Below are 71,717 nucleotides of genomic sequence, written 5' to 3'. Positions count from 1 at the left end.
GTTCCAGTGAGGTTAAAAGTCCTTTAACTCTGAATTTCCTTTGTTCCGGAGCTTAAGGTTGCTAACAGATGGAGATCACAGTGCATGTGTCACGCTTTCCTTTGAAGGTATGCTAGGGTGTTAACGAATTACTAGGCAAATGAACAATTATTTTAAAGAGGTTTTTTTTCTTTAAAACATGTTTGTTGATCCTCTGATGAGGCTATTTATAGTAATCTTTCACGCAGCTTCTGAGTCTCTGTAAAAGCAAACAGATAAAGTTAATAGAGATGGTAGAGTGGGGAGCAGTGATGTTAACTCTTTTTGTAAGAACGTGGTGCGAATGAGGGCATGATTTCCCAAACACCAGAAAAACAATTCCATCGGTGCCAGCAGAGAATTCTCACCTCCAGCTCTCTCAAACTTGGGTGATTTATCGTGAGAGGAAATGGGTCAATGAGAGAAGATGGGTTAGCACCAACCTCCTAGGTTCCCCTCCCGGGCTGATTTAATCATCATTACCATCCTTGACTATGATGACTTTCTTCTTAGCTAACAGAGAATTGAAAATATGCCTCGTGGGAGGATGGGTTAGTCTGGTGGTGGGTATTGAGGAGGGCACGTTCTGCATGGAGCACTGGGTGTTATGCACAAACAATGAATCATGGAACACTTCATCTAAAACTAATGATGTAATGTATGGGGATTAACATAAGAATTAAAAAATAAATAAATTAATTTTAAAAAAAGAAGCAAAAAAGAAAATAAGCCTCGTGATTTATCTGGGGCTTTCTCTTGCAAATGCCGACCGTCAACTGCCAAAACTCCTACTTCCCCAGGGCAATACAAAGAGGGCATTGATGTGCTCCTGGGAGGGAGGAAGTGCAAGGTGTCCCGAGGGCCCACGGGAGGGCCTGTGTGCCTGCTTCGAACACACCTCCTGTCTGGCAGTCAGGGGCCAGCTCTGGGCATGGCTCTCACCACATCATAAGCACTCAGTAAATATTCATGGCTGAAATCAAGAATGATGAAGGAACTGGGGCGCCTGGGTGGCTCAGTCGTTTAGATGTCTGCCTTCGGCTCAGGTCATGATCCCGGGGTGCTGGGATGGAGCCCCGCATCGGGCTCCCTGCTCCGTGGGAAGCCTGCTTCTCCCTCTGCCCCTCCCCCTGCTCATGCTTTTTCTCTCTCTCTCTCAAATAAATAAATTTTAAAAATCTTAAAAAAGGGCGCCTGGGTGGCTCAGTCGTTAAGCGTCTGCCTTCGGCTCAGGTCATGATCCCAGGGTCCTGGGATCGAGTCCCACATCGGGCTCCCTGATCAGCGGGAGGCCTGCTTCTCCCTCTCCCACTCCCCCTGCTTGTGTTCCTGCTCTCGCTATCTCTCTGTCAAATAAATAAATAAAATCTTAATAAATAAATAAATAAATAAATAAATAAATAAATATCTTAAAAAAAAAAGAATGCTGAAGGCTGCCCTTTCAAAACCACATCAGACCATCCCTTACCTTCCAGCACCATCCCCCCAGCATATAATCCATAACTGGCCTAACATAGGAATGGAATAACGGGGGCTAATGAAGGATTTTTCTGATCATTTCTTAACACTTTAGAGATATACTGTCTAATTTATTGGAAGCTAACTACTGTCGTGTTCCCCTACCCTTTTTTCCATTCTGTGTATTATTACTGCTTGGAACTCTATTATCTCGGACTATCACACAGCTAGAGCCAAGTGCTGCTAAAGACATTTTAAAATTAAAATTAATGTATATTATAAAGATACAAAGATTATAAAGATAAAGTTCTATCTTTATAAAGTTAGTGATCTTTGCCTTTCAAAGGATCCTAATATCCAAATGTAACGTGTTCCCTTTCTTTTAAGGAATATAAAAGAAATACAGCTTCCGTGGTACCAGATAGAAATAGATGGACATGACCAGGGAGGTCATAAAGGATGGCTATTATTTCCCCTAAGGAAATCTCAAGGTCTCTTAGCTAATTCATTTCATCTATTACTTTTACTTAAATATTTAAAAATTATTATAGTACCATGGCATTTTTCCTGTAAATAAGGCCTGTGGATCTCTAAAAAGTAAGGACATTTTCCTACCTAACCACAATACATTATCACACCTAAAAAAATTATTAGCAATTCCCAAGTTGTATTTATATTTTTTTATTTTTTATAAGATTTTATTTATTTATTTGACAGAGAGAGACACAGCCAGAGAGGGAACACGAGCAGGGGGAGTGGGAGAGGGAGAAGCAGGCTTCCCACGGAGCAGGGAGCCCGATGCAGGAATCGATCCCAGGACCCTGGGATCATGACCTGAGCCTAAGGCAGACACTTAATGGCTGATCCACCCAGGCACCCCTCCCTAGTTGGATTTAATACTCACCTCCCCCTCCTCCAATTTCCCCAGTTGTCCCTAAATGTCATTTACAGTTGGTTTACCTGAATCAGTCAAGGTCCACACATTGAACTGGTTATGTTTCCTAAGTCTCTCTTAATCTAGAACAGTCCCTCCCACTCCTTCCACCTCATTGACTTGGTGAAGAAATAGTCCACTGTTTTGTAACAATTAGTCTCATTTTATTAATTGCTAAACAAGAAGCCAACCACAGGGGCAAAATAATCTTGCCAACCTGATGAAACCCGGTGTCTTCATTCCATAAATGATATTTTTGATCTGGTGTTTACTGACATTCAACCTCAAGAACAAGGAAAACAAAACCAAGACCAAAACCAAATCCTGACTTGGACTTGAGTGTGACTCGACATACAGTTGTCCCGTGGCTGAATGAATCTGTGTGATTGAGTTCCATGAGTTTGAGTCAGTGGCTGCTTTTCATGACTTGGTGCCTAGTTTCTGTGAATGCCTGCCAGGATTTCTTTCTACCTTCCCTGATTCTCAGGTCAGTTTTCAGACAGCCAATGATCTCTGCCTGCGGGTCGCCTTCCGTACGGTACGCCATCCCCTGCCAGCTCTATCTTCCTTCCCACTGTATGAAGTGGAAAGATGTTGACTGGATTTTCCTTTCACTTGGTTACATCTGGCTTTCTTCTTTACCCTTTGCTCATCTAGGACGCTAGCAATCCCTCCAGGAACCAGGAACCCTAAACCTTACTGTGTACATGTACTAGGGGTATGGGGAAAGGGTTCTTCCTTTATTCACAATGAAAGGAAATTGCCATTTTTTAAAAATTTTATTTTATTATGTTATGTTAATCACTATACATTACATCATTAGTTTTTGATGTAGTGTTCCATGACTCATTGTTTGTGCATAACACCCAGTGCTCCATGCAGAATGTGCCCTCTTTAATACCCATCACCAGGCTAACCCATCCTCCCCACCCCCTCCCCTCTAGAACCCTCCGTTTGTTTCTCAGAGTCCATAGTCTCTCATGGTTCGTCTCTCCCTCCGATTCCCCCCCTTCATTTTTCCCTTCCTTCTCCTAATGTCCTCTATGCTATTCCTTATGTTCCACAAATAAGTGAAACCATATGATAATTGACTTTTTCTGCTTGAATTATTTCACTTAGCATAATCTCCTCCAGTCCCATCCATGTTGATGTAAAAGTTGGGTATTCATCCCTTCTGATGGCTGATTAATAATCCATTGTATATATGGACCACATCTTCTTTATCCATTCGTCTGTTGAAGGGCATCTCGGCTCTTTCCACAGTTTGGCTACTGCAGACATTGCTGCTATGAACATTGGGGTGCATAATGGCCCTTCTTTTCACTACCTCTGTGTCTTTGGGGTAAATACCCAGGAGTGTAATTGCTGGGTCATAGGGTAGCTCTATTTTTAATTTTTTGAGGAACCTCCACACTGTTTTCCAAAGTGGCTGTACCAACTTGCATTCCCACCAACAGTGTAGGAGGGTTCCCCTTTCTCCACACCCTCCCCAACATTTGTTGTTTCTTGCCTTGTCCATTTTTGCCATTCTAACTGGTATAAAGTGGTATCTCAATGTGGTTTTGATTTGAATTTCCCTGATGGCTAATGATGATGCACATTTTTTCACGTGTCTGTTAGCCATTTATATGTCCTCTTTGGAGAACTGTCTATTCAGGTCTTCTGCCCATTTTTTGACTTGATTATTTGTTTTTTGGGTGTTGAGTTTAAGAAGTTCTTTTAAAAATTATGACTCCAACAGGAAGTATTTAGAAATGGCACCCACTGGTTAACTAGTATGTGTTAGAGGTTATCCTTTCTTACACTTGTGAACCGAAATGCATCCATCAGGCCACATTTTTTTTTTAAATTTTATTTATTTATCTGTCAGAGAAAGAGAGAGAGAGCACAAGCAGGGGTAGCAGCACGTAGAGGAAAAGGGAGAGGCAGGCTCCCCGCTGAGTAAGGAGCCTGACGTGGGACTTGATCCCAGGACCCTGAGGTCATGACCTTACCCAATGAGCCACCCAGGTGTCCCTCAGACCATGTTCTAATTCCAGTTGAACCATATTAAACTTGGTGACCTGAGGCAACCCAGCCATCTTCCTTAGCTGAATATTTTCAATCTAAAAGGTCAAGAGGAGTGGACTAGACATCTAAGGTTCCATCCAGGAATTGAGCTTGATGACTTAATGGTGTTAATAGCTACCTCAGTGTTCTCATTTTGTCTGTTCTCTCCTCCCACAAATAACCTCTCCTGACAGGTACCTGCCTTTGTATGTGTTGGGAGCCTCTGTAATTGTTGGGCAGCCATGAGTCAGAAGGTTCCTGTTTTTGTTTTGTTTTTTATAAGATTTTGTTTATTCATTTGACAGAGAGAGACACAGTGAGAGAGGGAACACAAGCAGGGGGAGTGGGAGAGGGAGAAGCAGGCTTCCCGCCAAGCAGGGAGCCCGATGCGGGACTTGATCCCATGACCCTGGGATCATGACCTGAGCCGAAGGCAGACATTTAATGACTGAGCCACCCAGGTGCCCCAGAAGGTTCCTGTTTTTAAACTTTAAGTATGACTTTGCTAAACAGGTAATTTTATGAACTGTAGGTTTCTCTCATATTGGACAGACTCACCTTTCAAATAAAGACCAGTGAATCCAAACATATTGATGTTAAAAACAAATAATCAAGTCAAAAAATGGGCAGAAGATATGAAAAGACACTTCTCTGAAGAAGACATACAAATGGCTAACAGACACATGAAAAAATGTTCATCATCATTAGCCATCAGGTCAATTCAAATCAAAACCACATTGAGATACCACCTTACACCAGTTAGAATGGCCAAAATGGACAGGGAAAGAAACAACAAATGTTGGAGAGGTTGTGGAGAAAGGGGAACCCTCTTACACTGTTGGTGGGAATGCAAGTTGGTACAGCCACTTTGGAAAACAGTATGGAGGTTCCTCAAAAAATTAAAAATAGAGCTACCCTATGACCCAGCAATTGCACTCCTGGGTATTTACCCCAAAGACACAGAGGTAGCGAAAAGAAGGGCCATATGCACCCCACTGTTCATAGCAGCAATGTCCTCAATAGCCAAACTCTGGAAAGAGCTGAGATGCCCTTCAACAGACGAATGGATAAAGATGTGGTCCATATCTACAATGGAATATTACTCAGCCATCAGAAAGGATGAATACCCAACTTTTACATCAACATGGATGGGACTGGAGGAGATTATGCTAAGTGAAATAAGTCAAGCAGAGAAAGACAGTTACCATATGGTTTCACTTATTTGTGGAACATAAGGAATAGCATAGAGGACATTAGGAGAAGGAAGGGAAAAATAAAGGGGGGAGGAAGCGGAGGGAGAGATGAACCACGAGAGACTATGGACTCTGAGAAACAAACAGGGTTTTAGAGGGGAGAGGGAGGGGAGATTGATTAGCCCGGTGATATGTATTAAGGAGGGCACGTACTGCATGGAGCACTGGGTGTTATATGAAAACAATGGATGGTGGATCACCACGTCAAAAACTAATGATGTATTGTATGGTGACTAACATAACATAATAACATTAAAGAAAAAGAAGACATGATTTGTCTAGGGAGCCCCTGGGTGGCTCAGTCAGTTAAGCATCTGCCTTCGGCTCAGGTCATGATCTCAGGGTCCTGGGATCAAGCCCCAGAACGGGCTCCCTGCTCAGCAAGGAGTCTGCTTCTGCCCCTTCCCCTACTCATGCTCCTCTCAAATAAATGAATAAAAGCCTTAAAAAAAAATGTCTGTCATCGTAGGGGTGCCTAGATCTGGTTGGATTCAAAAAAATATGGAGTGAGAAATATGCTAGTACTAAATAGAATTGTTGAAAATGCACTGCACTCAGTGCCGGCACTAACAAAAAAAAATACATTATTGGCATCAACCCTGCGCCAGGCACACACAGGCTCCTTATCTCCGTAATCCCCACAGGGACCAAGGATGGAGCCAGCCCATTTGGGGAAAGAGCAAAGAAACTCATCCTTTCCCATTAACAGAGCAAGATTCCAATCAAGTCTTCTCCCTCCTCAAACTAATTCTCTTCCTCGTGTTGCAACTCGACTTTTAAAGTCGGGTATTTGAGCAATATTATTGTTTATGCTCTGATCGTGTGCAATTCAAGAGCTGCCCTTATTTTTCTCTTGTGTCATCCCACAGAATGGATACCGCAGACAGATTTGGAAACCTTTACAGAATGATTCATGTTGGGGGAAAAAACTCAACCACAGGACATTTGGACCAGGTAGCCATAGAAACCGCAACCTGAGTTTGGGTCTTCTAAAAGTTCTTTTATGCAGTTGAACAGACCAAAAGTCCTGCTTCTTGGTTTCAAAACAGATTTGTTATTCACGTGTATGGTTATTTCCCCGTCTCTTCCATTTTTGCTGTCTGGTCGATGCAGCCGTGGCCCTTTGCAGCAGCTGGGAAATAAATATCAAGTGGGAACTGAGGCACATTAGAAGCGAGGAACAGCTGAGGAGCACAACAAAGCCCCAAGCTTTGCAGGGCCCGTGGGCCGGTCCAGGCATGTGGGTTTCGGTCTGATTGCCTTGCCAGCTTTGCGCTGAGGGAGCTTTAATGATTTAAAGGTTGGCATGGGAAGCGGTGTTTCTTGTCAGGAGAGAGAATATCCATCTCTATTTGTAACCTGCATAGTAATTAAGGCCAGACTTTTTGATGGAGCATCATCTCTGGGAGAATTTGAGGCTCGGGATTACATTATCTGCCCGTTTCCAGATTATTCTTAGATGCGTACATTATATGTTAGTAAAATGTTTAAAAATGATTGATGGTTCAAAGTGAGTTGTCATCCTTACCAATTTATATGTCACTTCGTGAATGTGAGTCCTTCTGGAAAGAGACTTGTCTAAAACCAAGGTGAGAGTTTCTAACAACAGTCATGATCCCCCTTTTTTTTTTTTTTTTTTTTTTTTTTTGCAAATGCTGGTTGTTTTGTTTTGTTTGTTTGTTTTGCTTTGTTTGGGGTCATTTCTTAAACTTCTAATGAGGAAAGACCCCTTTGGCATATCAATTACAGTTGGCCTACCACCCAAATTGTTGGCAAATAGCGATCATTTCTCTATCAGAGGTGTAGAAATGGTGTGCGTGTATCAGGTAGAAACTTCGCCATATACATTCAGTCAACAGCTAATGCTAGTAAACATTTGTGAAGTACCCGCTAGGTGTCGGGCATTGCGCTGGGCACAGTGGAAGGTCATAGAGATGTGATCTCAACCCCCCCGGGGCATAGAGTTATTTTCTCCAGTTCAGTGAACCCCAAATTTTTTGTGCAATTTTTATATACATGTAAAAATATAGGGGTTTTTTTCTATCACTACTGTAGCAACAACAACAACAAAATGCCAAATAATTAAAGGTTGCTTTGGTTTTACATAGCTAGATGTCATGTGACGGAAAGTGCTCAATAAGTATTAGGAATTGTTGTCATCTGTCCAGTGACTGTCTGCATCTGCTTCTTCTCTGGGTTGCTAGGAACATTCTGAATCATATGACATTTTTACAGAACTCATATATCAAAAACCTTCTAGCCACATCCCAGCCAAACTTGCTCTTTTCCAGAATTTTCTACATTAGCACATGGTGTCACGAGCCACATAAGCCAGTCCTTCACACCACCGTGCTCCTACCTACCACAGGGCCTTTGCATCTGCAAGTCCTTGTCCTAGAATGTCCTTCCCACTTCTCCTGTTCAAACATCAGAGCAACTTTCTGCTGAGGTCGCCTGTCTGACCTCGCTGAGCAGCTCCAATTCTATGCACCACTTGTCTGTAACATTTAACCCAGGTGCCACTTTATATTTCATTGGGTGGTTATTTGATTAATATCTGTCTCTCCCACCAGGATATAAGCTCCCTGAGAACAAGGGCTAGTATTAATTTGTGTTAGTCATGGATCCCCACTATCTAGTCCAGTGCCTGAATTACATAATAGATGCTTAATAAACATCTGTTGAAGGAATGAAGGCTGTAGTTTATGTGTTATTTGAATTGGTTCATGCATGATTTATTACTTAACTATAAATGCGGTACATGGTATTCGTAATAAATACAAATAATACAGAAATATATAAAGAAGTGAAACTGTTTCTAAACCCTGTAACCCCATCTCCCAGAGGTGTCCACTATTGATACACGCTTGATGCAAGCTTGATGAATCCTTCTAGACTTTTTTTTCTGTGTTTATCAATCATACACCCAAACATAGGCACATATATGGTTCTTATAGGAAAATAGAATCATCTGCTCCATAGGCTTCTGTTTTGTTGAACACTAGACTGGAGCTACCTTTCTGGGTCAGTATATAATTGATCTCTCTCATTAAGATGATTATGAATTACTTCAGAAAGTTCTAAAAATAATGCAATGAGCACTCATGCACCCACCACCCAGCTTATTAAATAAAGATTATGAAGACATTGATCACATTCCCCTCCTTCCCTACTACAAGATGAGGCAATCACCATCTTGAGTTTGGTGTTTCTCATTCCCATGTGTTTCTCTGTTCTTTGACTACCTCGGTCTATATCTGTAACCACTGGAGAGGCTTTGCATATTTCCAGATTTTGTATAAAAGGCGTAATTCTGTGTGCATGTTCTTGCAATTTTATGTTTGTGAGATTCATTCAGATTGAGATGTATCGTTTAGGTTCATTCATTTCCCTCGATGTAGTATATTCTACTGCAAGAATATGGTAGAGTTAATTATCCATTCTTTTACTGATATACATTTAGGTAGTTCCCCACTTTTTGTGGGGTTTTTTGCTATTTCAAGCAATGCAGCTATAAGACATTCTTGAATTTGCCTTCTTTTGCGCATATGTGAGAGAGTTTCTCCAGAGATTATACCTGGAAGGGGACATGCTGAAGTGGAGGTTATGTATTTCTTCAACCTTACTAGATAGTGTCAATATACTTCTCTAAAGTTCTCTCATTGTTTATTACAACTTTGTTACACAGTATTTCATTAAAATAATGTACACTTATTTATTTACCTCTTCCCTACTACATTTGCTGAGTATTATTTGGGGAGGGGGCGGTTAAAACAAATATTAAATATAAAATCTTTCACGTTGAGATGGTTACTCTGATAGAGCATTTGAGAACTCTATAACCTTGGGTATTTTAGCTCATTTGATCTGTGGAGAGAGTCAAGTCAGTTACTACCATTGCTACTTTTTATTTTCAGTGGAGATGATGAGAACAAACCTGAGGGATTCGGTATCTCTGGTCCTGGTAGGGCGAGCGGCAGAGACAGGTGGAGCCGCCCGGTCTCTGGCACATGACTCCTCCACTCAGCTTCTCTATCTCCTTACCCAGTTTCTGAGTTGGTTCAGCCATGAACCAGTATTAACTGGTCAGAGCACGGGAAATGATGTCATAGCCACAGACCACAACAAAGAACAAGGAGGAAACACTCCTTCTTTACTGCACCTGTGAAAATGCAGGGTGTCAGCTCATAGCCTGCTGCGGGGCTGCGTTGTCCTGGAAAAGGGGGGAAACAGATGGCAATTTAATAGGAACCTGATAGCATTGTTCTGGGTTGGACAAGGGGGTAGCCTCTGGGGAACTAGGAAAGAGGCTCTCAGCTATGGGGCGTAACAGCTTGGAGAAGGGGCTTGCCGTGGCCACTTCCTCCCTCCTCCTCTGCCCTGGGGGGGTCAGAGGGGGTGGGAGTGCATAGACCTCTGTTGTTTGCCTGCTGTGTGTGTGGTGTGTGTGCACATATGTGCGCACGCATGTCCATCTGTGTATGTACTTGTGTGTGTGCGCGCATGCGCATCTCTGTGTGCACGTGCTTGTGTGTGCATGTGTGTGTATGCATGTGTGTGCATGCCCATCTGTGTGTGTGCATCTCTGTGTGTGTACATGCGTGTGTGTGTGTGTGTGTGTGTTGGGAGAAGGGCCAGGATGGCGAAAGCCAACTACAGGAATGGCACTGGGGCAGGAATGTCTATGATGGGGAAACACGTGTAACCAGTAATGTTCATTCCTCCCGCCTTCCTTTTCCCTTGTTTTGTGCCGGCTGTGTGGCGTGAACTTGAATGGCCCTTATCTGAATAGACACAGGTGATGAATGCTGCTGTGCATGGCTCCTCTTAGGAGTGGTGGGGAAGCGTAGTTTAAAAACCAGAAATCTGGGGCGCCTCGGTGGCTCAGTTGGTTAAGCGACTGCCTTCGGCTCAGGTCATGATCCTGGAGTCCTGGGATCGAGTCCCACATCGGGCTCCCTGCTTGGCGGGGAGTCTGCTTCTCCCTCTGACCCTCCTCCCTCTCATGCTCTCTGTCTCTCATTCTCTCTCTCTCAAATAAATAAATAAAATCTTTAAAAAAAAAAAAAAAAAAAAAACAGAAATCTGGGCTCTGCCACTAACCAGCTGAACAGTCCCTTAAGCTCCCTGGGATTCTTATTCCTTCAGAGACGCCAAATTCCTTCTTCACTTCAGATCTATCCAGTGCCTTCTCCTCTGCAGGAACAGGGCTGCGGGTTGCCATCAGGGGTTAAAGGATGAGCATGGCACAGCCCTTGGCCCTTCATCAGCACCTGTTTCCATTTACTGCCACGGGCTCTGCAATGCTGGCCTCTGGTTAGCAGCTGAGTATCACACAAGGAATCAGAGTTAAGGTTGTTTGGGGATCAAGGGAAACAGAGGTTTGAATGGCTCTGAGGTCTGCATGGTACTTCTTCGGAATTTGCTTAGTCCAGAAGGGAGCATGATTCTGAAACTTGGAGTTACAGTGTTTTTCTAGCTGGTGCCACTCCCTGAAATCCTGCAACCTCAGACACCCACACAGGGTTCAGACAACACACTCGCTCTCCACTTCTCCCTGGATGCCACGGACATGCTACTCGTTCCTGACACTGGGCACCCCGGAGTCCCATCTTCTTACCTTTCCTCTCCTCATCACGTGTTCTCCACTGGGTCACCACTTGCCTCCCCATGTTACCCAAAGACCAATGGTCCCCAACCCATCTTCTCTGGTCTGCTGCCCTGCAGGCTGTCTGGCCACTCACATCTCCACTCTGATGTCCCACAGGCATGTACACCCACCATGTCCCATCTGCACTCCCCATTCTCCCTCCCAACTGCTCTCTTTCTCCGGGGTCCCTTATCTGGGGATGAGTAGCCTCACCTCGGCACCCTGGGAGGCCTCCTGGACCCGTCCCTGCCACTTTCTGCCCATAGCCAACCAACATGCCGTTCATTGACTTTGACTTTCTATCTATCGCTCCTGTCCATGTTTTCCTCAAAGCACTGCCTCCTTTTTCAAGTCAACTTCTCCGGGGTTCTGTTCCCATCAGAAAAACCCCAAACCCTTTGGGGTGACCCGCGAGGTCTGGCTGCCTTTCTAGCCTCTTGCCACCTTCCCCCCTCTCTGTCCCCATCCTCCAGCCGTCTTGAACTGCTTGCCCTTTGGCCAGCGGGTCACTGTTGGTCACGATCCCTACACTCTTCTCCAGGAATAGCCTGTCCCCATCAGCTTCCTCTCCTTGGAACCCCTCCCCCTCCCCCAACCGAGTCTCCTCAGCTGCCTGGCTCCTTCCTTCCAGAAGCATCTCCTCCTCTCCCTGGAGGCTGATGCCATTAGGTTAGGTGCTCCTCCAAAGTGCGACCCGGTGATGCTCTCTTCTCTGCTCCTGGCACAGTGCCTGGCTCTCAATATGTGGGATAAATAAACACGTTTTCTAAGTTAAAGAGAGAAAGAAACTTTCTCAAAGCTTTCTCGGAGTGGCAGTGGGGTGTCAGAGTTTTAATGCATCCCATATATTTATGCGGCTTACAGCAGCTACAAATCCCGGTGGCTGTCCCTGGGCTCCAACAAGTCCTCATAACTAGCTGATTTCTTACCTTTCCTGGCACTACCTGTCACCAGTTCCTCCACTTTGCCAGGAGGAGTTAACCACCTGGCTGCCGTCCAGGGGCTGGTGACTGACAGATACCCGGGCTTCTTTGCCAAGTTTAAGAAAAGTAAGGCAGAGAGCCGAGTGTCAGCTGTCCAGGTACTGGGAGTCAAAGCTGATGATTTCCCCTCGTATATTCATCTGTGCCTTCCGCAGAGGCAGTCTGCAAAAAGAAAGAGCACAGTGGAATAGAGCCGAACAGAGAATCTGGCCATTACGGTGGGTGGCGGGCAGTGAGGAGGAGGGAGGCAGTTACTCTGAGGGTCAGTATTTCAGGTTGTTCCCAGAAAAATAATTGCAAAGGCAACCAGTCAGAAAGGAGACTCATGGTACCCCCTCCCACTCCCACACCTGTATTTCTTGGCACTTTGGCTGCCTTCAGATTAATGAAATCTTTCAGTCCTGACAGAAATGACCACCTCAAGAGGGAAAAAGTATGTTTTCGCACTGGATAAAAGATTAAAACAACACGAAGAAGCAAACCCGTTCCTATATATGGGCTTCAATACTTGCCTTGTGCAAAATGTTGTGAGTTAATATCTTTGTCTCATGGGTATGTTTTTCCTCCTTGAATCTTTAGAGTTATTTCCAGAATTGCAAAGGATATTTCAAAAACCATGTCTGAAGTCTAAAGTGCCGAGTGCAGTCAGTTCCCTGAGTGGAAGGACAGAGAAAAGGGGAGGGTGTCCTACTGAGAGATGAGAAATTTATTGCCTGCAAATGCTACTGTGTAATGTGAATTAAGAGTTGTTATTTTGGGGGCACCTGGGTGGCTCAGTTGGTTAAGCGACTGCCTTCGGCTCAGGTCATGATCCTGGAGTCCCTGGATCGAGTCCCGCATCGGGCTCCCTGCTCGGCAGGGAGTCTGCTTCTCCCTCTGACCCTCCTCCCTCTCATGCTCTCTGTCTCTCATTCTCTCTGTCTCAAATAAATAAATAAAATCTTAAAAAAAAAAAGAGTTGTTATTTTTTTTTAAAGATTGAGCACTATAATGCCTTAAAAAAAACCAAACTAATGATTTTTGGAAAGTGGAAGGCAAATGAATTTAATTACTATGATAATTAAAAAACAATTCATTTGTTATCAACTATATTTATATATTTTTCCAATGCAAAAAGTATAGGATTTATGAACCTCGAATGATTGGAAGTGTAGGTTTGATTTAGAAAAGGAATCTGAATAGAAATGATTCCTTTTCATAGATAACAATATTTGACTTCAAATTTGGTTATTAAACTTTTAAGGGAATCTGCCTACATAAAGCAGAAGTTAAGGTAAGTTATATTTAAAATCACAAAAGTGCTTTCTAAATTATAAAAGATTGTCACAACATGTTCCATTTATAAGCGTTCATAAGTAGCTTATTTTAAGAATTCTGTTTAGAAAAATGTGCTTGTCCACACCTTTTCAGGAGCACAGCTCTCCGAATAGCAAATGATTTTCAAAAGGATACTCAGAACACATTAGGGTGGGTGTTATGTTTAGAGCTTGAATATTCTTATTGAAGATTATTCATTTTAAGATTCAACAGCACGCCGAGTCTCTAGGATAAATACATGTCCTCAACGAGAATTTACTTTGGTGTCCTTTCCCTATCCTAAGGAAGAAAATCCAGACTTCCAGGTCCTTGAGAGGCACCTCATCTTTACTTCTCTGGGGCACCTCTCAGTTCCTGGGTGCAAATCTTCCCTCAGCCACTTTTTCGCTGTGAGACCTTAGGCAAGTTACTTAGCTTTTCTGTTACTTAGCCCTAGGTCATTCATCAGTCATCTGGGGATAAATAGTCTTTTCTTCATAGGTTTGTTGCAGGATTAAATTTATGTAAAGTTTTAGAACTTTAGAGCTGCCTAGTAGATCCTTAATAGATCTAAGAAATCATACTGTCCCTATTGGGAAGCTCTCACTCTTCCTATAGAATCAGCATGAATAAAGGGGGACTTTTTTTCTGCAACATCTTTTTAAAATTTTTTTGCAACATTTCAGTACATACACTCAGTCTTTGCATCAGAGCAAATCATTTTCAGTGAACACTCAGTATTATTTAGATACGGTATCTTCTCTCCAATGCCCTAGCATCAGTTGTCCGGTAACAAAATAAAAAGACAAAGGGGGAAAAAATCCTGGCAAGGGGACAAGTTTCGAGAATTGTTTGAAAGCAGTCATTGTATTCAGGTGGCCTGGCAGGCTACTGTAAACAGGGTGAGATGTAAGGAGGAAATCAGAACCCATTGTGGGCCCATAAAATGGATGTCTTTTCAACTAAACAGATTGCTATCAGCCTAACAGAGCCGACTCATGTTCCTCTTTGCCTGGTCATTTCCTTTACTGAGTATCCGTAAGAACCACCCACTTGGGTGTTTCTCAGGATTATAGGTTTTTAGGTCAAAAAAGAAACCCGGGGGAGTGCCTGGACAAGCCCAAGGCGCAGTTACATTGTGCACGAGCTGGATGACATTGACCCCAAGGCTGTTGTGCCCCAGTTTGTGTGGATGGTCAGGCTGTGTGGCTGCCGGTAGCTAGGGGCCCAGGTTAGGAGCTTTGCTCTGAAGTGGCTGCAGGTTTCCTGGTGGGCTGAAGACTCCACGGGAGAACCGCCCGCTTCTTCCTTCACTGCAGAAGCTTGACCGGTGGACCCTCCGCGCCTGCTTCCTTTGTCCTCCTCGGGCAGTCCGGAATGGACGGGACACCAGAGCCTCTGGCCATGACCGTCCACCTGCTCGCCAACTCTGGGCATGGCTCGCTTCTGCAGCAAACTCTGGATCAGCTCCTGGACTGCATTTGCCCAGACGTGCGTCCCTTTCTGGTGTCAGAGCGGGTCAGTCCAGTGAAATACTATGACAAGTGCCACTGCAAGCGCTCACGGTTCCCGGGGATGTCTGTGTTGCTCTTCCTGCACGAGAGCCTGGGAGAGGAGCGGCTCTTTCGGGTTCTTGACTCCCTCCAGCGCTGGCCATGGCACTGCTACCCCGCCCCGAGCGCTCAGGGGGGGCCGTGTCCCTACGTCCTTGCCAACCAGGAGTTCTACAGTGTGGACAGCCAGATGCCCGTCTGGGGTGTGAGGCAGGTGCACTGTGGCTCCGAGGTCCTGAGGGTGACACTCTACTGCAGTTTTGATAACTACGAGGATGCCATCAGACTCTATGAGTTGATCCTGCAGAAGGAAGCCACCGTGCAGAAAAGCAACTTCTGTGTCTTCGTGCTCCATGCCACTGAGAGCTTCGCTCTGCAGCTCTCCCTGGTGCAGCTGCCCCTTGGAATGTCAGTGGACCCCAAAGAATCTTCTGTGCTGCAGTTCAAGGTTCAAGAGATAGGCCAGTTAGTACCTCTCCTACCCCATCCGTGCGTCCCCATCAGCCGCACCAGGTGGCAGACACAGGACTACGATGGCAATAAGATCCTGCTTCAGGTATTCCGGTTTTGCCTCTGATCTTTGTAGACACACATGGAACTGTGTGATTTTACCTCTGCGATGGGCCTTCGTGACGATTTAATGCAGTGGTTCTCAGCCTTGCTTGCACATCAGAATCCCTGGGGAGCTTGCAAAAATTCCCATGCCACGCTTGCACCCCGGGCCAGTTAGGCCAGCATCTCCAGGGGTGCCTTGGATGACTCAAATAAGTAGTGTCAGGTTCGAGAGTCACTGACCTAATAAAATCCCCTCATCTGACAGATAATGGAGTTCATGCTCCATGAGCTTGTAGCTTATGCAAGTGGTTTGAGGTAGAATCCGACGACACCCCATTTCTCAGATTGTCCTTTAAAACTGTATGCAAATACTTTGCCCACACTTTGGGGTTTGGGAATAGTTAAGCTCTTTCCATCTGACCTAAGGAAGCTGAAGTTGTAATTATGGTTGGGATTGTTAATTTTGTAGTCCTGTTGACTTCATTTTTTTTTTTTCCTGTTGACTTAATGTGTAAGCAGCTTGGATCACTGTCAATTTTTCCCCAAATCAAGTTAGATGGTTAGAATGCCTTTAAAAAAGAAAACCTGGATATGAAAGCCTTCTTTTGTAAGCATCCCATTTAAGCCACGCTCAATCATGATCACTACCGTAATGTGTCGTCTCCCGTGGAGTGTTCTGTGGCTGTTGAGCCTTGTACCCAGTAGCTGCCTGGTTAGCCTTGATTCCTTCATTAGCACAATGGAGGTAATATTAACATCTTCCTAAAGTGTGGGTTGTTATCCACACGAGATGATGTCATGCTTCAAGTGCTTAAGACAGTGCCCAGAATGCAATTTTAGCTATTATTATCTGTTATGGCCTAGACTAAGTGTTATTACATTGATTACTTTATTTAATTCTTACAACAACCTAGGAAGTTTCTGTGGCTTTTACTTAACTCAGCAATTACCAAGGCATCTAAAGTTTCTCCTTCAGCCTTGGTTAATCTCCCACATTTAAAATCAACCTCACTGTCAAACAAACATTGAGTATGTGTGTGCAGCAGGGGGCACATTTTTAACTGTTCCTATTTTTAAGATCAACCCGACCAACTTGGATCAGATGCTCTTCTCTAAACCAATTGCTGCATCCAAGGGAATGGGATTCGTGTGGGTTGGTGTAGTTCTGAGGCAGAGGCTCTGCTCTCCACACTTGGATTGTCTGTGGAGTCAGACCCTCCTGGGACTCCCAGGGGAGAGTAAGGACCCCCAGTGAAGATCAGTAGGGAAACAAATGCGGGGTGGCCCAGATGACGGATGTTGACCAAAAGAAAGAAAATAATACCTATTCAAGGGAAAACCGTAACCACCAATTAACCTCTCCACAAATAACCTTTCCTCAGGGCTGGAACGGACACACGTGTGGGCGTGCTAGACATGGTGAGGGCGCGCGATGGACAAAGCTTCCTGAGGAGCGATACCTGGGCCTGCTGAGGCTGGACAGCCCAGAAGGAAGTAGCCAGATGGAGAAGGGAGGAAGGTGTTCCAAAGAGGAGAGACAGTGGGTGACCTTGTGTGGTGTGACATTCTCTTAGCGGGGCATGTTCAGAAAACTGCCTGAGGTTCCATGTGGCTGGGGTGGAAAGAGGGGGTCAGGGGAAGAAGAGGAGCAGGTGGGTGGAGACCACATCATCAGGAATATGGTCAGTCACTGGAAGGTAAGCACCATGAGGGCAGGCAGCTCTTTCCCCACTTTTGTATTCCCGGTCCCTAGAACAGTGTCTGGCTCATGGGAGTCAAATACATTCTTGGTGAATGAACCAGACCCTTGCTAAGAGCTTCTGTTTTATCCTTACTGATATCAGCAGTCACTGATGGGGCCTGTGAGTGGTACTTACATGTATAATTTGTTATGAGGCTCAAAAAAGAGAATATAAATGAGGTGCTCTGTAAAGTAGAAGCTGTAGGAGATCACGCAGAAGCAATGTGATTATTGTCTACGTAAGAAGCCACTGGCTGTCTCGCCAGATGCACACAGCGAACAGTTCCTTCCCCACATGACCTCCTGTCCATGCAGACAGTCTGATGCTTCTCAGAGTCTCAGAGTTTTGAGTAAGAAAACCCATAATGGAAGTGTGAGGTTAAATATGAACTATAGTTCGGGGGTAGACTTAACAGATTTGGAAATGAATTAGATGTAGGGGTCAAAAAGAGGGAGGTGATGATAAGTCTGGACACATTGGGTTTGAGATGCTTGCAGGTCATTTGGGTGAAGATACTCCCAATCAGGTGGCCTCTGAGAGCTGGAGCTTGGACTAGGGACATAGGCTGGGGTGATGGTTGAAGCCCTGGGAAGAAGTGTTGTTATCAAGGAAGAGAGCATAGAAAGAGAAGAGATGAAGGCAGAACCTACAAAATGTCCACACTCCAGGAGTGGGGAAAGAGAAGAAGAATGAGTGCAGCAATGGGAGAAGGAGCAGCCAGAAAACAGGTGAAGATCATGATGTCATGACCAGTAATGCACTTGGTGGCATGCCATAGTCCCTAAGATGCGATTTCTCAGGTACGCTAGAACACGCCCCTAAGGCTCTTTCACCCTGCTCTCCTCACCAGGCCATTGGTCTCTGGTGGTGTTGCCAGTAACTCCCAGGAGATTGGCTAATGCTGCGGGCCAGCTCGCCTTCACTGGTAACCACGGCCACCACCCTGCACTTATGGGCATGTCCTTGCCAACGTCTCCACAACGCTACCGAAACCAGGCTGTAATTTTCAGCAAGATCTTTCTGAAAATTTGAGGATAAAGGGGAAAACAAGAAAACGTTCTTTACAGGGAGGATAACTTATAAGACTTCTGGGTCTGGGTGTCACCATTCAGAGCTCCTTGGCCGGGACGTGACCTTGAGATCCTTCCCCAGGTCTCCTCCTTGTGTTCTCCACACCCGTCACCAGGAGGTGCTCCAGGCCAAGGATACAGCAAGAACGGGGAGGTTCTCTCTTAGCCCCTTGAGGGTCCACCTTCCAGGTCTTTCTTGACAAGGGTTGACTGCTTCCCAAGATGAATGAAATGGGAAAGTTCACACGCATCTCCGCCTCCTGTCCCACAGTGGTGGTGTTTTGTTCATAGACCTGGACGGGGGGCTCAGTTGCACTGATATATGAACCCAACATCAGTACAACCCAGGATACTGAGTCTCAACAACAGACTCTGGTCATCAGCCATCCTTTCTGGCAGCTCTTCCCAGTTTATTCTGCTGAATGCGCTGGAACTCATGCCTGCATACCCTTCCTCCAGTCTGCGGGCTCACCTCTGAATCCTTTACAATTAGTACTTGAGTTAGAATCCACACAGCTCTCCAAGAACCAGCTTTTGATTTCATTGATTTGATTTCATTGATTTTCTCTACTGATTTCCTATTTTCAATTTCCTTGATTTCTGCTCTAATTCTGATTATCTTTTCTTCTGCTTACTTCAGATTTTTTAAAAAGATTTTATTTCTTTATTTGAGAGAGAGAGACTGCGCATGTGAGTGCGGGGAGGAGCAGAGAGAGGGACAAGCAGACTCTGAGCTGAGTGGAGAGCCTGACGCGGGGCTCGATCTCATGACCCTCATATCATGACCTGAGCCTAAATCAAGAGTCCGATGCTCAACTGACTAAGCCACCCAGGTGCCCCACTCTTGTCTTTTTTTTTTTTTTTTTCCTGATGTCTTTTAGGATTTGTTCTTTATCTTCGATTTTTGTAGTTTGGAAAACGATGTGTCTAGGTGAAGCTTTTGCAGAATTTTTGTGCTTGGTGTTCTCTGAGCTTCCTGGATTTGTGGTTTGGTTTCTGACATTAATTTGGGGAACATTTTCAGTCATTGTTATTTCAAATATTTCTTCTGTTCTTTTCTCTCTTTCTTGCCTTCTGGTCTGCCTACTATGCATCTGTTACACTTTTGGTAGCTGTCTCACAGTCCTTGGATATTCTGTTCTAGTTTTTTGTCTTTGTTCTCTTCAATTTTTAATTTTGAAATTTTCTTCTGAGGTGCTCTCAAGCTCAGGATTCTTTCCTCAGCTATGTCCAGTCTACTAGTAAGCCCATCAAAGGCATTCTTGATTTCTATTACAGCATGTGTTTTTTTTTAAATCTCTAGTGTTTCTTTCTGTTCTTCCTTAGTGTTTCTATCTCTGTTAATATTGCCCATCTGTTCTTGCATGCTGTTTACTTTATCCATTAGAGCTCTTAGTGCATTAATCATAGCTATTTCAAATTCCTGGCATGATAATTCCAACAACTCGGCCATGCCTGGTTCTGATGCTTACTCTGTCTCTTCAAATTGTGTTTTTTTACCTTTTAGTATGCCTTGTGTTTTGTTTTGTTTTTGTTTTTGTTAGCTAGACATGATGTAGCATGTTAAAGGAACTGCTGAAAATAGGCCTTTTGTAATGTGGTGGTGAGGAGTTGGGGAAGGGGAAGCATTATATGATTAGATTGCACACAGTCTTTTAGTGAGTCTATGCCTAGGACTGTGAATTCACAAGTATTTTTAATTTTTTTCTCCCTCCTTTGGCAGGAGAGGATGGCTAGAATGGGCTGGAATTGAATATTTCCCTTCCCCAGGTCAGTCAGGCTCAGGTGAGCTTCTGCTTAACTAGTTTTCTCTGAGAGCAGGCCTTTTAATAACACAGTTTTCTAGCATGTTTAAAAGTGGTGCTTTTTCTCCTTCCCTTCCAGAAGCACAAAGAGATTTATCTCCGATATTTATTGTGAGCATCTGGTCAAGCTCCTGGAGGGAAATCTCACAAGCTGGCGGGGCCCCTCTATGACTGGGTCCCCCTGGAGTTTTTAACCCTCAGAGTTGTCTGCACTGAACCTTCCACCATTCCTCAGTCACAGTTGAGGTTTTCCTCACCTGGCACTGGTTCTTGCTGTGGCTTCCACTTATGAGTCTCCTCTCCGAGAAGCTGTGATTCCCTGTATTTGTCTGTTGTCTCTCTAGTCTTGGAGGCTGCTGTTTGCCCTGCGTGCTCCCCTCTCGTACAGATTCTGGAAGAATTTTTGCTCTAAGGCCACCAGCATCAGTAGATGTTGACCGCCCCTCCCTTGAAAGTCTCTCCGTTGTGGGCTTCCATAACCCAGCTCTTTAACTAAGCAGTTTGTCTTCCCTGGCTGTCCCTTTGCTGTTTTTTCCCAAGGACTCACCTCTTTCTTCTTGTTCCTGAATCAGGTTTGCTCACCCATGGTGGCATTGACATCTTGGCCTAGATGCTTCTTTGTCATGGAGGACTGCCCTGTGCATTGCTGATGTTGGCTGTATTGTGGGCTCTAGATGCCGGTAGCAACGACCCCTATACCCCAGTTGTGACAACCAAAATGCCTCCAGACCTTGTCAAGTGCCTCTGGGAGTTGAAGTTTCCCCCAGTTGAGAACTGCTGTCCTTGACTAAAAGTTTCCCTAAGATTAAGAAATATAGATCATTCTGTGGATTTAATATCATCTTTGTTCTCCTTACTTGTATCTCTAGCTCTTGAGCTTTAGCTTATTTATTTATTTATTTACTTATTTAGCTTATTTCCAGCTTCCTGTAAGATGATTTGAACATAATGTCTCATCCTCATCTTACATTCAGTCCAAGCAAAACCTAAGTCACCATCTCCCCCATCTTCTCCAGCTCTGGTCACTCTCTCTCCATTTGCTCTGGTTTTTGTCACTATTAAAGCCTCTTTTTCCAGAAGCTGCACATTCAATCACACCCAACTGTTGTAGTTTTCCTCTGGGGTCATTCCTCTTCTCCCTTCTTTCAGCCTGCATAGTTTTAAGTATGCATTATTATTATTATGACATTCTAGCTCTTCACTCTAGCTCCAGGCATCCTATTTTATCCAGCACATCACAGATGAATATATTTTTAAATGACTGCTACATTTATGGCTATCCCAACTTTCTTTCCAGAACTCTAGGCTCATTCCTGCACCCAGGTATTTTGTTTATTGTCATAAAATACACATAACATAAAATTTGTCACTTGAACCATTTTTAAGTGTTGGGTTCAGTGCCATTAAGTCCATTTACAATGTTGCACAACCATCACCGTAGTCTGTTTCCAGAACTTCTTCATCACACCAACTAAAAGCTTTGTACCTATTACAACATAATCCACTATTCTCTCCTCTCCCCAGTCCCTGGTAACCTCTATTCTTCTTTCTGTCCCTGTAAATTTTCCTATCCTAGGCACCTCCCATGTGTGAAATCATATAATATTTGCCCTTATGTCTGGCTTAGTTCACTCAGTATAATGTTTTCAAGATTCATCCATGTAGCATGTGTCAGAATTTCATTCCCGTTTAGGTTGAAAATGTTGCATTTTATGGATATCTGCATCTATGTATTGCCTAAGCTGTTCCTTGTCCAGAGATGTCTTTCTCTTCCTCTTTACTTATCCATCCTTCAAGGCTCTGCTCAAATAGCAATTTCTCTATGAAATCTGCCATGAAGCTCAAGTGCACATTCACTCCCATTTGGTGTATGTTTTACATGGAAATTTTGTAACACACGACTGATTACACATTTTCTTGTTGTTGCACCATATAATTTTGGAGTTTATGACTCTCTACCTCTTTTCAGTATTTTGTTGTAAATGTCTATTTCCAGTAGACTAGTAGGTAGACAGCTGTTTCTGAAGCATGGATTGATTGACTGCTTGTTTTCAGGAAATAAGTCTGTCTCTTCCGAAAAGGTATATATTCCAGAAGCTAGTGTGGTGTAAGCAAGCGTGTGGTTCTTTTCATTTTATCAACAGACATTTACTAAGTTCGTCCTTATGTTCTTCATTAGCCATTGAAAAATGAAAGAACATAGTCTCTCATGAAGAAAGTAATTAATTTTCTTCTGTAGCATTTCTTGAGGATCCTTTCTCATTTCCGAATCTCTCAGCTGTGCACACTTGGACTCTATTCCTCCCTCTTTGTTCCTTTCTTTGTTTCTTTTCCATTATCCATCCCCACCCTAATGTACCCCACAGAACAACACACATAGCCACACACACACACACACACACACACACACACTCCAATCCCTGCTCTTCTTCTCACTCAATACTTGGGTTTATGCTGCCCTGAAAAAAAAATACTTGGAGGCATTGCTTAGAAGGTTTTCACTCTTACAGAAAAGCAGGTTAACATCAGTGGCTTTGGTTAATCAGTTGAAGTACCATTAATTTACAGATCAGTTAATTGGAAGGGACTGGTTTCAACTCTTAGGTAAGCAAGTTTGGCATTGTTTTTGGGTTTCTTATTATCTGTATAATTTGTTTCCATTTAATTTTTTTCTCAGTGCAGGAAAAATTCTCTTTTGCTATCTCTTGCAATCACTTCTAGTAAGAGACAATATTATTTTCCCTTCATGATGTGACTCTGTTCTTAAACAGCTTCATCATTTTTCAGTGATGTATATTCTCTTGTTTCTCAGTGTTTAGTCATATGAGTGACAAATGATCTTTCTATTCATCAAGATAACTGCTAACATTCCCTGAAACTTGAAAAAGCTAGCTCTCAATTTGTAACATTTTACAAATATTTCTTGGAAAGATGAGCTCTAAATGATCAGAATTCCTACAAAATGCATTTCATTCTATTTTTGGCAAGAAGCCTTCTTCTCCCTCAAGGGATTTCTCTCAATCACTCAGCATTATGTTTCTCCTAGAAATTTTTCACTCTAACTGCACACATCTGCATTTCTACATTAATGGTGTTGAACTCATTTGTGCTATGTGATCTAAAGATCTTAGACCTCTCTTTAAGAAAGACAAGTTGACATTTCATTCTCTTAAAAAGTTTGCAGAAATGGCCAACCATATAATGAAAGCCTTTTTAAATTTTTTCGATAAGACTTTATATCTACTTACTGTCAAATAATTAGGGGCCCAATACAGAGATTCTGCATTTCCATACATTTCTACATGTAAAAATTTATATTTCTTTTTTTAAAGATTTTATTTATTTATTTATTTATTTATTTATTTATTTATTATTTATTTATTTATTTATTTATTTATTTTATTTATTTGACAGAGAGAGAGAGAGATAGTGAGAGCAAGAACACGAGCAGGGGTAATGGGAGAGGGAGAAGCAGGCTTCCTGCTGAGCAGGACCCTGGATCATGACCTGAGCCGAAGGCAGAGGCTTAATGACTGAGCCACCCAGGCGCCCCAAAACTTATATTTTCTTAGGTGCTAAGCTTTACTTATGTATCCGAAAGACATCTAGTGATTACTTAGCACGTGCTAGGCACTATGTTAGGTATTGGAGATATAACAATGAAGAAGGTGAATATAATCCTTCTCCCAGATGGCAAGTTTAGAGGAAGATACAGATGAGTAAGTGTGCAGGTGCATAACAGTGTGGTAACTACTATGATATGGTGGTAGAGGCTGCTAGAAGAGCTAGTAACAATACTAATTACAATGACAAATACCAACTCATATTTAGCACTACTATGTCCCGGACACTGTTATCATGTAATCCTTTCAACGGCTCTATGATGGTACTTACGATCATCTCCTTTTATAGATGAAGAAACTGAGGCATAGGAAGATTAGGTAATTTGTCTAAAGTGCAACAACTAATAAGTGGCAGAGCCAATATTTAGGGGACCTACCCCAGATTCAGTGATATCAAGAAAGCTTCCAAGAGGAAATGATGTAGAAGCTGGAGTTGGCCATGGGTTTTTAGGAAAAAGGGTTAGAAGAGACATATCCCAGATGGAGGAAATAATATCCACAAACACGGGCACCGGGAAAGAGCAAATAATATCCAAGAAGTTCAATTTTGGCAAGCAGAGGCTGAAGGGGAGGAAGTGGTGAATGACCAGGCTGGAGGAAGAAGGGGCAGACTGTGCGGGGGTGTGATAAGACATATTGAAGGACTTAGATTTTTACTTCAAGAAGAGTAGGGTGCCATCAGAAGCAGGAGGGTGACATGATGAAAATTGTTTTTGAAGCTCCCCTTGTAATGGAGTGGAGAAGGGACTAGAGGGAGGTAAGAGTGTCCATAGGGGGGGCGCCTGGGTGGCTCAGTTGTTAAGCATCTGCCTTCGGCTCAGGTCATGATCCCAGGATCCTGGGATCGAGCCCCGCATCAGGCTCCCTGCTCGGCAGAGAGCATGCTTCTCCCTCTACCACTCCCCCTGTTTGTGTTCCCTCTCTCGCTGTCTCTCTCCCTCCGTCAAATAAATAAATAAAATCTTAAAAAAAAAAAAAAAGAACGTCCATGGGGGCGCCATCACCATATGACCATTGCAACAATTCAGACAAGAGATGGAGAGAGTCTGATCTAGGGTTAATGGCATTGTACATGGAGAGACAGGAAGATCTGAGAGATCTCTAGGAGGCAGAGTCCATGAGAATGGATGACATGCGGATGAAGAAGGGAAAGTGATGCTCTTGCTTGACTAACATGGGGCTAAAGTGTTCGAAGAAAGGAAAAAGACTAAACAGAACAGAATTAGCATGAGCAGGAAAATGAGTTCATTCTGGACATGTTGCGTTTGAGTAGTTGGTGACTGGAAGACAGTAGGATAGATAAGTATGAGGCTTAAAAGACAGATCTGAACTGTAGTTATGCTTTTGGGAGCCTTCATCATTTACATAGTAATTGAGGCATGGGTGTCCCTGAGATTGCCCTGGGAGGGTGTGTAAAGAGAAGAGGACCCAGGTCAGCACTGAAGAAACACAACATATAATGAACTGACAGGGGAAGAGGCTCCTTCAATGGAAACTGAGAAGGGATGGATGGAAAGGGAGGAGAAAATCCAGAAGAATGTGTTGACATAGAAGCTTAAAAAGAAGAAGACTTCAAATGTAAAGGAGAAAGGTCAGCCTTGAAAACTCAGCCAGAGCTGGGGTAACAATGCATGACAAGGAAGCTGATTGCGGATGATCTTGGCAAGAGCAATTTTAGTGGATTGGTAGGAGGGAGGGTCAGTGCCGTGGGTAGGGGAAATAAGGGGGGGGAGGTTAGTAGGATAAATGAGTGTGGATGAATTTTATAGAGAGGGTTGGCTGTGAAGGAGAGGAGAGAGAGCGCTGGAGGGGAGAGAGGAGAAGGAATGCATTATTCAAGATAGATTGGAGCAGGTTGAATTGCTGTTGCAAAGGAGAAGGCAGAGCACCAGGAAGAGAGAAAGATTGGAGAAACAAGATAACCACATGGGAGAAAATGAATCATTGATAAGTTGGGGTGGCCAGGAAGGCAGGAGGCGATGGAATTCAGAGTGCAGATAGACTGGTCCCTTTCCTCGTGGAGAGGATGGTGACGTTGCAGGTGTGTTGGGTGGCAGGCTACTGAGGGTTGCTAGCTGATGATGGCTTTTGTTTTCTCTGTAATCTAGATGGTGATACCTTCTGCTGCGGGGTTGGGCAGAGGTTGTGCCACTGAAGGTTTGAGGACAGTTCAGAAGGTTTTAAACAGCTGCCTGTGGCGAAAGGACAGGTGGCTAAGGAAACAGGACTGCGGGGAGACTGGGCAAAGTTGGAAACCACACCGTTATGGTGATGTCACTCTGAACAGTTTGTGCGTTTCTTTGACAAGTTCAAGGCACAAGTTTAGGGGATGTGGGCATGCAGATGGACCTGGATCTGGGAGGTCTTGAGGGAGGCTTTGACAGAAAGGCAATGGTAGAGGGGAGTCGGATGTATTGGGGAGGAAATGGCTGAAGTGATGATCTTTGGACTCCAGTTGATGTGGAAGGAGGTGTGGATGCTGAAAAGCTGATGTAACAGGAGAACTTGAGTGTTGGAGCAGGAAAGAGCACTCATTTTAACTTTATTCCCCCGGAGGTGGAAGGCCCTTGGGAGCTAAGAATAGTTTTTCCATTTTTAAATGGTTGCGGAAAAATTTTCATGACACACGAAAATTGTGCAAAATTGGGTGCCTGGGTGGCTCATTCAGTTAAACGTCTGCCTTTGGCTCAGGTCATGATCCCAGGGTCCTGGAATCGAGCCCTCATCTGGCTCCATGCTCAGTGGGGAGCCTGCTTCTCCGTCTCCCTCTGCCACTCCTCCTGCTTGTGCTCTCTCTCTCTCTCTCTGTCAAATAAATAAATAAAAATCTTTAAAAAGAATCGCACAAGACTGAAACTCAGCCACACCCACTTACCGCATTGTCCATGGCTGCTTTGCGGAGAGTCGAGTCATGCCGAGAAAGACCATAGGTCCACAGAGCCTCAGATATTGATTGTATGGCCCTTTACAGAAAATATTTGCCAACTTCGATGCTAAAAGAATTGATGGAAGCAGCTTTTTTGCTTTTTGCAGTTTGGTAACAGTCACTCCACCATTTCTATCAGAGAGAAAATTGAGGGGGGGGGGAGGATCCCTTATATAAATAATTTACTCATTTCTAGAACTGCTTTCTTACTGTTCTGATTTCTTCCTTCTTGCCTGGTGAGGTAAATATGTACCATCTTTTTATTTTCTTTTAATAAATTAAAAAAAAAATGAGAGCAGTGTTATGTTCACAGCAAAATGGAGCAGGAAGTACAGAGTCCCACACGCTCCTGCCCCTCACAGACGCAGCCTCCCCCACTGTCCGTATCCCACCAGAGTGCTGCCTTTGCTACAGTTGATGAACCTGCATAGACACATCATTATCACCCAAAGTCCATAGTTTACTTAGGGTTCACTCTTGGTGCTGTACATTTTAATGGTTTTGACAAGTGTGTAATGACTTGTATCCCCCGTTGCAGTATCATACAGAGTAGTTTCACTGCCCTAAAAATCCTGGGCTCTGCCTGTTCATCCCTCCCTCCCCTCTAACCCCTAGCAACCACGAGCCTTTTTATGGTCTCCATAGTTTTGCCTTTTCCAGATGTCATATTGTTGGAATCATACAGTATGTAGACTTTTTCAGATGGGCTTAGTAAATGCATTTAAGGTTCTGTTGTACATTCTTTTTGATATTTGGGCCAGGCAGGGGTGGACCCTGGATACCAATTTCTAAGAGCTACTGACAAGATAGAGAAAATTGTCTTTTCCAGAAATCTTCTTGGTGAGAGTGTTGTGTAAGGAGTAGGGGAGGAGGCTCCCAAGAGTCCAAGGATGGAACACGGGCCAGTGAACTCCATTGTGTGGAGGGAGAGAGCAGTTAACTCTAGGGTGGCAGTTCTGCTGAGTAGGGTCTATAAGTTTGAAACCAGCATGGATCTGCTAGGGATTAAGACGCCGCAGGTCCCATATAGGCAGTCCCCCTCCTTTCTTCGATGTTCTTCCACATGCCTCTACATATGGCCTGTACTATAAATAAATGGTCCCCCTAAATTTAAAGAATATTTACTTGAAAGGTGTCTAATTATTAGTCTGCCTGGAGTGCCCACATGTCTTGCAATAGCTCAAGATATATATCATTAGTATGATGTAGAAGGACTTTGGAAGATTGAATTCTTATTCCAATCTTTATCTTTTGGTGGCTTTTGATTTTTGTTCTTATTTTTGCATAGTTGGTAATACATCATTTGCAACAAATAACACCTGTGAACATCTTGGCATCATTTGAACAACACGACCTACGAGAACTGTGTTGCATTTGATTCTCAGATTCTTCTCCTTGTCATATGTTCTTTTAGGGAGCCTGAGAGAGAGAGATGTTTGGAGCTGATACTGATATATCTCATGATTAGATTGTACTTATTACTTCACTTCAACTGGCTTTATTGAAAGTCTGCTGTGGGCACTGGGTGGCAGAGGATGAATGGGACACAGTCTGTTCTTGGCATTTAGTTAATGGAAAACATCTGCTGAATTTGTTTCTTTTCCCCTTGTCCCTTAGGTCCAGTTGAATACAGGACTTGGTGTCAGGAATGGCGAGCTTTCCTTTCTGAATGGCACCTCGGGAGCTGACACACTTCTCCAGGGCTCCCGGCTCTGGAGAGTCTCCCCAATCTCTGTCTCCCCAAGGAGGACCCTGGAGCCACAATGCCGAAGGAACCGGTCCAGGAGGCTCAAGGTGGGCTCTCTGGAGTGTGCGGAGCCTGCTGAGAGCCCTGTGTCAGACCGTTTTAGTGGCACCTCGTGGAAAAGCCCTGGCTGCTTGTCCCAGGACAAGAGCTCCGCAATGGGCGTCCAGATGCATCTGCCTTCTCCCCACCTCCAACCTGGGGCCAGAAGAAAGGTCCTCAGCCTGCAAGACAGCTTTGGGAAGCTGGAGGCAGAAACAAATGTTGACACGGGGTGCACCGTGGTCAATTCTGGACCCCAACAGTCTTTTCTGAACAGATTTTCAAGGGATGTCCAGACCAGCAACGCACCACCCTGCTTGCCAGACTCCTCCTCAGGGGCAACTGCCTCCAAGAACAATAGAATCTTTAAGGCAAGTACCCATTCTTTGTCACTTGCTGGCCAAAGGGATCTTGGTGCAAGGAAGATAATCTCACAATGTCCCCTTCACCTGCCAGTCCAGGGTGAAGAAAAAGAAGAAGAATTCTTTATATAGCATAAAACAAATGTGGTTTCCTAAAACACAAGATCAGATACAGTGTTCTAGAAACGGAGCACTGACCTAGAATCAGATGGTCTCTTGGTCACGTGATGGGTCCTGAATGTTAGCCACGCACTGATCTGTATTGCTTTTATTTCAAATGTGTATAGTCTAACGGCGCTGTGAAGTATTGTTTATTTGCCATCATGGTCGTGAAGGAACACAGCCAACGGATAGGGAGAAAGCCCAAGGCCCTGTGTCCCTGGAGACACACTAACCCAGCTGGGTGCGTTGATTTCAGCACCTATCAGGAATAATTGCTTTGTATGCCAGTGAGTCGGATGTGTTATGCAATGCTGATGAGTGGATGTAATTTAGTTTTAATTTTTACTTGGGTTGCATAGCTCATCCCCCTGGACAACATGGACTATTTATTCTTTAGTGTTTTTTAATTTTTATGTGACCTCCTTTGGTAATGAGGCCCTGTACACCACATAGCCTCTGGTGATTTTGCCTTTAAAGTTGTTTGCATCTAGAATGAGTTCACATGCGAGGGTTTTGAAAATTACAAACAATTAATTTTTTTTCCTGTTTAATAAGCAGAAACCCCAGAAGTCAAAAGATAGATGAAAAATGAAAGCGAGGCTCTAGGATTTCCCTGCTCCTCCATTTCTCATTTGTTTCCACACTACTCCAAAGGGGCCAGTGGTTCCCGTTTCTAACCAGAGAGGAGTGTGACATGATTGGATGATTCCAGATCTCTACTTGACGTGGCAGGAAGATTAGATTGGATGGGTTGTTGGAACAGGACTTGCTTTCTTCTGGCCAAGTTTGAATTCCTAAATTTCTTTGCAATACGCATTCATCCATTTATACATTCATTCATTCAGCAAATATTTATTGAGCACATACCTTTGAATAAGACGTTGATGTATGGTCCACATACAATCTGTGGCCATCAAACCCAAAAGATATATATGGTCTCCCAAGTAGAAATCCATTCTATCAACACTTGAGAATATGTTGAAATCTTAACTTAATTCCTCTGGGACCCTTTTCCACAGTTGATTTTCACACTTGCTGCACAAGGCTGTAGTAAGCTGGTGGAGACTGGGCATATTATGATTCTAATTATAACCATAATGGACAAACTCTCATTGCTCATGTGCTGTATTTTTCTGTTGGGTCTAAACACACATTTTAAAAATATCTGAGGTCTCTGTGCTGTCGTTACTTTATAAGGTTATTTGACTCCACGAACTTTATTCTCCAGGACAGATGTTACATAAAATTACAAATGCTGATTTAGCTGGGTCTTGTGGTGACCCTGATACTTAGTATACCCACTTGAGGAGAAGGATGAGTTCAGGCCCAAGGATGAGTCTTAGGGCAGGGACGTCCACTGAGTTTGGGTGCCCTTCTGAGCTTGAAGAACTGAAAAGAAGGAGAGTTGCAAATCGACAAAGACGAGACTTCTACATTGATTTTATTTTTTCTGGGCTCACGACCTCAGTACATTCCCATTCTCATTTTCTTTCTCCCTGCCCCCCAGACTAAAGTTAGATTTTAGGAAGTAGAATGAAGGATTTTGGTCTGATTTTCTAGAATAAGAGTTAAGAAAAATGAAAGTCTTATTTAAATGGAACTATTGAGCTGCCTTGAAAAGCACAGCAGGGGGGCAGTTCTGAAATTTCTTTCCCACTTTTTTTGAGGTAACCTGAATTCTTTAACATAATACATGGGTGAGACTGTAAGTACATGGAAATTATGAAGAATACTGGAAAATGTGAAGGAGTACCTTACAAAATTGACTTGTAAAATAATACACTCTTAAAATGGCACTGACTCTACCCCACTACACAGCAATCCAATTTACAACATGGTGGGATGGACGGTCCAATGGGCCAGGGTGCCAAAGGCCCTGCTTTTGGCCTCAGCCTTTAAATTTACTACTTATGGGACCTTGAACTGTCAGTGTCCTTGATCCTCTGTTGCCTTTCCTATTGTAACAAAATGTTGTTAAGAGAATCAAGATGATGCATATGAAAGCATTTGGATATTATTAAGCCTTATAAATATGTGAGATAGTATTATTATTATAAATGGTCCTTCAGACCCATGGTTTTTTTAAATGTCATGCCAACAGGAGGTTTTTTGTTTTTTGTTTTTTTTTGGTTTTTTAGAAACAACTTTTAGTAAGATCAATGATTCAATTTAAAAAAAAAACAGCTCTGTAAGAATTTTTGCTATGTGTGCCATTTATTTATGTTCACATATCTAGGAGGGAAATTATGGATGGAAAGAACCAATATATCCTACAGTTCAAAAGAGATTGTATGTAACAGGAATAAGCTATGAACTAGTTTAATCCAATTTATCAAGTTAGCCAGACTCTTTACTTACTTATGCTGTATTTTTTTTAAAGATTTTATTTATTTATTTGACAGAGAGAGACACAGCGAAAGAGGGAACTCAAGCAGGGGAAGTGGGAGAGGGAGAAGCAGACTTCCCGCTGAGCAGGGAGCCTGATGGGGGCCTCGATCCCAGGACCCTGGGACCATGACGTGGGCTGAAGGCAGATGCTTAACGACTGAGCTACCCCGGTGCCCCTTTATGCTGTATTTTTTAAAATATAAAACATATCACTTTTTAAATCAGAGGGACTCTTGATAGAGTACTTTATATGTCTTTATAGGTACACTAAAAATCAGTTGCATTGCAGTTGTTTGGCTATTTTTAACCTTATTAATAGTATATCATACTTTTCAAGTGTTATTTGGACATTGCTAAACATTAACAGAAATGATAGCATTTGGAAACTTTCAAATGTGTTTGTCTATTAGGGAAAGTAGAGCTGGGGGTTTGGGGTTGGGGAGGGGGAAGGGCGGAACACCCCTCGATTTACAAAAGGAGGTGGGACAGGAGCCTTGGCTGCTCCCCAATCCACCCTCTGCTCTGACGGGACTTTGTAGAGGCAGTCTGGTCCTTCCATGGCCCCAACACTCTGCTCACCCCTTTTCCTTACTTCTGGAGAGAGTCGGGGAAAGGGGAAGGGAAGCCAAAGAGAAGAGAATGGAGCCCATTTTCTGTTGATTAGAAACTCCTAAATTTCACCTCTGTGTTATAAAACCTATTCAGAAATTCCTGAGTTAACTTAATACTGTCTAACTTTCTTGAATCTTCTCTAAGCCCTCATGCTTGGGCTTTCTCTCCCTTTTCCTTCCTTCTTTCCTTCCCTCTCCTTTCCCTGCCCCTTTTGTTCCTCCTTTCCTTTCCTTTCCTTTCCTTTCCTTTCCTTTCCTTTCCTTTCCTTTCCTTTCCTTTCCTTTCCTTTCCTTTCCTTTCCTTTCCTTTCCTTTCCTTTCCTTTCCTTTCCCTTCCCTTCCCTTCCCTTTCCCTTTCCCTTTCCCTTTCCCTTTCCCTTCCCTTCCCTTTTTTTTTCCTCCTTCGAATCCTCCCTCCACCCCCCCGACCCTGCCCAGTGCCCTGCACATGGATTTGATACTCTCTTCATTCTTTGTTCCAACCTCTTTTTTCCCCCCTACTTCACCCCAGGAGAGGACAAAGAGATAATTTTAAATTAACTTATGTTCAGGAAATTTCCCCAAAGGCATCTCAGTAGGAGGCAAAACCACCAAAAACACGACCCACATTGTGTGGGAGTTTTGTTTGTTTTTGTTGTTCATTTTTCATCTCCTTTTCCTGAAGGAAATAAAACTTGTACTGCAGAGTGGTACCTTGAAACATAACAAGGTAGCCAATGGATTTGACATGACAGGTCACATGCTGGCCAGGAGTCCTATCATAGCTGGAGGACCAATACCACAAAGCTAACAGGAGGTAGCAACTGTCCCTAACACCCAGTACAAGCACTTCCATATGCAGAGAGCTTGGCCATGCATTGTAAAAACAGGGTCCCTTCACACCTGGCAGAGTGAGGGGACATGCCACATAGACCTGACCAATCGCGTGCTTTCCTCTGGAATTCTGAGGCTCCTAGCAGGGATGGGAAAGCTCCTTTAAGTGGGTTGGGGGGGGGGGAAGGTAGGCAGCAGAGTTCTGGTCCTGGGGAGAAGTGATGTTGGGTCTTTGGCTAAGCCCTTACCCAGATTGGTTCTGGGGCCTGATTTTGGTTGTGATTCTACCTGTTCACCTTCCTATTGTTCTTGTGCATTTTCTGAGCCCAGTTCCCCAGCCTTCTGATAAATGAATTCTCAGCTTAAATCAGCCAGCATCCCTTCTGTTTATGCACCAAATAACTGAGATCGATACAGAGTGCAGCGCTAATAGGGGTTAAGGCCAAGTACAAAACTGGGGCACTGTATTAGGGAACTGAATTTTCAAAGGGATAAACAAAGATGCTAAAAACTATTCATTTGGGGGTTCGGTGTCTCTTTGAAGTTTTCTTAACTTTGATTCTTTTGACTCTTTTCCTTTTGGATTGCTTCTTTTTTCTCCCTTATGGCTGTGGCAGTAAGACCTGCCCCCTCCCCTTTCCCACGCTAAGAAGGAAGCAGGATGGGGTCCACAGAAGGGGGGGGGGCAGGGTCCCATCTGAGAAGTGCTCTGTCTCTAGACTTTTGTCCTGGCTAGACAAAAAGAATCCAACATGTAGTCGTGCATAGGTCACCAGAACAGGGCCCCGAATTACAACCCTTTCATTCACATGCAAGAGAGACTGAGAACTCATTTAAACAAAAGGGGGAAAAAGGAAAGCTAAAGGAAAGTCACGTGACTAAAAGACTGTCAGGGTCACATCCCACCAGCTAGCTACCTAGTGAATAGAGGGTCCTTTGCCCGCGCTTCGGAAGAAAATTCCCGGAGAGGCCTCTGATTGGCTTGGCCTGAGTCACATGCTCACCCCTGAGCCAATCACTGCGCCTGGATGATGGAGTTCACTGATTGGTGAGCCCATGGTTCTGTGTCTATTTGTGGGAATGAGATTTGGGAGAGATCGGAGGAAAGGAGGCAGCCCCACCTGAACACCTTGGAAAGGGTCCCCACAGGAAAGACTTTTTACTAATCGGAGGAAGTGAGAAGAGATGTCAGCAGACAACAAAAACAGGTGTCCACTCCTGGCCCAAACTGTAGCTGCTAACAAAGGAAAAGCATCCTCTGCGTGGTCCCTCTGAGGAGGACCCCAGAAGCGGCTCCTGGTCACCTCTTTCGTACAAAGAACTTGCCTTTTGACAACGTGAGACCTTCCAGCATCTGGCCTCCGTCAGTCTGTTTTGTTTTCTTTAGAGTCTGTATTAGTTTCCTAGAGCTGTTGTACGAATGAGCACACACGCCGTCGCTTAAAGCAACAGGAAGTTATATTATCACAGCTCTGGAGGCACAAGTCTGAGATCAAGGTGTTGGCGGGGCCACACCCCCTCTGGAGGCCCAAGTGGAGAATCCTTTATTGCCTCTTACAGCTTCTCCCGAGTTCCTTGGCTTATGGCTGCAAAAGGCCAATCTTTGCCTCCACCTTCAGTCACCTTCTCCTCCGCTTTATGTCTCTCGCTGTATCTTACAATGACATCTGTCATTGGATTTAGGGATCACCAGAATAATCCAGAATGATCTCAAGATCCTTAATTACATTTCCAAGACCCCTTTTACAAATAAGGTCACATTTGCTATTTATGTTGTCTGTCACCCTTCCTTAGCCTACCCTACTTCTCTCTCTCTCTCTTTTACACACACACACACACAAATATAACCTCCATAGAGTTAAAACCTGCCTGTCATTGTCATATTTGTATCCATAAGGCCTAAAACAGTGCTTGAACCAGAGTAGACACTCTGTGAATGTTAGTTGATTGAATAAAAGAACAAAAGAGTTGATCTCCTTGGATTGTGTCCCTTAGTGCTTCCTCCATACATTTAGTCCTGTTCCAAACCCGTTCTATTCTGTTGAGTATGCATGTATCTCTGTCCTTCATTAAAATACACACTCTCTGAGCCTCTTTTTCCTGATTGTGGGTGATCATTTTTGCCCTTTAATTCAGAGCAAGGAAATTTAAGTGCCAAATATTGTGCTCGATGCACCCTAGGAATTAACAGGAGATGAAGACAAATGTAAACATATTTCATAGTTTGGGTTTTCCTTTCATTGCTTGTCCATCTGTAAATAATTTTGGCTTTCCCCTTCCTCCCAGTGTTTCTCAGCTCAAATTACAGGTGAAGCTCGCAGTCACTGTGTGCCCAGAGCCTTTGACTATTTCTTTGATCTGCCTCTCCTTTTTAAACTCAGTCACTTCCCCCAATTCTTATTTCCTTAACTTGACCCTGAGCAATTGAGACATGAAAAGGAAGCTTCAGACGGACGCTAAACAGATTTCCATAGGTTGAAAAGCGGGACGCTAACCCTTGTTGACTGCCTTAAATCTAATTTAAAAAAAAAAGTCATAATTAACATGCTCTGCTACCCGAGCAGCTGCCTTGTCAGTCTGAAACACCTACTGGGAAAGGAGTAGTAATGGAGTAATTTCTACTGAGACACTTCACAGCCACAAAGATAATTAAATGACAGCAGTGATGCCCCACAGCTTTGAGGGCTGGCGTGTGACCACCCATGTGTGCGTGGAAGCTTCCCGATCGTTCTGGACAAGGCGTTCTTGAGCCCCCAGCACCCAGCAGCACAGGGCTAGACGCTTAGGGGACATGTGCCTGCTGTGGGGTCAGAGTCTTGTCACGAGAGCCCAGTTCTCACATTTTTGCAGGAAGGAGTCCGTGTACACCAGAGAACCAGGTTTCAATTACTTCACACATTGCTGGGTAAATGAGCGAGCTTTCCAAGGGCCCTGCAGACACCACAGAAATGTTCCCCCAGAGCAAAAGCATAAAAACATAATGGTCTTGCTGTAGATGTTGCCCCACAAGCCCCCACGCAGGACTCCTCAGGAATGAAAACCAGATTGGGAGCCGAGCCACAAGATCCATCGTCGATGAGGCAGCTCCTCACTGCTTGTCACCATGTGGATGTGGGGCTGGGGTCCAGGGCCAGCCACACCCAGGGAAGTCTCAGGGAGGCGGAGTCATTTAACACCTAATTTGACTTGGGGAATATTTGCCGTTTGCATACAGACAGGAGATATGCCGATGGGGTGATTGGAGTCGACTTCACGAGACAGGTTTTTCCCTTTCGTTGTGAGCGTAATTTAGGAAGGAGGCAAAAGCATGACTGTGTCCCGGGCAGTCTGTATGCAGTCTGCAATGTGTCCCTGTAAATTTTGTAGGTTAAATTTAACATGTTGGACACCATGCAGTTATTCTCCAGGCATATTTCTGTCCTCCGTCGTGCTAAAATTAAGATGGTCTTTTCTGTTGCCTGCGTTAGGTTTTGTAAGGTTACTTCTGCAGAAAGCCTACAGAACTGGATGAAAATAGCAAGGTGCGTAGTGAAATAAACGAATATCCTCTCTGTTGTCACATGAGGCTGTGACCAGTTCCCTGGCTCCCAGTGGAGTGAAGAGGAGGGGTCCAGGAATAGGCAATGATAAGAGAGATTTTTAAATTCATTAAAACAGAGGCGCCAAAGCCCAGTTTCCACACAGAGGTGAAGGCTCTGCCTCTTTAAGTCGATGGCTCCATAGTTTCTGCATCATTATCCCTGGGTCACAATCACACGAAGATCCAGAGAGGTCTGCTGCCACAGGATGAGCGAGCACCTCTGGGAGCTGGAGTGATTGTGGGGACAGTTCTGTCCCAGGAGAATGCATGAAGGAAGAAAGGAGTGTGTGTCTCTGGTCAGTGACAGGGGACAGCCAGGGGAGAAGAAAGGGGTGAGTCTGCAGGGACAGAAGCAAGCAACAGGAGAATGAGTAAGGGCAGGAACGAGCCCAGGATCTTGCTCTCGGTGGCTAGTGGCCACGGTAACAGGACTGGACCTTTTATTTAGTGTGGCAAGAGCTGAACCAAGTTCCCTGATGCCCTGGGGATAAGTTGCCATGAGGAGAAGTGTAGGACCCTGAGCATCTTAGGTGTGATGACTTAGCCAACATGGGATCAGTGCCAGAGCCCACTGGCTTTGGGCCTGGAACTCAGGTAAGGCCCTTGAAGAGGAAATAGTGAGATCGGGATGTGTGTGTGTGTGTGTGTGTGTCTGCCCATGGGATGCTCAGGTCTTTAGAAAGATTAATAATAATCATCATGAGTGCGCAGTATGTCTAAGGCGCTGTTCTATGATTTTCCTATTAAGTGTACAATTCACATGCTGAGATTTTTACATAGATTAACTCATTGACACCTACGAGGGAGGTACTATTCTTATCTGCATTTAACAAATCAGGAAATGGAAGCAAACGGAGCATAACTAACTGGAGGTAGAGCCCAGGCCAGCTGACTCAAAGTCCTGGCCCCGCGTTACCTCACTGTGTGTGGTCTGGCCCAACCATGTTCACTCCCCAATCCCTGGCATCAAGGAATGTTAGCTGGATGTGGTAAAAGGGACCGTATAGCTGTGAGTAAGGTGGGATCCTGAGATGGAGAGATGAGTCTGGATTGTCCAGGCGGGCCCTAAACATAATCACCAGCGACCTTACAAGAAAGAGGCAGAGGGATCCTTGACCACAGGGGAGGCAGAGGATGACATGACACGGGAGGCCAGGTGATGTGAAGGGAGGAAGGAGTCAGGAGCCAAGGAGCACAGGCACCTTCCAGAAGGTGCAAAGGCAAAGAAACGGACTCTTCCCAGTGTCCCCAGGAGGGCCAGCCTGGCCAAAGCCTTGCTTTTAACCCTGTCATACCCATTTTAGATTCTGGTCACAGGAATTGTAAGATAATAAATTTGTGTTTAAGTCACTAGGTTTGTGAAAATTTGTTATAGCAGCTGCAGGAAACTAATACATCATGGTTCTCGACACTTCTCACAGAAACACATAGAGATGATGTCCTTGGTCAGGAGGCATGTGTCCACAGACATGCTCACATTTCAATACCATCAGCTCCCACCAAATTAAGTAGTGTGTATGTGTGTGCGTGTGTGTGTGTTTGGCGAAGGCAAGGTATAATAAACATGTTATAATTATGTGAGTCAGAAAATTAAGAAGATCTCAAAATTCATTGTTAAAAAGTTAATATTATAAACCTAACACATGGTTTTAAATCTTATTACTTTGACTCCACAAAGAATATGAACAAGTAAGTAGTGCTGAAGAATAAACCTATGTAAACCTTATTTGAGGGACGCCTAGGTGACTCAGTTAAGTGTCTGTATTCGACTCAGGGCATGATCTCAGAGTCCTGGGATTGAGCCCCACATGGCGTCAGGCTCCCTGATCAGCGAGGAGTCTGCTTTTCCCTCTGCCTGCCGCTCCCCGCCCCCGTGCTCTCTGTCTCTCAAATAAATAAAATAAAATAAAATAAAAACCTTATTTGATTATTCGTAATGACATGTGTTGTTATTTGCCTCATTAGTTTGGCTTGGCAATTGTTAACTGAAACCCCCAGGAATGTTCACAGTGTTATTCTGCACTCCAAAAATGTAGATGCAAGTGCCCCTACTCATGCCTTTTCATCTTCCCTTGTCCCTTTCTTAATAAAAATACATCCACGGTTAGAAAGACAAGGAAAGGGATGTAAAAACCAAAATGAGCTCTCAGCACACGAATCTCAGCCCGCCATTAGGGGCTGAGGTCTGGGGATGTTTCCATTCTGCTAGCGGCAGGGTCCTCCTTTTTGCTCTTGTTCAGGAAGTTGGTCAGGATGTTAAGTGATAGCAAGTGAAGTGATGATTGGAATAACCGGGAATCCTATTTAATTAAAAAAAATGCAAATCAGTCACAAACTTAGGTCCTACGTTACTAATTGTGGAATAGTCCTGGATACAGGCACCCAGTGTTCATTGAGAGGTGCAAGCAGGGTCTCATCATATGGGATACAAGTGTTACGTGTTTGTTAGGACAGATGCGCAGAAGCAGCCCCGAGAGTTGAGAGCAAAGGTACCACTCTTCTCATTCACACAGGGCATGGGATGACTTAGCAGGGACCTCAGGAGCATTTGCAAGGGCCCAGAAGGAAGGGGTCAGTGGATGGCAAGCCATGCCGTGTCAGGGTTATTTTGACCTCAAAGAAGTGGCGGAGAGCAACAGGGACAAAGCAGGAAGGTTACTTGCCATTGGGAGTGAGCCTCCAGCAGAAGTCTTCGCGGGCCACCTAGAAATCCTACACTGGGAATCTCTGCAGTCATCTTATGCAAGATGTTAAGACATCACGAGGACATGCAGATGCTTTATTGATATTAATGATAAGTGAATCCTCACCTTTGTGTAAAACTTTATTCATCATAAACATCACCCTTCGGTGAAAAAAGAGACAATCCATGGAGGCAGTCAAATGATAAAATGGAAGGATTTTAAAAGATCTCTAAATGCTTCTCATGCTCATTGCCAGGTAAACCTGATGCTCAACAGACAGGCGGTCTACTAAATTGTCACCGGGCCAGGTGAGTTGGCAGCCAAATACATGTTGCCTGCCTATGTAATTGAGTGTTCCACGTATAAACAAGTTCTGACGCTTCATTTCTGTCTTAGAGGGAACTGTGTGCGGTGAAGATTCATAAGTTGCTTCACAGCGGCATCAGAATCTTGTCAGGTAGGCATGGTTGCCTTGAATTAATCGAGAAAGTGATCGTCTTTTTTGAAGAGTGATTTTTAAGTCTATCCATCTCAACATTAACGCTGGAAAGGCTTAGTTGTATAGAATAAAGAAAGGCAGAATACGCAACAGAAAATAAAAATGTAGGAGTCCTTCAGCAATGGCAACCTCGTCCTCGAATAGATATTCACTTTTACTGCCCTCCCGTGATGTTTTTGTACCTCTCTAACTGCCGTGATCGTGGTCTGTCCTGTGATTTCTGTTTTTTATGTTGCACCTGCATCACCTTCCTTTAAGAGCTGGTGAAATCAGAAAAGGGAAAGATTGTCTTAAATTATTCCATTCCCCAAATCACACAATAGGGTGTTTGTTTCACAACAGACATAAAATAATAATTCTACACCTTGTATTGGCAATCGTGTTAGATTTTATTCTAACAACGTGGAAAATATCAATATTTCAAGGCTGCCTTGAACCTTGTTAAAATGTGTTTAATATAGGTTTTATTACTATTCAGGGTGGTGAGGCCAACAGACCAGGAGACCCCTGCAACCGAACAGAGAGCTTGTTACTCACAGTCCCCAAGAGGAGGGGACATGCCACACGATGCAGGGCCACGTGGGGGAAGCCCCAGAGTTGGGCAGGGGGGCAGAGGAAGAGGGGGGGAAATGTGGGCAAGAGCCTTTATTGTGGTTTCTGGGGGAAGAAACAGGCAAGGCAGGGTGTGCAGATTTCGGATTGGTTAGTTTGAAAGATTTGAGCAAGCTCTGAGTGTAGGGGCTGTATCTAGCTGTCTGGTCCCTATCTTCGGGGTATTAGGATGGGGTAATAGAGTCCCCCTGTGAGAGCCCTGTGTAAGCCAGGAAAGGAGGTAGTGGAGATGTGGGCTCTGGATTGGTTGGTTTGCATGTGAAAGGCGTGCTTTCAAGTGAGTCTTGAACCCTCTCTAGGAATTGGCCAGCCCTGAGAGGGGCAGTCTCTCCAGGGCCAGCGAGTCCCCCGATGTCAAGGCATCAGAATAAAAAGACATGCTTTATACATATGGAGAAACTCCCGCCAGACATACAGAACAGTAAGAACGTGAACAGTGAACACCTTGGCCTCTGCCACATGTATGAGCTCAGAACCTTTTGAGCTGTTGTAGCTCGGCTAGGTCACTTGCCTGAGAACATTCTGCTGGTAAATTTCTAACTTAGGATTTACCAACTAGCGTGGTTCCAGAGAACCACAGGCGGCTGCTACTTTTTAAGGGAGGCAGCGTGGAACAGTTAAAAGAACATAGCTGTGCTAGAGAGAATGAGCTTGGTGAGAAGGAAGGTGGGTGCACAGTGGTCTATATTTTCTTCTCATTGGAGGGAAAAATGAGAGATTATGTTCTGAATGAATGAAAAATACACACAAAATTTCATTGAGCTAAACAGACATGCAATCTACTAAGTTATCACTAGGCCAGGCGAGTTGAAGAAATATATATTCTTGGGGCGCCTGGGTGGCTCAGCCGGTTAAGCGGCTGCCTTCAGCTCAGGTCATGATCCCAGGGTCCTGGGATCGAGCCCCGCATCGGGCTCCTTGCTCAGTGGGGAGCCTGCTTCTCCCTCTCCCTCTGCGTGCTGCTCCCCCTGCTTGTGCTCTCTCTCTCTCTCTCTCTCTCTCTGACAAATAAATAAACAAAATCTTCTTTAAAAAAGAAGAAATATATATTTTTAATGATACTCTATTCTGGTAGCTGTTGAAAAGGACTCAAGTTAATTGCTTCACATTGAAATGCACTTTAAGAAAATGTAAAAATTTAGGCTTGGCTTCGGCAAGTGGGTGGGCTTCCAGTGGGTGTGCTACGCCGATGTCCCCATCTAACGAGCAGGCTGGGAGCAGAAAGCATGAATGACATTAAGGCAAGTGGGTGAGGAGCTTCGGCCCAGAGGGAAAAGGGTTGGCAGTTCCAAACCTTTTGTCAAAGCATCACAGCCACAAGTCAGGGAGGATATGGAGTCTGAGGGGTCAGAGTAGGGGCACATGGAGGCAGTGTGATGGGTGGGAGGTCGGGGTTCAAGCCAGGCCAGCTGGAGCTCTGTTATTGTCTGCGAGAACAAGAGAGAATGAGGCTGGCTTGAAAGAACCCCTGCCATCGGGGTAATTTGCCACAAAGAGCCCATTTTAGACTATTCTTATCTGGGAAGCTTCCCAAACCATGCCTTGCTGGAGCTCTCCAAGCCAATTCAACCCCAGACGGTGTCAGGGCCCCACTCAAGTTTCCATCTTGAGATCTGAGAGATCCATCTGAGATCAAGAGAAGACTAGATAGACTGTGTGTTGAAGTGATGCTGGGAGGTTTACACTGAAGCCCAGACAGAATCCTCGGGTTTCCTTGAGAGTAACACGAAGTGAATATTCATCCAGTTTAATTCGATTTCATTGAAAAAATCTTGGCCTCCACAGGGAAAAGGTGTCGTGCACCTGCAATATACACTCTCACCTTTTTAATCAGTGTTTGCAAGTTCCCCAGCATTGGCTTCGTCTGTATTAAATGAGTAGGGTATTATTGCCACCTTGTGATTAGAGATAGAAGTGTTTTTATTCTGGGAGCTGATTAGGTAATGCCTCATTTAAATAAGGATTAGCTTCCCTCATCTGCTTTTGGATCACTTCTTTCATTTTCTTTTGTTGCTTTACCTGTGTTTACAAAAACTTGTGCTGAAAATTTTTAAAGATCTGCAGTAGCCTAAAGTGGGCAAGAAAACCCATCCCAAACCATTAGAAGCCGAGGAAGGGGGCCAGTGTTTCTAGAGTCTCTAGCCACACCTATTCTTAGGTAAACTGAATCCTGCAGCTTTGGGGCCAGATACTGAAAATATCTGGCCACCTGTTACATTAAATCACAGGAACTCCTAATTGTCCTAGGCATCCCTTCAAGGGAAATACTAAAAATCCACTCTGAGTTTCATTGTCAGAGATGACTGGAGCTGCCTCCTGGTTTGATTTAGCACTTTTTTTTTTTTTGGATGAGAGGATTATTATAAAATCAGGCTAAATATTTTGTAAATCTTACCCAGAGAGAACATTCCCAACCACCAGAAATTAAAATAAGCAAAATATTACTGGCAGGAAAAACTTCACATTGACTCTAAATGAACATGAACCATTTTTTATGCTTCAGAAACTAGCTTTTCCCCCCAAAATAGGAAGGTCATGGATTGAAATGCCATCCACCTCCTGTGCAATTTTCACTCATTTCTTTCTCATCAGTTGTCTTTGTAATTTGCGTGCTTCTCGAAGGCTGTCTGTGGGTGGCCGTGACACTATTTTCGTGAAAGGCTGTTGTCCTTATAATAGTTCTTCCTGGTCTTTTACGAGCCCTGATTTAAGCCCTGTCCTCACCCTCTGTCCTTCATCTCTAGCACCCATAACTTCTCATGTTGTTAACTAACATTGAACGTTCTTTGCCTGGCATGGAAGGGGTGTGTATTTGTAGGGGGCAAATCCAGGTCTTTTTGTTTTTGTTGGTTAGAAAGATGAATCTAGGCCTTATTCAGATATTCTGAGCAATAACTTAGATAAGTAAGGAATAAACCAGGATCCTAAAATGTATAAGCTGCCTGGCATTTAAAAGGAAGAACATCCTGCTCACATGAGGGCATCTGAACTGTTAGTTTGAATGGCATCCTAAGCAGCTATGTACTAGCCCTCCTCTTCTGGGGGGAAGCAGTGGGGACTCAGCCCGGAAATTACATCCTGAGACTAATGTTAAAATGACTACTTCCTGTTTTAACATGGCTCGTTGGAACCTATGTGGGAACAGAACTGGGAAGATGGGAACTCTTTGGTAGTTCTGTGATGATATTTGGGTAACAGCTTCATTAGGGCTTCCAGAGGACATGGCATCCATGTTCCTGTTCATCTGGCATATCCCTCCGTCAGAGCAAGGTTGATTTCTTGGGTGTGGTTATTTATTTCTGGGTTAGTGCCGGGATAGTATGTCAGAGGCCCTCTCTGAAATCAAAGCCTCTTATTCTGTATAATTACAGCATTCCTTCTACCTTTGAGCTCTGAAAAAAATGCTAGCAATTGAGTGGTCAAAAGGGAAGAAATTCTTGCGCCATTAAAAGCTTCCATGACCGGGCGCCTGGGTGGCTCAGTTGTTAAGCGGCTGCCTTCAGCTCAGGTCATGATCCCAGGGTCCTGGGATCGAGCCCCGCATCAGGCTCCCCGCTCGGCGGGAAGCCTGCTTCTCCCTCTCCCACTCCCCCTGCTTGTGTTCCCTCTCTCGCTGTATCTCTCTCTGTCAAATAAATAAAATCTTTAAAAAAAAAAAAAAAGGAAAGGAGGCGGAGAATTCAGAGAGAGATGGATATCAATAGAACCAAAGGAATCTCAAGAGTGACACAAAGACCCAAGGTTCAAGAACCCTGGATTCAAGCAGGGCATGGCACCTATTGTAATCCTGGGTTAATGATGCCTTCATTTGTATCTAGTCATTTTATGTTTGAGTCTTGGGGTATCTACCAGGAGGCGACAAGAAGTGAGGCCAGATTGTTCATGGGCTAAGGAAAAAGTCAAGGAGTTCAGTAGAGAGCGGTAGAGGACCCTCTCTTCCTCTTCCTCGCTCACCCTGGCTCCCACCCTCAAGGGCTCCCGCAGGCTGTGCTGGAACCACAGAGTGAGTCCCCTCCAGGCAAGATTAGGAGAGAGGTCGCTGTCAACCATATTTGGCTCTTGCTGGTGGTCAAGTTCCAGAATTTTCTTTCCCACATTTGACCCTTTTTACTAGAACATCCCAAAGTCATAGGGGGTGGTAGAGACATCTTAGACTGCTCCCATCAGGAAACCCCAGGGGCCAAGAACAAAGTGTCGCTGCCTGGGGGACCTGCATCAGGGTGGCCGGTGGTGGTGGCAGTAGGAATAGTAACTGGATCAGTGCTATTCTGGGGGAACAACCAGGGCCAAGCTCCTGGGTGGCTGTTGCCCTGGGGGCTGCCTCCCTTCTGTTCTCCCTCACAGAGTTTCAGCTCCAGATGGCTAGGTCAGCTCCACCATCCACTGAGAAGAACGGAGATGACCAATGGTTCCAGAAAGAGCTTAACTATTTTAGCAATGGTAACAGGCAAGTCTGGAACGGGTAAAAAGCCATGAGCAGGGCAAGGAGTGACAGGTGTTGGCAGGTGAGGGATGACGTATGCCTGAGGCCTCCTGGAAGGTGCCACAGAAATCCAGGAAGCATGAAAGCATGGATAGGGAAAAGAACCAAAGTTTTCTGCATGGCTCTCCAGGCCAGGTTCTGAGCTCGGCATGTTGTATCTTATCACACTGACTTATTTTTACGTTTAATTATGCAATATTTTAAAGACGCAAAAGAGTATTGGAAATTAACATCGCGGATACTCATGTAAGTGCATCTAGCTAGAAGAGGTGTCAACATTTTGTCGAGTTTCTTCCCATCCCTTCTGAGGTCTTTCTCAGCGTCTGGGCCTTCAGTACTTGAAGGGGCTGCTTGGGGCCATGGGGCAGAAGACCAGCTATTATCATTTTAAAAACAAATAAGCAAGCAAGTAAAAAACCCATATTTGGTTTCCAAGAAGTCCAGTTGTGATGTGATTCTTGTTTTTATTTTTTTTATGTATATATATATATATTTTTTTTAAAAGATTTATTTATTTATTTATTTGACAGAGAGAGACAGTGAGAGAGGGAACACAAGCTGGCAGAGTGGGAGAGGGAGAAGCAGGCTCCCTTTTGAACAGAGAGCCTGATGCGGGGCTCGATCCCAGGACCCTGGGATCATGACCTGAGCCGAAGGCAGACGCCCAATGACTGAGCCACCCAGGCGCCCCTTTTTATGTATATATTTTTAAGTTTTAATTTATTTAAGTAACATCTGCACCCAACGTGGGGCTTGAACTCATGACCGTGAGATCAAGAGTCGCATGCCCTTCCGACTGAGCCAGCCAGGCGCCCCTGATTCTTGTTCTTAATATCTACTCATATATTGTGTTAGGTCTTATTTTCAAAAGTTTTTGAATGATTTTTTATCACAGGAAATTTTACTCCTCGTCTCCTTTCTTACACAACTGATTCTGTTTCCTTGTGCTCTCATGTATTTTTCTCCTTTTTATGTGGTGGCAATCTTAGTTTCTATGTAATTCCGAGTTCCATTTCCTCTGTCATGGCCACAAAACATTATTTCATAAACTTCCATTTTACTCCACGGTTAACATCCATGGTAAATTGTGGTGCTTGCTGGCTGTGCCGTTGAGCTTTTATGCCCATATTTCCTTTGGGGGAAATATTAATTCCATTGGCTTTCAGTTTTTTCCTCTTTCAGTTTCAAATTATGATCACGAAGATCTATTAGGTGCATAGAATTGAGCCGATCATGCTCCTAATTTCATGGCATATCATCACCATCATTCTCTGCTGCAGTCCCTCTTATATTATTTTAGTTTATTTTATTTTCCTCTCTTTTCCCACCTGGTCCCCAGTCTCATTCCCTTCCTTGTGTCTGGTGTATTTACTATATGCTTTCCCAAGTGACTTTCAGTAAGTTTCTTTATATGTGTGTCTATGAGAAACATATAGTATTGCTTTCTGTTTTAGAAAATGTACTTAAAAGCTTTGTGCCCCAAATCAATTGTTTTGTACTTTCTTTTTCCAGGCAACCCATGGTTTTGAGATCTGTCCATGTTGCCCTACATACAACCAGTTTCTTCCTTCCCCTCTCTTTCCTTCTGCACAGTGATCTAATGTACGGATGATGCACATTTTACTTATCTTTACTTTCACATTTTTTGATGGACATCTTCGTGGTTTCTTTTTTTTTTTTTAAGAATTTTTATTTATTTGTTTGACAGAGAGAGAGAGAGGGAAAGAGAGAGAGTGTGCACAAGCAGGGGGAGATGCAGGTAGAGGGAGAGGAGAAGCAGGATCCCCACCAAGCAGAGAGCCCGATGAGGGGCTCGATTCCGGGACCCTGGAATCATGACCTGAGCCGAAGGCAGATGCTTAACCGACTGAGCCACCCAGGCGCCCCAGATATCTTTGTGGCTTCTAAATCCTAGAGCTGCTAACACTGTTGTCAACCCCCTAGTGTATGGTCTCTTGGGCATCTGGGAGAGAACTGGGGGGGGCTATAGACTCAGGAGTAGAAAAACTGTGTCTGAGGGCAATGATGTGCCCAATTTCACAAATCCTGCCAGATCCTTCTCCAAATGAACACTCAAGCCATAGTTCCACTAGCAATGTGCAAGGGCTCTTGTTTTCCCACATCCCCACCAACAAATGATTTTATCCAAGTTGTGCATTTTTGACAATCTGATGGGTTAATATAGTACTCAGGGTGGTTTACGTTTGCCTTTCTCTGATACTAGTGCGGGGTCAGTTTTCTTCTGTGAATTGCATAGAATTCATCCACTTGTCCACGTGCCCATTTCCTTCTTGTCCATTTTCCTATCGGGTGTCCTGTCTTTTTCGCCCTCTTAGCTGTAGGAGTTCCACTGACATACAAAAAGCACTTAACTTGCCTGATTCTTTTCTAGTCTCATGAAAAATGAACTATGAACAATTTACCTCTGGATAAACTGACCCATATCAAAGATTTGTTGCCCTAAGGTCACCTGTCAATTTCAAAGCCGGGAGAGCAGAGAAGGTCACAAAAGGGGAGATGCTCAGAGCTGCAAACACTTGAGCCTTTATTTGCAAGTGAGAAAAATTGAACTCAAATTAATTTAAGCATAAAGGAGGACTGTATTGACTCACAAAAATTCAGGGCAGTCAGACTTGAGACATGGTGGGATACGGAAGTTTAAAGAGATCATTGTTTCATCTCTTGGTGCCCTTTGCATCGATTGGCCTTTTTCCTGGGCAGAATGCCTCTCTAGTAGCAAATGGCCCTGGGGCTCCAGGCTAGTGGATCTTTGCTGCTTGTGATCTCCATGGGCAGAATGTTTTGATGCCGTTAAGGGGGGTAGTTTGTACTCAAACAAGATCACTCAGAGACTAATTGGCATATACAAAATTAAAATGTGACTTTAGTAAAATTTGTAACTTTAATAAGTTATAAATTCCTTTCTAGTCACATTAGTGACAGTAGTAAGTTGTAAATGTAGAAGCTTAATTCTTCCTTATGCTTTACAAATAAAATTACAAATCTTATCATCTATTTATAAAGCTAGCAAATTCCAACAGTCACTTTTAAGAATGCTTGTATAATCTAATAAAATTCCCTGAAACATTTAAACTGCATTTATAAATTTAATATATTTAATTTTCTTTGAAGTCCTTCAAATGTCTGATTAACATACAAACCTTCCCAAGTTCTTAGATACTACTCTGATAAATAAAGTACATTAAAACTGTACATATGGGGAGAGTCATAAATTCTCCTAAATGGTCTTATACTGTTTACAACATTAGTCAACTTTTCTTGTTCCTTTCATCCTAAAAATGCAAGTCTAAATCAATTACCCAAATGCCTTTTTACTTTGGAGTAGCTATTAATCTGTTAAGTACTCAGATTCTCTTAAGCATTACCAATGCTTAAAATATCCAATGTGTACAGCTTGGTTTTATTTCCATATTTAGTGAAGTTGCATACAACCTGAAGTCTTGCTCAGGGTATAAGATTTGGAGTAGCATGCTGGAACGGTATGTTTCTCACCATCCAGATGGGACAGACAAAGCCCTCTTTAATGGCTGCTAAACCAGGAGAGACTTTAGTCCATGTGTGTCAAATGGGAGGCCTTAGAGCCCTCTTCAAATTACACATTATTTAATTATGAAATCATATTAGAGATATAAGCCCCTGCCCAGATGCTTTCAACATTTGATTGGATTCACTTTGATTCTATTCTGAGTTTTATTCATATCCTCCTCCCCCTCCTTTTTTTAAAAATTGTAAGTATATGAGATGATGGATGTTTTTTAAAAATATTTTATTTATTTATTTAATTGACAGAGAGAGAGATTGTGAGGGAGGGAACACAAGCAGGGGGGAGTGGGAGAGGGAGAAGCAGGCTTCCCACTGAGCAGGGAGCCCGATGTAGAGCTCGATCCCAGGACGCTGGGATCATGACCTGAGCCGAAGGCAGACGCTTAACCGACTGAGCCACTCAGGCGCCCCATCTTCTTCTTCTTTTAAGAGGAAGTAGGGGGAAGGAGAGAGGGGAGAGAGATAGATCGTGGGGGAATCGTAAGCAGGCTCCACACCCAGTGCGGGGCTTGAGCGCACAACCCTGAGATCATAACCTGAGCCGAAATCAAGAGTCGAACACTTAGCTGACTGAGCCACCCAGGGGCCCCCTTCATATCCTTATTTTGCAGGACCAAAACCCTAATAATTTTGTGAATACATCCCATGGGATTCTGTACACCTCTAAAGATTCGGTCAGGCTCTGAAGTCACAAATTTAGAGTCATACTAATGACAGAAAAAGCTTCTTTCCAAGTATAACCTGCAATTCTAGGTGAGAGCACTTACTTGGTTCTGTTTGAGTTGTGTTCACACTTCTGAAATAATTTCTGTATCCTGAGCTATGAGATATTTGGAATAGTCTATCTTGGGAAAGAGGCTTTCTTTTCTTTATGTTCACCGTATGAAAAAACATATATTTAATACATATATTTATAACTATAACTATATATATACACACATGTATGTATATGTATCTCACAGAAAGTTTTATGGTACATAAAATCATGATATGAAAATATTTATATGTTCTTTTTTTTAAAGGACAGACTTGGAAGTTTTTTCAGATGTTGAATTTTAACAATTGCCTTTCAGAAATCATGAAGATGATCATATTATTTTTCTGTGATTTATTAAAGTGGTAAATTATATTTTAAAATGGTAAATTATATTGGACTCCCTAATATTGAAACTTTCATCACCAATATGAATACCACCTGGAATCATGTGTTATTGATTTAAAGTACTAATAGAATCTTCTGGCTAATGAGAGACAATGGACTCTGAAAAACAAACTGAGGGTTCTAGAGGGAAGAGGGGTGGGAGGATGGGTTAGCCTGGTGATAGGTATTAAAGAGGGCACGTTCTGCATGGAGCACTGGGTGTTATGCACAAACAATGAATCATGGAACACTACATCAAAAACTAATGATGTAATATATGGTGATTAACATAACAACAAAAAAATAAAAAAAGAATCTTCTGGCTAATATTTTCTTTTAATACATTGATAATTATAATTGAGATTCTCCTATAATTTTCTTTTCCATGGGTTTTCTTTGTCAGGTTTTGGTATTAACTTGTTAACTCTGATTTAAAAAAAGGAGGATTTTTTTCCTTACTTTATGCTCTGGAACAATTCAAATTACATTGAAACAATCTGTTCCTTAAAATGTTGATAGAATTCTCTCTCTAGTCTTTTCTACAAAAAGAAAAATTGTTTGTCTTTTCTTGTAACTTTCTCTATTTCTTCCATGATAATTTGGTTAGAAGCTCTATGTTTTCTACAGTTTCTTTTGATAATTCACATTTTCCGAGAAAATAATTTTTTAAAAATTTTATTTTACTTTATTATATTAGTCACCATACAGTACATCATTAGTTTTTGATGTAGTGTTCCCTGATTCATTGTTTGCATATAACACCCAGTGCTCCATGCAGTTCGTACCCTCCTTAATACCCATCATCAGGCTAACTCATCCCCCAACCCCCTCCCCTCTAAAACCCTCAGTTTGTTTCTCAGAGTCCATAGTCTCTCGTGGTTCATCTCCCCCCCACCCCTGCCCGATTTCCCCCCCTTCCATTTTTCCCTTCCTTCTCCTAATGTCCTCCATGCTATTCCTTATGTTCCACAAATAAGTGAAACCATATGATAATTGACTTTCTCTGCTTGACTTACTTCACTTAGCAGAATCTCCTCCAGTCCCACCCTTGTTGATGTAAAAGTTGGGTATTCATCCTTTCTGATGGCTGAGTAATATTCCATGGTATATATGGACCACATCTTCCTTATCCATTCGTCTGTTGAAGGGCATGTCAGCTCTTTCCAGAGTTTGGCTATTGAGGACATTGCTGCTACGAACATTGGGGTGCATATGGCCCTTCTGTTCACTACATCTGTGTCTTTGGGGTAAATACCCAGGAGTGCAATTGCTGGGTCATAGGGTAGCTCTATTTTTAAATTTTTGAGGAAGTTCCACACTGTTTTCCAAAGTGACTGTACCATCTTGCATTCCCACCAACAGTGTGAGAGGGTTCCCCTTTCTGCACACCCTCTCCAACATTTGTTGTTTCTTGCCTTGTCCATTTTTGCCATTCTAACTGGTGTAAGGTGGTATCTCAATGTGGTTTTGATTTGAATTTCCCTGATGGCTAATGATGATGCACATTTTTTCATGTGCCTGTTAGCCATGTGTATGTCTTCTTTTGAAAAGTGTCTGTTCATGTCTTCTGCCCATTTTTGACTTGATTATTTGCTTTTGGGGTGTTGAGTTTGAGAAGTTCTTTACAGATCTTGGATATCAGCCCTTTGTCTGTAGTGTCATTTGCAAATATCTTCTCCCATTCTGTGGGTTGCCTCTTTGTTTTGTTGACTGTTTCCTTTGCTGCGCAGAAGCTTTTTATCTTGATGAAGTCCCAAAAGTTCATTTTTGCTTTTATTTCACTTGCCTTTGGAGATGTATCTTGAAAGAAGTTGCTGTGGCCGATGTCGAAGGGGTTACTGCCTATGTTCTCCTCTAGGATTTTGATGGATTCCTGTCTCACATTGAGGTCTTTCATCCATTTTGAGTTTATCTTTGTGTATGGTGTCAGAGAATGGTGGAGTTTCATTCTTCTGTATATAGCTGTCCAATTTTCCCAGCACCATTTATTGAAGAGACTGTCTTTTTTCCATTGCATATTTTTTCATGCTTCGATTTTTCATAATCAAAGATTATTTGACCATAGAGTTGAGGGTCCATATCTGGGTTCTCTATTCTGTTCCATTGGTCTATATGTCTGTTTTTGTGCCAGTACCATGCTGTCTTCATGATCACAGCTTTGTAATATAGCTTGAAATCGGGCAACGTGATGCCTCCAGCTTTGTTTTTCTTTTTCAACATTTCCTTGGCGATTCAGGGTCTTTTCTGATTCCATACAAATTTTAGGATTGTTTGTTCCAGCACTTTGAAAAATGTCACTGGGAGGCGCCTGGGTGGCTCAGTCGTTAAGCATCTGCCTTCGGCTCAGGTCATGATCCAAGGGTCCTGGGATCAAGCCCTGCGTCGGGCTCCCTGCTCCATGGGAAGCCTGCTTCTCCCTCTCCCACTCCCCCTGCTTGTGTTCCCTCTCTCGCTGTATCTCTCTCTGTCAAATAAATAAATAAAATCTTCAAAAAAAAAAAAAGAAAAATGTCACTGGAATTTTGATCAGGATGACGTTGAAGATATAGATTGCTCTGGTCAGCATAGACAGTTTACCAATGTTTATTCTTCTGATCCATGAGCATGGAATGCTTTTCCATCTTTTTGTATCTTCTTTAATTTCTTTCATGAGTGTTCTGTAGTTCCTACAGTATAGGTCCTTTAACTTGTTGGTTAGGTTTATTCCGAGGTATCTTACGGTTTTTGGTGCTATTGTAAATGGAATCGATTCTTTAATTTCTCTTCTACAGTTACATTGTTAGTGTATAAGAAAGCAACTGATTTCTGTGCATTGATTTTGTATCCTGCCATATTACTGAATTGCTGTATGAGTTCTAGTAATTTGGGGGTGGAGTCTTTTGGATTTTCCCCTAAAGTATCATGTCATCTGCGAAGAGAGGGAGTTTGACTTCTTCTTTGCCAATTTGAATACCTTTTATTTCTTTTTTTTTTTTAAGATTTTATTTATTTATTTGACAGAGAGATAGAGAGAGAGAACAGGTAGGCAGAGAGGCAGTCAGAGGGAGAGGGAGAAACAGGATCCCCGCCGAGCAGGGAGCCCAATGAGGGGCTCGATCCCAGGACTCTGGGATCATGACCTGAGCTGAAGGCAGCCGCTTAACCGACTGAGCCACCCAGGCGCCCCTGAATACCTTTTATTTCTTTTTGTTGTCTGATTGCTGTTGCTAGGACTTCTAGTACTATGCTGAACAATAGTAGCAAGAGTGGGCATCCTTGTCATGTTCCTGATCTTAAGGGAAAGGCTCTCAGCTTTTCCCCATTGAGGATGATATTCGCTGTGGGTTTATCATAGATGGATTTTATGAACTTGAGGAATGTTCCCTCTATCCCTATACTCTGAAGAGTTTTAATCAGGAGAGGATGCTGTATTTTGTCAAATGCTTTTTCTGCATCAATTGAAAGGGTCATATGGTTCTTCTCTCACCTCTTATTAATGTGTTCTATCACAATGATTTGCAAATGTTGAACCACACTTGCATCCCTGGGATAAATCCCACTTGGTCGTGGTGGATGATCCTTTTAATGTCTTGTTGGATCCTGTTAGCTAGGATTTTGCTGAGAATTTTGGAATTCATATTCATCAGGGATATTGGTCTGAAATTCTCCTTTTTGATGGGGTCTTTGCCTGGTTTGGGGATTAAGGTAATGCTGGCCTCATAGAATGAGTCTGGAAGCTTTCCTTCTGTTTCTATTTTTTGATCAGGAGAATAGGTATTATTTCTTCTTTGAATGTTTGGTAGAATTCCCCAGGGAATCCATCAGGCCCTGGACTCTTGTTGTTTGGGAGGTTTTTGATCACTGCTTCAATCTCGTTACTGGTTATTGCCCTATTCAGGTTTTCAATTTCTTCCTGTTTCAGTCTTGGTGGTTTCTGGGTTTCTGGAAGGCATTCATTTCTTCCAGGTTGCTTAATTTATTGGCATACAGTTGTTGATAATAATTTCTAATAATTCTTTCTATTTCCTTGGTGTTAGTCGTGATCTCTCTCCTTTCATTCATAATTTTATTAATTTGGGCCCTTTCCCTTTTCTTTTTTTTTCTTTTTTTTTTTTTAAAGATTTTATTTATTTATTTGAGAGAGAGAGAATGAGAGACAGAGAGCATGAGAGGGAGGAGGGTCAGAGGGAGAAGGAGACTCCCTGCTGAGCAGGGAGCCAGATGCGGGACTTGATCCCGGGACTCCAGGATCATGACCTGAGCCGAAGGCAGTCGCTTAACCGACTGAGCCACCCAGGCGCCCCGCTTTTCCCTTTTCTTTTGGATAAGTCTGGCCAGTGGTTTATTGATCTTATTAATTATTTCAAAGAACCAGCTTCTAGTTTCGTTGGTATGATCTACTGTGTTTCTGGTTTCTAACTCATTGGTCTCTGCTCTAATCTTAATGATTTCTCTTCTAATGTGTGGTTTAGGTATCGTTTGTTGCTTTTTCTCTAGTTCTTTAAGGTGTAAAGTTAGTTGGTGAATTTGGGATTCTTCTTTTTTTTTTTTTTTTTTTTTTTGAGTGAGGCTTGGATGGCTATGTATTTCCTTCCCCCTTAGGACCACCTTTGCAGTATCCCACAGGTTTTGGACCAATGTGTTTTTATTCTCATTGGTTTCCATGAATTGTTTAAGTTCTTTGATTTCCTGTTTGATCCAAACATTCTTGAACAAAGTGGTCTTTAGCTTCCAAGTGTTTGAGTTTCTTCCAAATTTTTTCTTGTGATTGAGTTCCAGTTTTAAAGCATTATGGTCTGAGAATATGCAGGGAATAATCTCAATCTTTTAGTATCAGTTGAGACCTGATTTGTGACCCAGTACGTGGTCTATTCTGGACAAATTTCCATGTGCGCTCGAGAAGAATGAGTATTCTGTTGTTTTAGGGTAGAATGTTCTGTATATATCTATGAGGTCCATCTGGTTCAGTGTGTCATTCAAAGCTCTTATTTCTTTTTTGATTTTCTGCTTAGATAATCTGTCTATTGCTGAGAGTGGAGTATTGAGGTCTCCTACAATTAACATATTACTATTGATATGACTCTTTATTTTGGTTAACAGTTGGCTTATGTAGTTGTCTGCTCCCATGTTGGGGGCATAGATATTTACAATTGTTAGATCCTCTTGTTGGATAGACCCTTTAAGAATGATATAGTGTCCTTCTGTGTCTCTAACTACAGTCTTTAGTTTAAAATCTAATTTGTCTGATATAAGAATTGCTACCCCAGCTTTCTTTTGAAGTCTGTTGGCATGGAAGATGGATCTCCGTCCCTTCACTTTCAGTCTGAATGTATCTTTAGGTTCAAAATGAATCTCTTGTAGACCGCATATGAATGGGTCCTGTCTTTTTATCCAATCTGCAACCCTGTGCTGTTTTATGGGAGCATTTAGGCCATTCACATTGAGAATGATTATTGAAAGATAAGAATTTATTATCATCATATTACCTGTGGAGTCCTCATCTCTATAGATTGTCTCTGTAAATTTCTGTTCTATATCACTCTTGGGGTCTTCTTTTATAGAACCCCCTTAATATTTCTTGCAGGGCCGGCTTAGTGGTCCCATATTCTTTCAGTTTCTGCTGGTGTTGGAAGCTCTGTGTCTCTCCATCTATTCTAAATGAAAGCCTTGCCGGATAAAGTATTCGTGGCTGCATGTTCTTCTCATTTAGTACCCTGAATATGTCTTGCCAGCCCTTTCTGGCTTGCCAGGTCTCTGTGGATAGGCCTGACATTATTCTGATATTCCTCCCTCTGTACATAAGGAATCTCTTCTCCCTAACTACCCTTAAGATGGTTTCCTTGGTTCTAAGATTTGCGAGTTTTACTATTACATGCCTGGTCTGTTTTCCTTGATCTTGGGAGGGGTTTTCTCTGCCTCTAGGACATGAATGTTTGTTTCATTCCCCAGATTAGGGAAGTTCTCAGCTATGATTTGTTCAAATATATCTTCTAGTCCTCTCTCTCTCTCTCTCCACCCCCTTAAGGATCCCAATAATTCTGACATTGGAACGTTTCATGGAGTCACTTATTTCTCTAATTCTGTTTTCATGGATTATAAGCTGTTTTTCCCAGGCCTCCTCTTTTTCGTTCTTTTCTATCAATTTGTTTTCTAATTCATTAATTCATTCTTCTGCCTCATTTACCCTAGGTGTTAGAATATCTAGATTAGATTGGATCTCATTGATAGCATTTTTAAGTTCTGCCAGTTCAGCTTTCATTTCTGCCCTTAGAGACTCTATGTTGCCATTAATCGATTTCTCCGTTCTAGCTATTGTCTTCATAACTGTTACCCTGAAGTCCATTTCTGACATTTTGGTTATATCTGTATCCATTTGTAAATCTATGGCAAAAATCACAATCTCTGAGTCTTTCCTATTTTGGGTGTTCCTCCTCTTAGTCATTCTGTTGAGGGGCGGTTGAGGGAATGTACAGAGTCCAAATTATTGACCACAAGCCAAGGAAGATGCATCTGTTTTGTAGGGACGTTAGGGTTGTTGGCCTCTTGTTTTCCCAGGCTGTCTTCTGGGGGAGGGGCCTGCCACTCTCACTCAGGCAACTCTGTTTGGGCAGAGTTGCCCTGCGCCCTGTGGGGGGGTGGGATGGGCTCAGTGAAAACTGGTTTTTTTGGGCTTTTGTTTTCTGGCAGGTTTCCATGTATCTTCTGAGAATGAGAGCCGAAGAGACCATTTCCAACCCTCTGCCTCAGAGCAAAGGGATCACAGTCTGTTCTTCAGTGAGCTCTCCAGGCCACACCGCCTCCATTTCTGTCCGTGCTGCTATAAACTGCAGCGTCCTGGGTTGTGCGCCCCTCAGCAGCGCCCCCAGTCCTCGCCTCCAGGTCGAAGCACATCTCTGCCCTTTGTGCTTCTAAAACTGCCAGCCATCCCCAGTTCATAGGTGCGCAGCCCCACCGCTCCAGGTTCCAGTCTGGGGGGCTGCCCTAAAGTCCTTTCCCCGCTGCTACCGGTCTGCGAGTCTGTGCCCTGTCCCCAGCATGGGAGGCTATCGCTCACCAACAGTGCAGGATCCCAACCGCTCCCTCCCCCCGCCATTTATCTTCGAATAGTGCCTGAGGAAGCACGGCTCCCCGCTTCATACCTCAAAACCAACTGCCTGTGATATTCTGTTTGTAGAGATCCAGATCTATCTTCCTACATCTCAGGCTGATTTCGTGGGTGTTCAGAGTGGTGTGGTAGATACCCAGCTCAATTCCGGGGACTGGTTGGAATAGGGTCCCCTACTCTTCCGCCATCTTTTTTTTCTGAGAAAATCATTAATTACATACAGATTCTCAAAGTGATTGGCTCAGATTTGAGTAACATGTTCTATAATTTTTCAAGTGCCTTTGCATCAGATTACTTCTCCATCCTGATTCTTATTTATATGTAATTCCCATCCTTTTTCGTGATCAGATCAGACCAGGCTTTATCAGCCCGGGCACTACTGATGTTTTGGGTGAAACAGTTCTTTGTTGTGGGGCTTGTCCTGACATGGCTGGCAACCTCCCTCCCTCTACCCACCAGATGCCAGTAGCATCCATTTTTACCCAAATGTGACAACCAAAAATATCTCCAGACATTGCCAAATGTCCCCTGGGGGGAGGGGTGGGCAAAATCACCGATGTTGAAAACTACCAGATTAGATGGTTTTTCTAGATTTTTAAAATTTTATTCTGCACTACCACTCTACCACTAGAAACAACCACTGGATACCTTAAACTTATGAGTAAGGAAAATGACAATTCGGGGTGATATCCTAATCCTCACTGCTAATGTGAGATGAATTTTTGAGTGGGTAAAGATTGCCTCTAAGGTGAGCTGTCTACTTTGTGGGATGCCTGGGAGTCACGATCTGCCCCTCCCCCTTTGACATTGAAGGAGTAGACTCATATGAAGGCAATAAATGAGGATGAGAAAGCGAGAAAGAAAGAAAGAAAGAAAGAAAGAAAGAAAGAAAGAAAGAAAGAAAGAGAGAAAAAAGAAAGAAAGGAAGGAAGAAAAAAGAAAGAAAGGAAGGAAGGAAGAAAGGAAGAAAGAAAAAAGAAAGAAAGGTAAAGAGAAAGAGAGAAAGGGAAAGAAAGAAAAAGGAAGGAAGAAAGAACAATTAGATTCATTCTTTTAGTTCTATCATTTTTCAGTCTTCATTTTGTGTGCTTTCTTTGGATCCATTTTGTTTGTTTGTCTAAATGCCTGGGTTGGCTGCTTCATCTATATCTGACTGTTCTTACCTATTCCCTGCCACTCCGTGGAGTTGAGTGAGACTCAAGGAGGCTTCTGTATCCCCCAGCCTGGCCCATGCACATAGATCTTTTTGTTCCACACAAGAGGTCATTGGCTTTCCCATGGATGTTTCATCATTTTGGAGACGTCTGTGCTTTGCCAGCTCTTCCCAAAGTTCCCAGCTCTCTCCATGATTTGGATATTTAGTGTTTTCTATTTTCCTCGAAGACTGAGTTGCCATTATTGTTTAGTTTCCTTTGTGTGTTTGGTTCATTTCAGAGTGGAAGAAAGGCTAGAGGCGCCTTTGATGTACCATGTCATCCAAAATCCAATGTACTAATTATGTAGGGTTTGAGTTGGGCAAACTATATTGTTGGCTGCTAATTTTCAACAAGTTTGTGCAACTTGTGGGAAAAGCCACTTGCCATGTCACTTGCTTAAACCAGTCCTCAGAACCATCATCCAAATCCTCATTTTTGACAAACTAAACTGCATTACCACTCTACCACTAGAAATAGCAAACAGGGGATGCCTGGGTGGCTCAGTCAGTTAAGCATCTGCCTTCAGCTCAGGTCATGATCCCAGGGTGCTGGGGTCCAGCCCCGCATTAGTCTCTTTGCTCGGTAGGGAGTCTGCTTCTCCCTCTGCCTGCTGCTCCCGTTGCTTGTGTGCTCTCTCTCTCTGACAAATAAATAAATAAAATCTTCAAAAAGAAAGAAAGAAAGAAAAAAAGAAATAGCAAACAGACAATTCCAGTCTGTTGCATTAATGATTTAAAATAATGCTTTTCTCTCCACAGACACATTTCATTAGTGATGAGTTCTAGACACTTGGTGGCTCAGTGTTTCTGATGATTGGAGGTGTAAGTGCCACCAGCAAAACGTGGATGTCAAGGAGTGTTACCTGGAAAACATGAGAAATGAGAGCTCTCTGCTTCCCTGTGGAACACAGATTTTATAGACAAAACCGGCCAACCTCACAGGCTTACGAGTTGTCCATACACTTTTCTAAATAAAATATACTCTTCACGTCCTTAAACTACAAAATCATGTTCAGAATTTAAATTTGAAACGATATATACCCCTTCAGTCTCAAAATTTTCTCCTGTTAGGCTGAGAGGACTTGAAATTAATGAAATATAAACTCTGAAAATGACCTACCACTCGGAGGCAGTAGCGACCATTTTATTAAAAACAGTTCGTCATTGTTAAGTGAAATGTCAAATTTTGGCTTGCAGTGGCAACTCAGGGGCAGGATAAGGAGACTAGCTGTTCTTCAAGATCTTATTCTTCCCACTTAGTATTGTGTTTTGTGTGGTGGAAAAATGCAATTTTTTAAAACCTACTTATAATTAATATATATACAATCAGACAAAATGAATTATAAGATGCTTCTAAAAGCTTTAAGAAGATCAAAAATTGGTGCAAAAAGTTTTACTCTCATTTTAAAAGGAACATGCAATGCTTTATACAACCCTGAGAATGCCATTAATGTCAGTGAAATGATATCTTTATGATATGAGTCATAATTCTTGGTACTGTTGAGCAGTGGGAAACTATTAATAACTTTAGGTTAATAGGATAGGTCTCTTCTTAGCTTCAAGAAAAGTAATTTTGGAATTCTAAGTCACCAACTATTTTATGATGTGACAGTCCAGTAATTTCACTTGTTCTACCTTTCTTCATTAGAAATTGTGATTTGTGTGTGGGTGGTGTCAGAATTTTGTAATTCCTTAAAAAGTTTCAAGACTTAAGTTTCCTATATTGTCCTGAGACATTTTTCAAAAAAGGAAGGACTTGTATTGACCAAATTCACAGCTTGTATTGATGATGTTAGAAAAAGTGATTGACTAATACTCTCCATATAATTAATTTGTAACCCATCAAAGGAATCCAATCACTTGTTTTGGGGTGCAGTTGCTCGTTACTTGCTGGGACAAAACTCATTAGCCCTCAGTGTTTACAGTACTCCTCCCTTCCCCATATGCTACAGAAAATCCTTTATTAGCCAGGTCATTTTCTCCCCATTGTCTGCTCTACCTTCTAATCATGAAGGGGGAGAAGGCCATGTTTTCCAGGAAGGAGATTAAAAACACATAAAGAAAAAATTCTGGCAAGTGGGGAAAGAATGGTGCTTGAGTCGGTGCTAAGAAGAGAGTAAGGGTTTGGTGTATGAGAGTTTTCTCAACAGAATTAGGAAGCAGAAGAAGGGACTCACCTGAGACCTTTAACCCTTTTGATGTGCTTTGAGGTGCACCTGCTAAGAATAGACTTCAATTTTCATTGCTCTTGGTTGTTGGATTGTGCTGCTTTTTTTATTTTTAAAGATTTTATTTATTTATTTGAGAGAGAGAGTACATGAGCTGGGGTGGGGGGGTCAGGGAGGGGCAGAGGGAGAGGGAGAAGCAGACTCCCTGCTGGGCATGGAGCCCAACGTGGAGCTCAATCCCAAGACCCTGAGATCATGCCCTGAGCCGAAGGCAGACACTTAACTGACTGAGCCACCTGGGCGCCCCTGTGCTTCTTTAAACATGACCTCCTATAGTGGACCCTAAGCAACGTGAACCTCCCCCATAATTTATTCAGGGTGTGTCTCTATCTAGAATGGAAATTTTAAGCTGATAGTGATTAAGAAATCACTATTTACTTTTGAAACAGTAATTTTTAAATAAATATTTAAAGAGCAAATTGTTTAGCATGCGTTACTTTGTCCTGGACTACTATTTGTCATGCTGTTGGGGTCTATGACTATCATGTAATATGATAGGGATTCTTACTGTATTAACACTTGCATAACATTTGCAAATCATATAAGCCTCTATTTTTTAGTGGTATTTTTTTGATAAATTTTTTTCTGGTTTTAAAATTGGTATTTTGGGGGAAAGTACAGAAGATAAGAAAGAAAGAAAGAAAAGAAAGAAAGAAAGAAAGAAAGAAAGAAAGAAAGAAAGAAAGAAAGAAAGAAAGAAAGAAAGAAAAGAAGGAAGGAAGGAAGGAAGGAAGGAAGAAAGAAAAAGAAAGAAAGAAAGAAAGAAAGAAAGAAAGAAAGAAAGAAAGAAAGAAAGAAAGAAAGAAAAAGAAAGAAAGAAATGTTACTCATAATTTTAAATTAGAGATACTCGTTGCTAAACTCTTGGCTTACATTTGTTTACTCTTTTCATGTGGCTAAATATGTAGAAAATTTTTCAAAACAAACTGTATTTAAGGTTTTTTTTCCTAATAACATTGTTGTGGCTGAGAAATGTAGTTTTAATTCTATGAATCTAGCAGAATTTTTTTTCTAAGAGAAAAAAGGGAGAATAGATATTTGGGGCCAGCTAATTCTCTGTCACAGGTTCTTAGCAGTGAAATACTGGGTCAAAATCTCCTTTGCCTTCTAGAAGACCCTGATAGAGGTAGCCAGTGTTCTCCTCCAAAATGTTCTACTCTATTCTCTTCAGTAGTACACAAGACCGTCTGCCTCATCTAGCTTGTGCCAACACTTAGTACTATCGTTGAAATGAATTGTTCGACCATTTGATAGGAAAAAAACCCAAATCATCACTATATTTGCTATATTTATGATTATTAGTAGGACTAATTTTTTTCATGTGTTCATTGGCCATGTGCGTTTCTTCTTTGTGAGGTGCCTTTTTATGTCTTTAGCCCATTTTTGATGTGTGCATTCAGCCATTTGGGACATGATGCTGCTTTAAATTAGTATCTCCAGCAAGGAGAGACAGGGCATATTTTGTGCGTGGCATTAAGATTTAAAAACAACCTTAACACAAACAACAGACTTCCTTAGGCTTGTGGAAAAACCTTACTGGAAAAACAACAAAATGGTAAAGTGTTATTTGGCTCCCTTATAACTTAGGAAATTCAAGCTCATATTGGCTTTATCTGGATGCAGCAGGCAAACCAAAAAGACTGGAAAATACCCTCTACATTCCTCTAAATTCTCTAAATTCTCAGAAAGTAGTGAAGCTATGTCCTTGCCAACTTCCCAACCATCATGGTGGGGAAAATGGGGCTCACCAACAATACGTGGGTCCTGTTTTGGTGGTTCTAGGCAGGACCCCTCATAGTATGGTTGAGAATAAAATACACCAATCTGTTTGCTGCAGCTGTGGGCAACAGTGCACCAATCCAAGCAAAAGTTGACATTTCTGGTGAGTATACATTTAATATAGAAAAATATTTCTGTAAGTGCGTGACTCACTTGATAAGTTGGTTGATCACTCACAGAGTCATCCAACTTAAGCTGTGTCTACCCCAACCCCACTGTGTGATACAACTTCATGAGAGATACCCAGGCTTGGGTTGATACACAGTTGATAGTTGTTTGTCCATTTCTAAAGGCAACTGACTGGGTTGGCTTTAAAATGGGTGATCTCAATTGTGACTTGAATAGTGAAGTAAATCATCATCTAGAATTTCCAAATAAGTGAAAGTAAAGCTCTTATTTTTGATGGGTATAACTTTCTAATTTCAGAGTTGCCTTCTGATTCTTCTCTCTTCCATAACTTACAAGAATTAACTATTTGATGATAAATTACATAGAATTACTGTCTTGGGATTTGGGGCTGTATGTGACTAAACACCCATCATTCACATTAAACTGAGAAAGGCATTACACTTCTTCTAATCAGATAAATAATTCCGAAGCAGATCATCTCCGATTGCACTTTAGGTGGGATTTGCTGTAATTTTGAAATGTTTCACTCATGAACAAGTATTGAATAGCAGGGTATTTTCAGTTTCTGTAGTCTTATTACATGTTTATTCTCTTCTGAGCCTATAAAGCCCCCAAACTGAATCTTTATTCTCCTGTTTCTTTTAGACAGCAGAGCTGTGCCCCAGTTGATTAATAGATCAAGACTTGCAGAATATGGCTGTACTTCTCTGCTCTATTATTGACTTTTTGTTCCATCCCAACAAAAGTCATTTAATTTTTCAATTTCTAGATCTCTCTATAAAAAGGAGGTCACAGAGCACTTAAAAGAATTGCATTGTTCTGGTGTTCTGGTGCTCGAATTATCAAAATGAAATAATATTAAATGACTTTGTGTAATTTTTTTTCTACATCCTAGAATACCTTGAAACCATTCAAAATTCTCTGCCTGCACATAATAGGGAGCACCAAGAAATGGTGAGACAGGCTTCCAAGGTCATGGTGGAGAAATGGTGAGACAGGCTTCAAGGTCATGGTAGAGATGCTGGAAAGCCCAGAATCTGATTAAACTGATTAAAGTTTAATCAAGTTCAAGTTTTCAAGTAAGTCAAGGTTTGGGTATGCCAAGAGAGTCTTGGTCATGAAAACTTGACATGAACTTGAATTTTTCACCATTACCAGCATTTCCCTTGGCTAAGACTTACTGCTTTGAGGCAACTTACCTAGGTGTAGTACCACCAAATAATTTTGATAGTTTATCACCATCATGTAAAGTCCCAGCCTTAACAGCTACTTTTGAGCTGGGTAGGGGGGTGAAGATCAGAGAAAGAGATATTGGATTCCACGGTGGAAAGCTCAAGTAGGGCAGGTGAGAGTAGATGCAGAGGGGCACTTGAAAGTCTCCTAGAGAAGGAGCAGGCACCAAGAGGGAAGGGGAAAACCCTGATCACCGGTCCACACAGAATTTTCCTTATATTAACCGTGAGGATTTGGGGCTGTGGAAGCCATGATGTGTGGTTCTAGGAGTCTCTCAGGGGCTGAGCACAAAGATCTTTTCCACTGGAGATGGTTTTTCCTTTTGCACATGAAAGTCTTGTGGATGGTGGATTGCTTTTGAGTGTGGCTTTAAATGAGAGTAGAAGAGGTTTTCCTCAGAAAATAAGAGAATTCTATTGAAGAGAAGAATGTAGAAGGAGAAAATAAGATATAATCACAGGATAGAAAATGATGATTCTCAATGTGTCATTGAAGAGTGATCACATCTGTCTTGTGAGCTAGCCCCTGAAAGGCTACATGTCATTGTATACTTTAATGGGTTGTAGGGTTAAGAAAAAAGTGGAGGGCCTAAGAAGCAGTTTGTTATTTCAAATGCTAAAGAGAGATCAAGGGGCATGTCCGAAACTGTCTGAAGATCTACTTTGGAAAATGAGAATTTTGCTAGTGAGGGAGGGCCCTGAGACATAGAAACCTTGTGTTCAGACTTAGTCAACCGTTAGTTTTGTCCCTCCCTTGGTGTCCCAGTGATTAATTTTCATAATCAAATTCACTGGTGTGGAGGGGAAGGAAGTAGAGTCAGGGGATGTCGTTTCCTTAAATATTGCTTTCTAGGGGGCAAAGGTCACCTGACAGTTAACCAAGGGTCAAATTGGAGGTTCTAGATCATGGCAGAAAAGTGGGAAGTGGGGGCACCTGGGTGGCTTAAAGAGTTTGCCTTGGGCTCAGGTCATGATCCTAGGGTCCTGGGATGGAGCCCCATGTCATCTCATGGGGCTCCCTGCTCAGTGGGGAGCCTGCTTCCCCCTCTCCCCCCCTGCTTGTGCTCTCTCTCTATTTCTCTCTCTCTCTCAAATACATTTGACAAAATACAGCATCCTTTCCTGATTAAAACTCTTCAGAGTATAGGGATAGAGGGAACATTCCTCAAGTTCATAAAAGCCATCTATGAAAAACCCACAGTGAATATCATCCTCAGTGGGGAAAAGCTGACCCTTAAGATCAGGAACATGTCAAGGATGCCCACTCTCGCCACTATTGTTCAACATAGTACCAGAAGTCCTAGCAACAGCAATCAGACAACAAAAAGAAATAAAAATACTCAAATTGGCAAAGAAGAAGTCAAACTCTCTCTCTTCACAGATGACATGATACTTTATGTGGAAAATCCAAAAGATTCCACCCCCAAATTACTAGAACTCATACAGCAAATCAGTAATGTGACAGGACACAAAATCAATGCACAGGAATCAGTTGCCTTCTTATACACTACCAATGCAACTGTAGAAAGAGAAATTAAATAAATAAAATCTTTAAAAAAAGTGAGAAGGGGATTGCTATGTTTTTTTGAGGCTCATGAAATAACCTGGCTCCTGTGGTCAGCTGTATCATACAAGTTAGGGGTAACTAAAAATCTCACAAAGTTCAGGTAAGAAAGTCTACAGTGGGGGTGGGGGGAGGGGAAACCGCACTTTAGAAGATCATTCTCAGGGCACTTCACAGTTGTTCTAACCAATCACTCTGGCACCTAACATGGCAAAATCGTGATGGACAGACAGCCTTTTCTTGTAATCACATGAAGTTCCTCGTTATTTTGTTTTAAAACTTTTATAAACTTTAAAATAGTATCATGACCAATTAAAACTCCCTAGGTGGAAGCAATTTTTAACTTAGGCTGGTATTTAAACCATAGTTTCTAGTTACATTTTTGGAAGTCTTTGACACTTGACTTGATATATTAGAAACCAGGGTCCTATGGAGCCTGTTAGAGACTCATTCTAATGAGATTTAGAGCATGAGAGATGCTCTGTTTTGTGCCACAAAAGAACTTCTAACTCCATCAACTGTAAATACAATGGTGTAAATCTAGCATTCTCTCATTAGAGAATGAGAAGTAAATCTAGCACCTCTAATGAGAAGTTAGCTTAAAATACACAGCCTGTCAATGGTGAGTCAGCAGCCGCAGAGAAACATACCAGGAGAACACACTGCAGGGGGATGAAGGCTTTTGGTAGAAGCTACAAGTCTTTCAGGTGCCGGGGTACCATCCTGAGTCCTGAGGGTCGCTCCCTGAAAGAACCACCCCCTCAGCCCCATGGTCTCTTCTGTCCCACCCATGGCTAATGACCCATGGTGTCCTAGAAGTCAGACTTGGCTGGGATCTGAATGATGGAGTTCAGAACTAAGGAAACTTAGTTTGACTGTAAGATTTGTTTGACTGTAAGATTTCAATATGGCCGATTGGAGGTAAGAATATAATCGGAGGTCAAGGGACACTTTGTTCCACTGTGTGAAAGACATGACATCAAGGCCATTAACTAGGTCATGTTCACCACAACCAAACCTGCATTTAGTATGGACAATCCACAATGAGTAGAGACACCCATAATAGTAAACACACTTCTAAAAGGTACTTCATCTGCTTTCTAGGAGTAAATTATATTCTGGGGAAATCTGGCATCTCCGCGTGTGAAGGATATATGGGCCTTGAATCAGATTCCTGCTCAGGTGGTGGAATGGTCACGTGGTTCAAGCTTTGAAACCCAGACAATTCTGATCCATCCCACTGTTCTGCTCTTGGAGCTGGGGTCACAGCCTGACCACCTGGGTCAGGAGGATCTGGGAGCCTGCAGGTTTATGAGGCGGTGCCCGGGCAGGGAAGCAAATGGGGCCATGGCAGCTGTGTCCCCAGCGTGAGCAGTCCCAACAAGCAAGGCTCAAGACTACAGCAGGCGGGGCCTGCCCTGTAGGTCTCAGCTCATACCCACACCGCTGCCTGGACTAGCCTGGAGCAACCTGGCCAGGTCTCCCAGGGGATCCCTACTATGGACTGATGCACTGGAAGAACACAAACAGGAATATGAAGCAGATGAAAGCAAGCTTTGTGTAGAGTACTTATTAATATGTGAACGTCAGAATTTCTAATACTTGATATGCCATGAATTAATTCCCTTGGCCGAGGGTGTGTCATAATTAATAAATTAGAGTCTCGGGTTTTTGCCTCTTAGAGCCAACGTTTCACTTGCTTTGGAATAAATGGAACGGCCAACCACATAGGGGGAGAAAGCTCTCTGGATGCATTTGTAAAGAAAGCCAATTTGGAAAAGAAATCCCAAACATCATGGTTGTTAAAAGTGTAACACCACTGTGACTAATCCCGAGGAAAACCACTTCTGGGAAACAGGCCAATAGGAGCAAAGCTGTTCAAGAGAAATGTCATAGACTTGAGGAGAATGTTTGTTTTAAAGACCCTTAGTCCTTCATTCTGACTTTTTTGGGGGGTTTCATTTTGGTAAAAGCTGTTTTCCCACAACATTCAGAGGTTTGCTAAAATATGTTTGTCATTTTACTTTTCATTAAAAAATTTAGACCTCTCGAACTCTAATGTCTGGTATCCACAGCCTGAAGGTATCCTGACGTAGAATGCTTTAGTTTTATATTCCAAAGAAACATTTAGAAATGATCCTAGGCCTCACTAGGAGCTGAGGCAATGTTCTGTTATTAAAAAATATATTTTTCTACCAAACTGTTGTAGAAAGAAATTGTAACTACAGTGATTATCTGATTATCAGACCCCTAGTTTTGGACAAAAGACTTGGGCACTTTGGAAAATGTTTCATATCCTCAAATTACCTGCAATATTAATCAGGAAGCTTGCCATTTGGGACAGAATTATGCTTCTAAATCTTCTATAAAAATATACTGGACAAAACAAAGGGATTAACAGAATCAATCCTTGAAATTAAAAATAACATCTGAAAAAAAAATTAGAATTTTGTCTTTGGCTTCACATCTTGTATTACTCCCAATACCATTATCACTAGATATTTATCTCTTACTTTTGACATATATGACCTTGCTTAATCTCCTTCTTTACTCTGCACTGGGTACTGTATTAGTTTACTGGGGCTGCCATAACAAAATAGCATAGGATGGATCTCTTAAGCAACAGAAATGGATTTTCTCACGGTTCTGGAAGCTGGAAGTCCTAGATCAAGGTGCAGGCAGGGTTGGCTCCCTCTGAGGGCCTCTCTCCTTGGCTTGCCAATGGCTGCGTTCTAGTCACTTTGTCGCTGGTCCTTCTTGCAGGAGCACTCTGGAGTCCCTTCTTATAAGGACACCGTCAGAGAGGATTGGGGTCCCACCTTGTCAGCCTCATTTTAACTTAATCACCTCTTTAGCTGTCCTCTCTAAATAGAGTAACATGTTGAAGTACTGGGAGGTAAGATTTAAACATCTGAATTTTGGGGGCGTGGACAATTCAGCCCATGACAGGTGTCATCTCCATTTTATAGATAAGGAAACTGAGGCCCAGGAAGATAACTCACCAGATTCTTACTACACTGATTCTCCCTAAGTATCTAAGAAAAACGATGTTAGATTTAGTCTCCTATTTCAAATCACATAGAAACTATTTTAAACCAATAATGGAATTTAGCTACAACCCTACCTTCCCTATTTATTGAGTTTATAGGTTTTTAAATTATTTAGGGTAAAAGAATCTGAGACTTGAACTCGTCAAAGATAACTTAGCTTCAAGCTGTAGAATTCATTGGAAGCATAATATAAAGCATTTAGGGTATCAGAATTTCTAATATTATACATTCCAATATTATACATTCTAATATTGTACAATCAGTTAGCTTTTTAGTAGATATATATTTTTTCTTGTTTCTTTTTTCTATGCTTATGAAGCCATAATGATTCTTTTTTTTTTTTAAAGATTTTATTTATTTATTTGAGAGAGAGAGAATGAGAGACAGAGAGCACAAGAGGGAAGAGGGTCAGAGGGAGAAGCAGACTCCCCGCTGAGCAGGGAGCCTGATGCGGGACTCGATCCCGGGACTCCAGGATCATGACCCGAGCCGAAGGCAGTCGCTTAACCAACTGAGCCACCCAGGCGCCCGAAGCCATAATGATTCTTGTTCCGCCACTTACTAGCCATGTGACTTGGGGCAAGTTATTTAATAGTGTGATGTGTTAGCTTCTTCATTCATAGAATAGTGATATTAGTAATTTCTGCAGTTGAGGGTTGTTATAAAAAGCAACTGAGTTAATACACGCAAAATATTTAGAGTTGCTCCTGGCATGCAGAGTAAATACATAAGTGTGAACAAATATTATATTATCTATGTACATATATATGCACATATACCATCTTGTTTACAAAAGCAGGATCAATACGCTTTACCGGTATCAATCAATGCATTGTTTCCCACTCTTCTTTGTCCTGCTTGGACATACTGTAGCTCCCCTATAACAACATCTCCTTTGCCAGGTGGCATAATTTTAGGCTTTGCTAATAGGGAGCTCTGGAGAGACAGCACAGGCATGGTAGGGGGACGGGTTTCTGTTTCACTGAAAAGCACAGCAAAACCAAAATAATCCAGTTTAAAAAATGGCAGAAGACATGAACAGACATTTTTCCAAAGAAGACGTACAGATGGCTAACAGACGCATGAAAAGATGCTCAACATCCCTCATCATCAGGGAAATGCAAATCACAACCACAGTGAGATATCACCTCAACCCTGTCAGAATGGCTGGAATTAACAACACAGAAAACAGCAGGTGTCAGCAAAGATGCGGAGAAAGGGGAAGCCTCTTGCCCTGTGGGAATGCAAACTGGTGCAGCCCCTCCGGAGAACAGTATGGTGGTTCCTCAAAAAGTAAATAGAACTACCCTATGATTTAGCAAGCACACTACTAAGTATTTACCCAAACCATACAAAAATACTAATTTGAAGGGACACCTGCACCCCGATAGTTATAGCAGCATTATCAACAATAGCTAAATTATAGAATGAGCCCAAATGTCCATGGACAGATGAATGGATAAAGAAGAGAGGGTATATCTATATACAATGGAATATTACTCAGTGACAAAAGGGAATAAAATCTTGCCATTTGCGGGGCACCTGGGTGGCTCAGTCGTTAAGCATCTGCCTTCGGCTCAGGTCATGATCTCGGGGTCCTGGGATGGAGCCCTGCATCAGGCTCCTGGCTCCGCGGGAGGCCTGCTTCCCCCTCTCTCACTCGGCCTGCTTGTGTTCCCTCTCTGTGTCTCTCTCTGTCAAATAAATAAATAATAATAATAATAAAAGTCTAAAAAAAAATCTTGCCATTTGCAATGACGTGGATGGAATTCGAGGGTATTATGCTAAGTGAAATAAGTCAGTCAGATAAAGACAAATACCATATGATTTCACTCATATGTAGAATTTAAGAAACAGAACAAATGAACATAAGGGGGAAAAAAGAGAGGCAAGCCAAGAAATGGACTCTTAACTATAGAGAACAAACAGATGGTTACTGAAGGGGAGGTGGGCGGCGGGGTGGGTTGAATAGGTGATGGGGATTAAGGAGGGCACGTCTATGTAAGTGATGAATCACTAAATTCTATACCTGAAATTGATATTACACTGAATGTTAACTAACTGGAATTTAAATAAAAACCTGGGGGAAAAAAAGGAGAAAAGCACAGCTTCCAGGCGCTTGCAGAAGACCCACTGGGGCTTACTCTCCAGGGAATTTTGTGGGCACCCCAGTGGCCAGCCTCCTGCTCAGCAGCCCCCACTTGCTGACTGCAGATGAGCTCTGGCTTCTGACGCCCCAGAGAACTTCTCTACCGTCAGTGCCAGCTACCCCAACGTACTGTGTTTTCTGGGGCTTGGTTAGGACATGGCATCCTTGGAAGCCCATTACTCTGCTACCACATTTTTTTAGTTTACTTCATCCATCCTGTTCCCTTGGTTTGTGTCTGCCATCTCCCCTTCGTGGTCTCCTTGGAGCTGTCGTTCTCAGCTGGTTTCTAATCCTGGCTATATTTACATGTCTATGGGAACATGGCTTTTATGGAGGTTGATACTTCATTAAATATTTAAGTGGATCATGCTGCCATTTTTCTAGAAATTAATCATATATTAGATGGAAATGCCAACTAAAGACGTTTTGTTTTTGTTTTTGTTTTTTGCTTTTTGACACGAGAAGAGCTCATGATACATTTTTAAATGGGAAACACAGATTGCAGGGCAGTTAAGAACATAACTGAGAAAAGTGAAATCATTTGTTACTTCAAGCTTAGGAATAGGGACCTTGCTTCATCATCTCTGTACTATTTGTTAAATGTCTACCTCCAGCTGAACCTGAATATTGACATTTTTTTTTTACTGTTGTAAAACAGATATTATTCCATTATAGTTATACAGGAAAAGCTGCAGGAACAAGCTGAAATAGCTCAGTTGGGAGAGCGTTAGACTGAAGATCTAAAGGTCCCTGGTTCAATCCCGGGTTTCAGCAGTGTTTTTGATGCTTATGCTAAATGTACTTTTTGGCAGTCTTAACCGAAATATAAGCTGTAAAGGGAATATTAGGCTCTCATGTGGATCTCTGGGGCGAATCGTAGGCTTTTCAGGGACGGGTGGTATCAGGAGTCTTGGGGGGCCTTTTTATATAAACCCACTAGCACTGTTGTACTTCCTGACTGTAATAGTAATAGCTGACTTTTCTAGAGTACTTGTTAATGTCAAGCTTTCATCTAAACTCTATGTAGTAACTTATTTAAAATGGTCACTAATGGGTACCTGGGTGACTCAGTCAGTTGAGCCTCAGACCCTTGGTTTGCTTAGGTCTTGATCTCTGAGGTCAAGCCCTATGTCAGGGTCCATGCTGGGGTGTGCAGCCTGCTTAAGTGTCTCTCTCCCTCTGTCCCAGCCCCCGCCACCTCTTAAAAACATGGCCCCTAAAATTCTCAGTAACTACTTGTTAAATAAAGTTTGTTCCTGATGCCTGGAATGTAGTAGGTATACAGTTAATGATTTTTACTTTGACCATCATTATTATTTCTATTGGCTAGGAACTTCAAAAGCTAGAACTAAGAGATGTGAGTTATTTCTTCTTTTTGGGGGGTGAGGGCAGTGGCTCACACATCACTTGCAATTGATATGAGTTCTTTCTTTTTTTTTTTTTAAAGATTTTATTTATTTATTTGAGAGAGAGAATGAGAGAGAGAGAGCACATGATGGGGGGAGGGTCAGAGGGAGAAGCAGACCCCCTGCTGAGGAAGGAGCCCGATATGGGACTCGATCCCGGGACTCCGGGATCAGGACCTGAGCTGAAGGCAGTCGCCTAACCAACTGAGCCACCCAGGCGCCCGATATGAGTTATTTCTAAGGACCTTCACCCTGCCATCTGATAAGGTAGTATTAAAGGTCATCATTTTCCTCCTGATTA

General features: G+C 42.8%; 1 protein-coding gene and 2 non-coding genes across 5 annotated transcripts; all 3 read left to right on the top strand.

The window, feature by feature from the left end:
• The first annotated feature begins 14,705 nt into the window (after positions 1-14,705).
• FAM124B (family with sequence similarity 124 member B) lies at positions 14,706-35,213 on the top strand. Of its 3 annotated transcripts, none has more exons than XM_064587151.1 (3): positions 14,706-15,750; positions 17,132-17,289; positions 28,533-28,672. In XM_064587151.1, exons 1-3 carry the CDS (start codon positions 15,019-15,021, stop codon positions 28,540-28,542), a joined length of 900 nt encoding a protein of 299 aa, XP_064443221.1. In that variant the 5' UTR covers positions 14,706-15,018; the 3' UTR covers positions 28,543-28,672. The 3 variants fall into 3 exon arrangements, with proteins under 3 accessions (XP_064443221.1, XP_045723822.1, XP_045723821.1); XM_045867866.3 differs by having other exon boundaries at positions 14,708-15,750; positions 17,132-17,168; positions 28,533-28,745; XM_045867865.3 differs by lacking the exon at positions 17,132-17,289 and having other exon boundaries at positions 14,711-15,750; positions 28,533-35,213.
• Positions 35,214-57,328: 22,115 nt separating this feature from the next.
• LOC123840142 (U12 minor spliceosomal RNA) lies at positions 57,329-57,478 on the top strand. The gene has a single exon (XR_006789932.1). It is a non-coding gene; the product is annotated as a U12 minor spliceosomal RNA (small nuclear RNA).
• A 13,233-nt stretch (positions 57,479-70,711) lies between these two features.
• On the top strand, positions 70,712-70,784 carry TRNAF-GAA (transfer RNA phenylalanine (anticodon GAA)). Its single transcript has one exon. It is a non-coding gene; the product is annotated as a tRNA-Phe (tRNA).
• The last annotated feature ends 933 nt before the right edge of the window (positions 70,785-71,717 follow it).

This window comes from Mirounga angustirostris, unplaced genomic scaffold (genome assembly GCF_029215605.1).
Source record: "Mirounga angustirostris isolate CCGP_5_RB_7025 unplaced genomic scaffold, mMirAng1.0.hap1 SCAF_3, whole genome shotgun sequence".
Classification (NCBI taxonomy): domain Eukaryota; kingdom Metazoa; phylum Chordata; class Mammalia; order Carnivora; family Phocidae; genus Mirounga; species Mirounga angustirostris.
Note: the sequence above shows the minus strand (reverse complement) of the source record. Positions and strands in the feature narration are given on the sequence as shown.

What these genes read in the sequence shown, in the direction of transcription:
- FAM124B (XM_045867865.3), top strand. Translation starts at nt 15,019, where the DNA reads ATGGACGGGACACCAGAGCCTCTGGCCATGACCGTCCACCTGCTCGCC. An exon ending in GCAATAAGATCCTGCTTCAG is followed by an intron (nt 15,751 to 28,532) that starts GTATTCCGGTTT and finishes CTTGTCCCTTAG; the next exon opens with GTCCAGTTGAATACAGGACT.